Source organism: Dromaius novaehollandiae, chromosome 1 (genome assembly GCF_036370855.1).
Source record: "Dromaius novaehollandiae isolate bDroNov1 chromosome 1, bDroNov1.hap1, whole genome shotgun sequence".
NCBI lineage: Eukaryota > Metazoa > Chordata > Aves > Casuariiformes > Dromaiidae > Dromaius > Dromaius novaehollandiae.
In genome coordinates this window covers 133,001,951-133,074,039 of record NC_088098.1, presented here as the reverse complement: position 1 = coordinate 133,074,039, position 72,089 = coordinate 133,001,951, and the positions used below count along the sequence as shown (strand labels likewise).

Here is a 72,089-nt window from a genome sequence, read left to right as displayed (position 1 = left end):
ATGTTGACAGAAGTGGCTCCCTCCAGGGAACTGCCTTTCACCTCCAGACTGCCTTTGCAATGAGAGCGTCAGCATAAAGCCCAGTTGGATGTACACATTTCTGGATTACCTCGGAGGTCCTGAACACATCGTAGAGACAAATGGACTCTGTACATATACAGACAGTGAGCTGAGGTTCTAAGTTGCACTGGCATTAATGGAGAGTCCTTGGTGCTTGTGAAGGTCATTTTACTTTCAGTAGCTAGTATTCAAATGCAGTACACTGGGAATCCCCTTTCTAGAAAGAAGAGCCCTGAAAAAGCACCTTGGAGAAGCTGCTAGTATAAACTGGCACAGAGCCACTCAAGCAACTGTGCTATTTAGTGGTAATGAGGTTTCTCTTTTGTATCATTTTGTAACTTTACACAAGGTGTCACAGCACAGCTGAACAATATGGGAGCAGTGCTTGCCAGCAAAATGCAGGAAATTTGATTGCTTATAAGCTTTTATCAGGTCATCTCTCCTTTCCCACAATATCTCTGACAGCCTAAGGCTGTCTGTGGCCTTTTACCGTGCTCTCCTTGGAAGGATGTTTGTCACCTGGCTCTCCCACTTTCAAAAGTTTGTGCTGTTATTCAGTGTCTGGCCCTGCATCTCGTGGTTTTTCTTGTTGTGTCTGCTGGCAAGCCCAGTTTAGTTTGCGCTTGTTGTCCAAATGCCATCGTTGTAGTTACTCCATTTGATTACTTTCCACATGAAACAAATTAATCATTCAAAAAGTCAGTTGTCTGTTCCTTTTCCCAACACATGCAGAACATCCTGGAGATCAGCTGTTAAATGCTTTCCTGACACTGATTTGCCATTTTTGCCCAAGGAATAGTTATATCTTACATCACACATAGACACACGTCTAACAACTCCTCTAGAGCAGGGAACAAGGAACTTTTCCCTTGCTGCAGACCACATAGACCTTTAGTGGGCTACAGGTTAACATGTATTTCAGTGATGTGAGAGCAGGCATGCTGAGTAAGACCAAAAGGCCATTCAGCTGTTTCTGAATGTGTCCAAGAAAAGGTTATAAGAAATGAGAAATCTAACATGATGATTTTACACAATATATTTTTTCAGCTTCTACTGATCTCTGGTTTAGGGAAAACAGTAACAAATAGCAAATGAACAGAAGACAGTAATAAGGCAAAAAAATATTTAAAAGTAATACAGTGGAGGCCATTTGTAATGAAGACATGGGCCGCATCTAGACCAGGGTGGGTATTTCACTGCAGGTGTGAATGCTTTTCACAGTTGTAGCAGACAATAAAATCATATTTGAATAAAATGACTTACTAGGAAAATGTTAACAGATGAAGGGCAAATCCCCCCGACTGTTACTGTCTCCTCTGGCTGGCTATTGCAGACATGACATTGGGTCTGGAGCTGTGGATCATCAATAGCAGACCTTCTTTAGGAGAGGTTAAGTGTTGTAGGATTTAGGGCATAGGAACAGATGTAACGATCTACACCCATTTCTGTTGCACAGTGTACGCACACATGAAGGAAAGGAAGAGGAAGAAAATGGGAGAAATGCAAGGTTAGTGGTTGGCATGAATTAGTATAACTCTATTGGCTTTGACAGAGTTTTGATAGAGCTCTCCTGAGCTATGCCTGCTGTGTCCCCCAAGCATATAACAAGCAGGATAGTCACTGAAATTGTATAAAGATATACAATAACTTTCTGTGGATTATTGCGCAGGCTGATACTTATAACTGATATTTTCTGACAAAGGAGGAGAACCATACATCCATCAGTTAGTACAGGGGGATTACCATCAACTATGAATGAGGTCTGATCTTAGGATGTGGTAGGATGTTGGTTTCAATGGAGCTTTGCCAAGATTATTAAATGGCAAACAAACAGAAGCAGTAATAAATTGAGGCTGGAGATTTTGTAGAGATTAGAGTGAAAGAGCCGAGCTTTTCTGCAATAGTGATTCTGCCAGAGCAGCTCACTTTTGAAACTCCCAGTACTTTGTGACCTGAGGATGTTGAGACATATAACAACTGAAGGTGATGGGGCAGTGTATTATCTGAATCTTTCTGAACCTGAGGAGAAGTCGCATTTCAAGATGAAATTCATTCATTCACGGGAGTTTGTGTTCAAGTCACTTTTTTTTTCCCCTGCTTTTAGTAGATGAAGCTGCCATTTATTGATCAGATTCTAAAAAAAAAAAAAAGAAACACATCATCCTGTTACTCCGTGACAACACATAACTTCAGGAACCTCAACCATTTCTGCATTAGCAAGAACATATTGAAGAAATATTCCAAAACAAGACTTTTTGGATCATTTCCCAAAAACTCCAAATACAATTGTAAAGTTATTATTTCACCTTAATTTTAAATGAGCATACTAAGAGAGTAAAACATAGTAAAACACTTTAACACTACTTGTTCAATAGCAATATTTTTATGGAAAAATTATCTAATTAGTGTGTTTTCCATTTTCTGCCTTAATGGTGATAAATTACATTTCATTCAGGCCAAAATTAACATCATCACAAAACTATGTTGAAAGAATCACTATTTTAACTTTGAACTTAACTAACTTCTGTTTAACAAACATGAAACATATCTCTGTCTGAGATACTGGGTCATATCCTCAAATAAAGTCACATGTATTGAATTAGAGGGAGGCAAATGCTAACAGCTTTAATGTTCCCATATTCATTTTGACAAATGGGGCAAATAACTCATTTTTCATGGGAAAAGGCAGGGTTTGGAGTAAATCTTTGTTTCTGAGTAATGATAAATGAAAGGCTCATGTGATGATCATACTTGATAGTGTTTTGGAAAAATGATGATGCATCTGTCTATTTGATGGATTCCCGCTCTAGCTCTAGCTGGCAATATAGGGTCCTGGGAATAATATTGCAATTTTTTTCCAAAAATCTTTCCCAGTAAACAATTCTTCATTGTGAGAACTATATATCAAAATTAATCAGGCATGTGTGGGAGTACACGTATGTTTATATGTGTGTATGAAAAAGAGCAATTTTGGATAATAAAAGAAGGGAAATTCCTAGCAGACTATAAATCCCATACTGGATAAAATTAAATTCTAGGGCCTTCACCTGCAAGATATAAAAAAGTACTTAGCAGACTGCCTTGAGAATAGCCTGTAAGCCAGAGTTTGCTGAGTTTCATAGCGGGGACCATGTTTCTGATGTACTCTCATGTGGCAGACCAAGAAGCCAATGAATGCAACCATTATCACAGTTGCCCTAGGCTGTTCATGTTGTTTTTAAATTCAAAATATTTTAAACTGCACCTTCAGATTCCAAGATGCTGTGGATTTCTTGTCCTCAGAATGTACAAGTACTATAGACCTTATGGAAGATGGGAGAACTAGAAGTTTAGGAAGTTTAATACTTTTGGCAAAAATAAGATGTACAGAAGGATAAAGCAGCTGGAGATTGTCAGACAAGCAAATGGCTAGATGTTTTGATGAAAACTGTTTGCACTGAAATCATTAACATTAGTAATTAAATTGTCACCTTTAGATTTCAGGATTAATAATCCATAGAGATGAACAGTAAAATTCGCATCTCTCAGATCTTTTGCTCCAAGCTTTTCAAGATTTATTTCACCACCACAGAAGTTAGCCCCTAGTACCATGAGCAGAAGCACTAAGATGGCCTAGGTGCCTCAGCTTTGCACCTGCAGTCAAGTTCTCTAACATTCCAGAAGGTGTGGGAGCAGAATGAAGTTTTGTATACAAGCAGAGCCCTCCAGATGTGCCTTTCCAGTGTGGATCTGCTGCTACCTGATCAGCCGATGGTGCATATCACTTGCCTTTCCTTGTGTGGGGTCAGTTAGAGCCTCCCTCTCTTTCTGAGCCAAACATAGATTTTCATGAAATTGGTAAAAACACAGCATCTTTGAGATGCCTGTCCATATGTTAAATGCAGATATTGTCCCCTGAGTTTAAAATGCTTTAGGAATAAGTACAGAGGTACAAGCACTTAAATGCACACACAGAACCTTGTTTTCTCAGAAAGCAAGGTAAAATAGAGGCCAGCACTTCAGTACATTTGTGGGCCACTTTATCCCAGATGAGGGCTGGGGCTGTGTCTGACCTCTGCTGGAGCCTTAAACACCAGATGATCTTTCGCTGTTGCTGTCTTACAGGGGCAACTCTGACCTTGGGGACAGAGAGGTGGTGTAACATATTTCTGAGCCTGCAGTACATTTGGAGTTTTGAGTGGGATTCAGGGTTGTAAAGGTCCTTCTCTCATGGGGGACCTGCTGCTTTGTGTCTGTACCTGTTATCTCAGTTTACTACTAACCTTTCGATTCTTTCCTTTGTTTTATTTTGTTTTTTCTTTTTCCTGTAAAATCTGTGGAACAAATCAGTTAATTGGGAGAGGACTGACAACTGTGCTGATTCATGCACCATCAATAGCTTTGTTAACAAGGTTGCAGGTTGCAGATGGAGAGCCATTATACTGCTGATGGTGCACAAGAAACAAAAAAATGCTGCTTGATTCTCAGATCTCTGGCTAAGCTACCAGAAATGGCAGTGGGTACAAAACAAGCTGCTTCCATTTGCAAACTGACCCAGCTGATGCAGAGTACTTATAAAGAAAGATGGAACTGAAGATACCATTTTAAAGATACTTTTCAGACTATAGCAGAATTTCAGCCAAAATTCTTTGTAAGTAACATACAGCTCACCGTAAATCCTTTCACAGGCTGAGAGGACATCACTGGGTCAGCAAAAAGATCCATTATTTAGATTTCTCCTATTCAGACACTGCTAAGAGGAGGTGAAAATGCATATGTCTTGCCTCGTAGACCACAGAAGTAAAATTTCATCACTTTTGTATATGCACTCCCAGAGGAACCATTAAGTAATGCAACATTCAGAGCAGCAATGCCTAACATTTAAGCCAGGTGGCATTCATAGTTTCCATGTTAGGTACCTAGGCTTGCATGCAGAAGGCAAGAGAATGAGGTACCAAACTGTGTTTCACAGTGGCTGGCACGCTGTGGGGGAAACTGCCTTTCCTGCTTAGCAGAAATGACTAAGGAATAGTGTTTTGTGTGTTTTATCCCCCTGGGCTAGGTCTAGAGTTACCTCAAGAAAAGGAGAAAGTCCCTGCTACCAGCTGGGAGGCCAATTGTCCATATCATCTTGCTTATAATTTTCCTTTTTTAAAGATCAGTGTGTTGCCAGCCCTTTCCAGAGATGAAGGTCATCCTGAGCACCTCTAGAAAGGACTGGCAACACCTTAATTTCAGTAACCTGACACTTTTGCTTATTGTTAAATACGTTGACTATGGCCTGTCTCTCATGTGATGCTAATTCCTAGAGTGATAGTAGGCTATAAGAGCTCCATATTTATAAGTTTTCAGGAAGATTTAGATGTCACATGGATGGTTACGTTAATCCTATTAACTTGAAAGAAATAAAAAAATTAGAAACCTTTATCCTCACACATAGAATGCTATTAATTAGGTCAGATACAATCTATTGGCTAATGAGATTCTTTGGATTTTGGACATATCTTCTGTTTTATTCACAGCTTTGGCCACTCACTTCAGTGTATTAAGTACAGGTGATTATTGTGATGATATAGGCATAAGAGTGTTCCTATAACCCAGTCAATTCTAGCATACCACACTATTAATACTACCCCATAAAAATGGAACCCAAGTAATGCAGAGTTTCATGAAAAGGCTTTGTTTTAATGAGAGATTTGATTAGACCACACTTGGTTGCAATCTGAATCAAAATTATTTATTAAATAGGGAATTTTGTAATGGTAAATCAATGATGGAATTTTGTAACATACCTCCTTTTCTTGTTCTGGGTTTACCTACCATTTTTAATCCTGTCTGTAAAACATATTAAGCGATAATTCATTATGGACTTGATCCACAGCCCATTTAAGTCAAAGAAGGCACTGCCATGTAATTCAGAGATTACTATTCACTGCAAAAAGCTTTATATCAGCCCCAATAGTTAAGTCCATGCTGCAAAAACTCATGCCCTGACTCTATAGGAGCTTTGTATCACCATGACCAGCAAATTAGTACTGGAAATCTTAGTTTATTTTCTTTGCTTTGATTAGGAGTATCAATTTCCTCATCTGCACTTAATTAGATGTGTTAAGACAAGCAGCTGTGATCCCTAATGATGACCCTAGGGTATGATAATAGCCATATCCAATGATCTGCTGAGTGGCAAAAGGAGTCAGTCTTCCATTACGCCTTTCAGGCTGCACCTAACAGGCTGGCACAGTTTTTATAGATATAGATTAAGATAAAGATATAGATGTAATTATCTTGTTTCCATCCAATAAACCACATACATTCACAGAAACCGTCAAAATGGCTCTACTGTGGACCTCTGGAGGATAGAAGATGAGATAGAGCTCCTTAAGGTCCTCCACAGGAATAAGGCAAACAACCAGAAAAGGAATATGAATACTATGCGTATGTCTGACTTTACTGTGCATTCAGATTCTTCCAATAAGAGCTAAATTTACATAGAGGCTTCCTTATCATTTCTACTTCTGTTCTCAAAGCTTCTTTACTCTGAGCTATATACAGAGAATAGATGGTAAATGCACAGATCCAGATGTGCTCCGTTTTTATAAGACATGTAAGAGTTTGTGTCTATATGAATTATTAACAGAAACCGGTGTGAAAAACCTGCACTGCCAAGTGAACTGCAAGTACGACCAGAAATCATGTTTAGAATCTGTGGGCCCTTTAAAAGAAATCCCACCTTTTGCAAGTGGATTCTTTCTGGCTTGCCATTAATTTGAAAAGCATCTACACAGCAGTTATAATCCATGGAATTTAAGGCCAAGAAAGCTCCCAGTCCGTCTTTTTTCTCCCCAGCTTTCTAACAGTTAATGAGTGGGTTGTGTCTTGAAAACATCCATTTTTCATTTCATAACTTATCTATTGTAATTTTTCAAATTCCCTAAATGAAATAGCACCATTTCTACAATGCAGAGATAAGACGCTTAGGGCCAGAACAGCGTATCATTTTCACACAGCTTTGCACAGAGATTGGTGAGGGAGCAAAAGGCAACGGGGAGTGGAGCAGGGAAACTGCCAGTCCAGAAGAACACCCAGAAGATTTCTGCTTCAGCAATGCAGAATGATTCTTGCAAGCAACAAAAAGCTTCAAAAAAAAAAAAAAAATCCACCACTCACCATCTTTGTATAAACAAGTTTAACAGCAAACCACTTCTCTTTACCCTGCTGAAGAGAATAGATCATTTACATTATGAGGAAATCAGGATTTAAATAATGTGGTGAAAATCCTTTTGTATATACTATTTTTCAGACAAAGATTTGAGATCAACTTAGTTTGTATGAATTTCAGTGTGTTTATTGAGAAAAAAACCTCAGCAAATCCTGTAGCCATTAAAACTGCTGATCTAGACTGCTTTTTATAACCTCTGTGAAAATAAGCTAATTGAATAAACCATTTTTATTTTAGAGAAACCTTTAGAACCAAAATGAGAACTCATAAGAAGAATCAGTTTACTTTTATTTGCTTTTTATTTTTCCTTTTTTTAGGCAATATAGCTATGTGAGAGATTTAATGGCAAAAGGGAAAATATTATTGTGAAAATGTGATCTGGAAGGGTACTAACCCACATACCTTGGCCCATGCCTTGGCAGTGTTTGGCTGAGGTAATAAGGAAGTTTAAAATAATGGAGCAAAAGCAGAAGAGTTGCAGGATAGCTAGCTAATTTTCACATAACCCCATTTTTTCTTCCCCTACTAATTACTTTGTAAGCAAAAAGTTTAAATAACCATGTTAATTGCATTGATTAGTGCTTGCTACAGTGTTTCCCACTAATGATCAGATCTGTTTTAGGCAGCTGCTGCCACCGCACAGAGCTAGACATTATTAGTTGGTGCTGCAGTTCTTTTACCAGGGCTTTATAGGCTGCACAGCTCACAAAAAGTGTTTCATAACATTGAAATACTAATTGTCAAAACAGAGCTCTTTTGCCCTTCTGCCAATAATATTCCTATTCTACAGCAAAAGATGTGCGTGCTACATCTATGTCTAAGGCCACTCCTTCAGCCAAACTATGAAGGAACCAGTGGTGGGTTTAAACCTGAATCACGCTCAAACTCAAGGTTACAGCTGCTTTCTGGTGGATCAGAGAACCCTGGACTCCACAAAAATTGTGGATTTGGTTGCTAAACTTTCAGGCCAAGGAGCATTCAGTGATTTGAAATGCATCATTATAAGCCTAGATGAAGACATAGGAAGAGCTCAGTTGATCACATAAAATTCCCTCCCCTGAGGCTGTAGAGAGCAAAGACAAACATTTCCATGTGGGGCACAGTAAAACAGCTGGTGATGACATTTCTTGAACTTGGCTGCCAAACGCAACTGCGTCCTGCGGCACAATTTAGGCACCATGATGGATTGGCTCGAGAGGAATGCCTTCAGACCATGGCGGTATCTCATGGACCAAACCTGAAGGCAATGAAGCAGGAGGTAGGATCTGAAATCAGGATTTGAAGCTATCCCAGTGGCTGAGTCCACCCCTACCTTGCATTTTCGTATTACAGTCCCTTTTGCACAAGTTATTGACTTGATTCAAAGAGAATTCAGATGACATCTCTGAGCTGTGGGTGCCTGCTGTGTGACGCACTGCTTCACTGCAGCCACAGCCATCGTTTAAACAAATGTGATCAGAATATCTGCAAGGAAAGTGATTTCCCCAGGAAGCTGCAAAAGAGGTCAAGGTTGGCTTTTTAAATGCATAAGGATTAGGCTTACTCAGCTCTTCTTTGTGTCATTTCATTGGACAGCAAAAAAAATTTGGATTAAATACTCTAGCCAATAAATATTTAAACCAATTGAACTCTCCAGCAAGTGAAGATAAAAACATCTGTCGTAGGCCCCAAATAAGTCCCCTGCTCCTTTCTCCATCATATTGAACATTAGTCCATGTTGAATAGTCTTTCTGAGATTTCCACATCTTTTATGCTTCACCACCACCTTTACTGTATTTCCCCATCATGCTTAATTCATCATCTGATGTGTTTGCATTCATCTGGCAAGAGATCATGCCCTTGGTCTGCCTCTTGGGACAGGAAGTATATCTTCCTTTGGATAGGAGATATCTGCACAAATTTTTTTTCTCCAAGGAGTGTATGAATAGTCCACAGTGCCTTTAAAAGGGTTCTGCATTCAGAGAAAGAATCTGGACTAAGCTGGGCTTTACTTAACACAAAAAAGAGTGCTGCTGGTACTATATGATAAACCTGTGCTATCTTTTCAAAACACATTAATACCATATGAGGGCCTTCTCCTTTTACCGCAGAAAATCTAAATGGAATCCATATATGACCCTGTAGGGAAGAGATTGCCACTTATTTTGTGGCTATTCACCAGCCCATCCGGTGAAGTCCAGACCACGCATTAAAACATCACTGCAAGAAAATCGCTGATTTCCACAGAGAGAGGAGCTAAGCTGAACAGCAAGCTGGAAGGAACCAACCTTGCTCAGACTGGTGGATGAGAGCTCTGAGGGCAAATGCCACCTTCTGTGCAGCTGTGCATGTTACAAGGGGCTATGCAGGAGATGAAGCAGGTGCCACTGAGGTACCCATTTGCCCATTTGCTCTGCCCACTCCTCTCAGATGTTGCCTGGTGAGTTATTTGGTACAAAAGAGGTGCCTTTTTCTTTCTACTTTGTTCTTAGTAAGATAGTCTCTAGTCTTGCAGATCTTCAGATTCTTCTCCAACATGGAGTTTAATTAAAAAAAAAATTGCTTGTTTATTTGAGAGCTTCAGGAGTAGTTTCACATAATATCACTATGTACTGTAAATTTGACTGGAAACCTAACATTTGGGACTGATTACTACTTCAGTGCTTAAAGAGTGTGGGGTGCAAAAGAAGTCTTTATATAAAGATTAGGCTGTTAGAAAACTCTGCCCTTAAAAGGACTTCTACAGTGCTAGGAGAAGCTTTTTATTTCCTCCTTGATATATACAACCATGGATTCTCTCTGAAGATCTGGTGCCAACTCTAGATCATTCCTTTCTTGCACCCAGCAGCAAATAGGTGATATTAGCAGCTAGAGACCTCAGCTATGGAAAAGGAGTTTGATTATGATCTGTGAAATTTACAGATTTCAATCTTAACTCCAGATAAGGAAGAGGGATTTGGGCCTGGGTATCCCCTATTCCAGTATTAATTAGTCACTCAACACTGAACTATTGGGCAGAAAGAAAACCTGACTACCCTGTTGTATTTTCTGTAAGGCCTGATGCTGCAGATGTTTGATACACCTGCCACTAAAGGATGTCTCATCTATAACCTGTCTCCTGCAATGTGGCTAGTTGCATGCCTGGAAAGTGGAAGACACTTATATTGCTGGGAAATGTCCCTACTGGAGCCAATGGGATGGCTGAGGAGGATCTACCTGTAATCTAAATTTGGAGTTTTATACATTTTTCAGTGTGACAACTAGGCATCTTTGTAGTTCTTTCCTTGTGTAACTAACTCTTGAATTCTCCATAGTCTGGCCTTAGATGGCAGAGAAGAATAAACAGCAGGTAAACCATTATGCTAGAGGCAAAAGCACACAGCAGGTAACTAGGAATCTCAAAGGACAACACTGGAGGAACAGTTCAGGTAAGTAGAGGTTTTACTCAATATGTACGGGCCAGTTCCTCAAGAAACCACACTTTCATGGGCCTCTGATATTGCTAGCAAGTCAGATTTTCTGAACATCCATGAATGAACAGCATAGCTCAGACAAGAAGGGGGCTGGACTCCTTGAATTGCTGGACCATGTGTGTTTATCAGAACTGCTACAGAGCAATAGGCAGTCACTGCTGGATCCCATCCAAGCAGTAAGTCCAGTTTCCTGAAACTGTCAGACTTAAGTGCAGACATGCAGTGAGGGAGTTCAGGATGCTCAGTCAGAGTCATTGCGGGATAACTCTGCCTTGGCTGCTGTGTGTCTAGAAATTCCAGAAAATGTGGGAAATGATCCATGTAGACCAAAGTGCCAAATGGAAAAGAAAAAAAAGGACGCTTCAGAATGATCAGGCAATAGTGTAAGTAGTGCTTATGAGCCTTCAGAAAGCAGCTGGTCCTGAGAGCAGTGCTGCCCAAAGCCCAGGCATTCAGAAAGTGCAAACTATATCTCAACAATTCTGAGTTCAGGTTGAAAATCCTGAAATTTAATGATAACATTCAGATTTTTCTTTTTTTTTCTGCTGGGGATCTGAGTTTATAGGATGCATGTAAGTCATTTTTCTAAATTGTGCCTCAGTGTGAGCCAGAAACCTTTTTCAATGACAGACAGTGTTCACTTATAGTCACTCAATTCCAAAAACTGGATTTTTTTTTTAAGTATTAATCTTAATTTCAGATCACATGAAATGCACCAGCAGACAACTGAGCATCCACGATGCTGCACTGTGGCCAGGTGGGGAAGGGGAGTCTCTAGGGGTTGCTCGGAGGGGGTCAGGGCAGTTTGCTTTTGGGTCCCTGTTTTGTGAGGTGAGACAGGGCTCTCATTTATCACAGTTTACGTTGCATTATCTAGAGGATTACAGTTTCAACTTTTACCTGCCCCTTCCCCTTCTCTTCTCTGCGGTGGAGCCTGGGTACTTCCCACACAGTAACATGTTACTACAGAGTAATTCAGCAGAGTCAAAACTATTTATGGCAGCAGCCAAAGTCTCAGAAAGTGCTCCCGTATTACCTAAACTTGCATTTTCTGTAATCTAGCATGAAAGGAGAGACTTTTCCCCAAATTATCTTCACATCTGATGAAACACCTTGAAGGCTTTGGAAAGGTGCAGAATAATACAAAATTCACAGCCAGTTCAAATTCAGACTCCCCTAATAAGTACCTGTTCTGAGACTGATTTCGCAGAATAGCTAAGACAGCCACTGTTCCTCCTGGGTGTTCTTGCAAAAGGAAACTCTCAAAGGAAGGAGAAAGAGAGATTGGAAAATCACTGAAGAGAGAACGGAAATGGGCAGGTTAAATTTGAACTACCCACTTACAACTTTCAAACAATAGTAGTATGGATTCTAGAGGTGGCTTATCCTAATGTGGCGATCCAGCAGCCAAGATGATTTGTTTCTGAAGGATGTAGTTCAAATTTTTTTGCAGCTAAGTGTCACTGACTAATGAAAATATATTGGTACAATACTTGTAGGTTATTGTTCCATGTAGCTGTACTTCTTAGCTGGGAATTTGTAAGCAGGTCATGACTGAAAGCAATATGAATGCACTCAGCTATTTAAATATTCAAAATATATCATGCTATATTTATTGGAAACAAAGTCTGACAAGATTGTATGTATACTAGGAACTGATAATAAAACATTACATTGCATTGGCACTGACAGTGTCAGCAACAGAGAAATTACAAACCTTAAATATTTATATAGTAAAATGAAATGCAACTATTAATGCTTCCAAGAAGCATGCACTGCAGTACTATAGATAGACATGAAGAATAGAGTTTTGGAATATCTCTAACAGGCCAATTTATCATTTTTACAGAATAGCTCTATGTCTGGCTTAAGAGTCTTAAGGAAATTAGAAAAAGAGTTGCAAAGAACCGAAGAGGTCTGAACACAAAAAATGGATATTCCTGAGGGCTTAAATATACATTGGAAAAATGAATGTCATAAGTAACCCATTTTTCTGGATTACTGATTTGTTTATGTTGATTTAAACACAGTCGATACACATATTTCTTTAAAATGCTTTAAAAGCCAACAGTATTTATGATTCTGCAGAAGATCATACACTTATTTTATTTCATTAATTTAATTCCTGGAAAAACTACACTTCAATGTTTATTATTTTTGGTGTGAGAAGACGGAGTAATAAAGACAACGGCCATTAAATGTAAGGTTAATGGTGCTTAAGGCTGGTTATTTTTTTCTTATTTTTGTTTCTGGAAGAAATGTTGAAGTCCTGTGTAGAGTGTTAAAAAGGAACCCTGGAAAGCTTCAGGATCTGGCCCATCATTCCATTTCCTTCGGCAGTCTAATGTAGTAAATGTTACTGGTGTAGTCCTGACTTCATCACTAACTAAAATCCCAAGGACTTCAGGACGGCTGGGGTTTTACTTTACTTAATCCCCATCGGGGTGAAATTATGCTGATTTCTACCCACTGATGAGAAAATTCTGCTCTTTCACAACACTACTAGTCAATAATTGTAAAGTTCTAGAGAACTGTGTGTATCAATTTGGATTATATTAAGGCATCTTGTCCAAACGGCTGGTGTAAAATTATAGTCTTTGTGAGAGACAGTGGCAACTAAGGAGATGGTGGGGAGTGCTGGGTTTCAGCTCCTGCTCCCTGAATTTTTCTGGGTTTTCTTTATAAACTCACTGGAACTTCCCAGAAATGCAGAATGGAAATCAGGTCTCCTCCCTTCCAGGGGAGGCTGTAGGTGATTGCCTCAGCTGGGGTTGCCGCATTTCTGCCTTCCTCATCTCTTTCCCTCCACGGGCCATGCTTCTGGCAGGAGCAGGACCCAGCACTGAGCTAGTGTCAGGAGAGCATCCAGGTGGAAAGCAACACAGTAAAATGAAGGAGCGCTCAGTTTTGGGTGTGATTAGCCCCCTGAACATATCACCTGGATGAACACCAGTGCCAGCACAGACACGGAAGGGATTGTGGGAGCTGGTATGCAGCACTGTGATACTCTCAGTTTAGATCAGCTTAAATTGCTGGGAAACCACAAACTGGGTTCTCACACAGCTAGGACAGAGCTAGGACATAATCTTCTGTGGTTATTGCCTTGTTTAACCCAGCTTTGGTGGAGATGTCCATGTGGGGACAGGGATGAATAGTAGAATCCAATCCTTTGTTATGGAGAATGCATTTGAAATACCGTTTTTCCATTACTGTATCCCATTGCTTTGAAAAGAGTTGACCAAAGAAGAGGACATGCCGGGCAAGTTTTTCTTCACTTGTTTTCCATTTCATGCCTTTGACAATTTTTTTTTTCTATTACACTTTAGCCCTGACTGACATCAGACCCTTTCTGGAGGCTACGGAAGAACGAATCTAGCACGCTGCAGAACAGGCAATGCACCAGCGCTTGCATTACATAGTCCTCAGGCTGCCCTGGCTCTGGGTCTCCATGCTGTCAGAAAGTGAGGAGACAGTTTAATCTGTTAATTTTAAGACACGCCTGAGGTATGACTAAAACCACAGTCATGGTTTCTGAGCTACAATGTATTAGAAAACGGATTGACACTGTCAGATACTTCTTTTACATTATGAAAGAGCTGCTGGGACCTGTGTGTGGCCAGTGATCCTCAGCTCTTCAAAGTTTCAGCCAGGCCTAGTTAGTCATTTGAAAGTGGAGGGGCTTGTATTTCGCTATATTGACCTGCACAACCTCCAAGCAGGATTTAGTCTGTCATAAATTGCTGCCTTTTATTCAACTATCAGTTTCAAGCCTTGAAAAAATAGATTTTTTTTTTCCTCATGTAGGCATCAAAATGCTAATATTGAGCTTAGTCTCTGTGACATAACATGCAAAGAAACACAGTCAAGCATTTGAGTTCAGGTTAATGGAACTATATAGTGCCTGAACTGCATATTTTGTTTCTTATTTTACAAATAACGTGACCACTTGTTTCATTTCACCTTGGTGGATGAAAGCCTTTTACAATTCTGAATGTGGATGCTTCTTAGAAGGCAAAATAGTCATTTGGTGTTTCTCCTCAAAGTTATCGTGCAGCAATAGAAATATCGTACTTACGCCTAGAAAATGGCTGATTACAAATTTTAGGCTTAACTACCCTCAGCTTTCAGGGAAATCCAGGGGATTCAGATGACTTTGTAGTCAGAAAATATCACTTTAAACAAACTGCAATGTTGCAGTAATTGTTTCTATTGTACACAAGGGCTTAATCTCATCCTCTAACCTAGGTAAATAGACAGGTACAGATAAAATGGAAAACACATTTGTATTCTGCATGTTCTTCATGTCTAAATGTTTTTCTATGGGAAATACTGTGGTAGAACTGATAATGAATGCTTTAGCGCCTTTTTGTGAATTTGCAGTCAAATTGTCTGCTCCATTTTAAGAAAAATCGTTCTTGGTTAAATGAGCCCCAGCAGGTTTGCCTAATCCTGGGCTGGGGTTTCTTTTTTGCCATTGAAGTGAGATACTAAATATACCATTTACAAGTAAATATGCAGTTTATAGTGATGCCACTATACCATCTGGTAACATATAAGCATTCCTGGAGCTCAGGGCAGCAGCTCCCAGCACTGTCAAAGGCCCGAGTCTTTCAAATGGAAATGAGTGTCAGCAACAGCATTTTATCCCTACTACTTAATGGCCAGTGGCAGGGGGAAATGCGGGGATATTTCACATCCCATGTTTCACATCACAGCTAAATCCAGTATGAAAAATGTAGTATTCAAGCATATTTTAAGACTTTCCATCATGCTGTAGAGGGTTTAGAGTTTACAAAAAACTCATTGCTCATTGTAAGCAAAGCTATGGTAGTTCATGTCAGACATCATATTTCTCCAGTATTTTTCTATGCTTTTTTGTGGGGAAGAAGGAGGGGAAAAGTGCCTAAACTGGATCAGCTCTGACATTTTCAAAAGAAAATAACTTTTTCAGAATAAGAATGATCTTAAACTCTAGGCAGTATTTGTTCTGACAGCATATTTCAAAACAATGCTGCAAATGTACATGTACAAAAGCAAATTGTATTCATTTAGCCTTTATTTTTATGATGACAATAAATATATTGATGATATTTTATTCATCAATCGAAGAAAAAATGTACCAGTCAATACAAATGGGTAAGGAGAGTTTTATAGGTCTATTTATTATACAGTGTCATAACTTTGACAAGCATAATCAATGTCATTTTACTTTATTGCCCAATGCCATGGATGAACATACCAAAATAAATTGGCAAGGAGTGCAAAATTTTAGAGGAATTTTCATGACAGTTCTGAATATTTTATAAATATTTCTATTGTATGACTTGTCCTTTGTAAGCCTATTGTAAGGCTTGTCCTTACTGTTAAAGAACTGAGCTCTCTCTCTATAATTTTATAAGGATTGAAAGTATCCTCTCTACCTGGTATTTGTAGCTTTATTGTGACATTACAGTGCTTACAACATCTGATGCCTCTAATTTTATTCTTACAGCAGAGGGTAATCATTTTCTGTTCTGCCAAACCTGATTGGCAAAACATGACTAACTGAATTTTGATGCAGTCAAGAGAAAGGAAGAAAACACACATACAGCAATCCTTGTCTAAGGATCTGAACAGCCCTACATGGTAGTGACACTGAAACATTTTCTTGCAGTAATGTGTGCTATTCTTTTCCTCAGGGAGTGATTTCATTCCATACAGAGATTTTCTAAACCCTTGCTTACTACGGTGATTGGTTTAAGCTTGCTTCTAATATGCAATGGTAGCAACACTCCACATAAACAAAAATCCTTCAAATACAGAGTAATATTTTCTAGGGATCCTGAATGACTTAGGCACTTTGAGCCAGACTTTTAATGGCATTTATGGAGTCCACTGATGGTTCTTAGTCAACACATTTGACAGAGATCTGCTGCATTCGCAGTTTCATGTCCCACTGCTTCTAGCTCCAACACAAGCCTTTGCTTTCCATGACCAGAACCTGCCAGGGTCAGCTTTCTCGGCCCTCATTTTTCAACCAAATTTGACAAAGCTGACAACGAGCACTGAACATTTACGTAGCATCAGTTTTCAAATCCATTACAAGTACAAGCTTTCTAATTAAGCTTCTTAACAGTAGCCTAAGAGCTCTTCAGGGGCACAGTGCTGTCGGCAGAGCCTGCAAGTCTCTCTGAAATGTTGCTCCCTGCTGCTGTCAGGGAGTGTCACAGCCATTTGCTCCACAGTTCTGCAGTCTGGGCTCACCTACGTCAGTTTTCTGTGGATTTTTCTTTTGCATCTGATACCCATAAGGGGAAGTAACGGATGCAGTGTCTTTATTCCCTTCCTTTGGGGAGCTGGAGGAAGTCAGGCTTATTCCTCTTCGCCTGACACCCATCAGAGGTAGCAAACTCATAAGGACCAAGAAGAACCATTTTGGAATACCATGGTAAATTTTTAAGCATTACTTACTATCAGAGATACACATTGCTTCGTTTTTTTGAGCAATGTCACGTTTCAAAGCAAACTAATGAATTTTGTGTATCTTTCTACAAATCCATGCCCCATCCTCCCTGACTCTTAATTTATTAAGTTTCCTTTGTGGGGCCACTTCATGAGAGCATCACTGGTGTAGTACAAATGCAAGTACATTTTCCTCTTGGTTGTTTTGAAAAATAGTAGGGCAGACATGATAAAAATTTAGCAGCCCAGAGCTTACTATGATATGAACAACCCTTACCTTTCAAATGTCTTCACCAAAACAATCACCTGACTTGTATACTTTTTACATTTAAGAAAACATAAATCAGCTAAGTCTTTCCCTATAACTTGTTGGCATATTTCTATCTATTTGCTTACAGTCTTCTGTCCCTGAATCTCATTATAATTCAATAAGGGCTACTTATTTCTGCTTAATCATCTTGTTCTTCTCCTTTCTGCTCATCGTCTTCTGTGAAAGGAGCTCTAAATGCAAGACTTGTCTAAAAAGAAAGATCAATCAGGCCTTTCAGTGTTCGCACTTTTATTTTGCTACTGTTAAAAGGGCTTAGATAATTTTTGTTCCCTCTCCTCCAAGCCTGAAAACAGCTTTCACTAGTACTTCCTTATCATTCATAATTCAGAAACTGGTTATAATCTGTTGTCCTGCTTTGGTTATAATGAATTCTGCCTGTCCAAGAAGCAGAAGGCTGGGCACAGAGAGAAACTTGCAGATGTCCCTGCATACACTTATATTAGATAAACTTTTCACTTATAGAGTTTAAATTTTTATCCCAGTGATTGGTTAATGAATCATTTGAAAACCAGAAATATTTTGTTTAAATCAATACCCTTGTTGTAAATTTCCACCTACTTAAGCAACCACCACTTTTCTGTTGATGCATTGTTCATTCATGACTGATTTGCTTTGGAAGATCGTTCTGCATGCTGAGGCTGGTTATTTATGTTAAATGGCATGGTTTCCTTTTTATGATAAAAGATCAAAATATTTTAAGTAGAAGACTGAAGAATAATGAGCTTCAAGTATCAGTTTTGTATCAATACCTACAATTTGTTAAATTAGGCAGCCGAGACATACTTACTTACCCATGACAGCTGTACAAATATTTGTGATCAATCAATATTTGAAGCCCTTTTAGTCAGAGAGCTATGGGGTTTTGATCATGATAATATGCACCAATTGATTCTCTCAGATTTTACCGTATCAGATTGGCTTAAAATTGTAAGATTATGTTAAAGGAACAAACAATCTTTTCACAAGACCTCTGTCTCATTTAGTGGATTAGAATGGATTCTGCTCATTTACTGGCATTTATTCCGTATTTTGTTTCCCCTTTATTGTTTGGTGTATATTCTATACCTTATTTATGACACACAATACAGTCTTACACTCAAGACAGGTTTATCCATGTCCTCACAACTTCGCTATGGTTTTCACACAAGTTTCACAGCCGTATGGATTTTTCCACAGGCCCTCAACTCTTCCCTATGGAAGATTTCCATTTATGTGAGCTCAGATTAGCAAGGAATATAAATCATCCTGTAGAAGTGACTTCTGCTTATAATTATTTCCCAAACTGTTAATGTTTGTGTCATCTGAAAACATTTTGAGTAATGATTCATATTTTCTTCCTTGTCATAGATGAGAATATTAAACAGCACTAAGCCAAAAAGAGATCTCCAGATGATTTGACTGTTAACAGTCCTTTTGGATGATGATTTTTTTCAGTTAATCCTATAATTTGAGATATACTATTCCATCAGTCTGTAATCCATTTGTAAAGGATTACATTTTATCTCATATAATGCTATTATTTTAAGCAAATAACATTAGGTCAAATGTTTTTAGAAATCTGATGATATCTATCCTTTCTACCATTAATGAATCCGTCTGACAGAGAAACAGTTTTCTGGAAAAACATTGCCTTTGAAAACCAAATTGCAAGCTATAATTTTTTACTGAGATTCTTGTCAAAGTGATGACATAAGCACAATTTAAAAAATAAAAAAAAAATTTAAACTTTAAAAGGTACGAAAACGAAGTTCATAAGCTATTAAAGTATTCAACTTTCTTTCTCTTCATCCCCTCTGAAAGTTATTTTCTAGAGTTGTTTCTCCAGGAATTCTGGCATTTTCTGTGCTTTCTGAAAACATGTAGAAAGGAAGATTTGTGATCAAGTTTGAGAAATGTTATCAGAAAAACAGAAGTATCCAAGACAAAAAAAAGGGAATTTTGTCACAAAAGCTCAAACAAGAAAGGATAGTTAACCTAACCAATTACACACGAATAGACTTGTTCAACAAAATCCTTTGCAAGTGTCATATGGGTATTATAGGTTGTTGGGATTCATCTCATTTACCAAGAACTGGTTCAGACAAAAGAACAGATCTGTAGTTTATTAAACTATTCAGAAATTCCATTTGCTCAGTTTTTATAGGTATAGACAGTAAACTTTGAGTGATTTCCATCTGGAACTGTGAATCAGGGTCAGGTTGGCTTGATTCTGAACTACAAGTTGCTTAAGATCCCCAAAGTTGTGGTGCCTCAGCTCAGCCTCGAGAAGGAGTGGAAGGCCCTTTGCTTATTAAGCTGTGTGTGGCTGCCCACTGCTGAGGTGTCAGCTCTTACCGCTGTCTTACTTTGCATACCACGGGAAACCCGACCCTTGCTGCATTTCAGCCAGTGGCTGTGCCAGCCTCATTGGAAAGGCACAAAAAGTCAGGGGAGCAGCAGCAGCAACGGCAGCAGTAGCTTGCTGGTTTACGGGATGTGTGACAGGAGATTTGGAGAAGCAATTGCTTGCTCCACATTGGTTTATGCACCTACTATATCCTATTGGCACTTTTGCTGCTCCAGTGACATCACCAGCTGTAACAGGAACACAGCAGCAATGATGATATCCTTTTCAGTCTGATTTGTAGTGGCTAAATCCAATTCCATTTAATTTGAAGATTTTATCTGAGGTTTTACTTGCTATCTGGAGACTCAAGGAGCAGAAAATGGCTTACCATTAATTATGAATATCTATGACAAACAGAAATCCAATGACAAATCCTGCTGGCAAAACCCCCCTAATACCTAGTACACATAGGTCACACCTATTTTGTTCCTCTGGACTGATTTGTCTGTCATACTGATATCAGCTTCTTTTATGATCACTTTTGGTTTTATGTTATTTTCGATTAGCTCGTGTTTTAGATCATTAGTTCAACAAATAACCTGTAGCCCAATGATAGATAATCTGTGCTGAGCAAGCATCATTCAACCAAGTCCTGACAGTTCTCCCTGATTTAGTTTCTAATATTCATTTAAAACACTTTAAAGAAGAAGTTAAATGAACATGAAAATTGTTCCCTGTTCCATATTTTGTATATCTATCATCTGTTAGACACCCACACCGAGCTCCCTCGTTCTAATCAATCATATTGTGCAAGTTATTATATTTGTATTACATAGAGAGATAATTATACTTTCATTCTTTAAGTGCTGCCGTACCTGCTATCCTTCCTTGTATGCACAGCCCATGACCATAGGAGTAGATCAATACTGATTTCTATTTAAAAATTGACCTTTGAATGCCATTAATTTATCAATTTTAAAGTTTTTGTAGAGTTTAATGTTGCAAAAATGTTTTATAAATTACCTACTAACTTATCCTTCACCTCTAAAGTCTCCAAAACTTGGTGAAAGAAGTCAGTTTTGGAGTGTTGAGTATTACTGGAAAGACACTATTTGGGTATTGTTTAAAAGTGTTAATGCAAAGAACAATGGTCTCTGTCAGCACTGATGGCCTACAGAGGAAAATCAGTTAATTACTACACTGGAGAAATGGCTATCGTATTATGGAAGTGTATGTATGTATGCACTACTGTGGTTTTATGCCATGTAGTTTCTCATCAAAACAGAGAGAAAAAGGAGGGTGAAATGAAGGTGGAGGGAGAGAGAGAGATTAGAAAACTGTTGAAAGTTTGCTTGGAGCTCTGGTCCATTCCCTGATTATTTGCCTGTCTACTCCACACATACAGTTACTATTTTTCTTGAACAGGTTGTTGTTTTTCCCATTTGAATGGCTCTGTGGAATAGGGAGTGGAGTCCAGAAACCTATTACAACCCCCTAACCCAGTCCAGCCCACCTGGTGAAATACTGAGGAGGCTGCACTGCACAGGGCAGGCAGGGTCCTACACTGGGCTCAGGTAGTGGCGCACTGTGTCTGGGACCTCCACCCCAAGGACCCTGCACTGCCTGGGAACTGGACACAGAGGGTGGAGTTCAAGGGAGCCAACTGCCTTCAAATTACACAGGGCTTCTACACCTACACAAAACATATATACATATGTGTGTATATATATGTGTGTATATACAGACACACACACACATAAAAAAATACACAGATAGTATACATGCACATATACAGGCACGTATTCCATATGTACAGATACTGGGGAGGGACAGGTGCTTTCTGCAGGTTACATATCTTTGACATATACTATAGGAGGGGATAAACTGTCCTCTCTTCAATACTGGAGAAAATGAACAACTAGTTTAGGTAGACATATCTAGATGGCTAAAATAATGTGCAAGGAAGTCAAGCCTATGAGCAGTAAGAAGGCTCTCTGGAGCTCTTACTATCACGCTTACAAGCCTGGTGTCATGCATAGGCCACAGCAGAGCATATTTATGCCTAGATAACTGCACACACTGTGGCTGGTGGAAGCAGTGGCCTATGGCCCGTTCTGCAGCTGAGCATGCACTCCGTGCTGCGTGAATGTGAGGTCCTGTGTCCAGTGCTAGACACCAGCCAATTTCTCTAAGTGAGCATCTCTAAAGCTAACTTTAGAGCAAAGACAAGCCATTGAATTCAGCCTACTGATGAGACTCATGTGGCAAGCACCTCCGCAAGAGGAGATGCAAAAAGCACCAGTTCTCAACTGTCAGATGACTGCCTTTCATCTGTGACATGGTTTCCAACTTTAACACTGTAGACAGGCTTAGAGTGTACTAGCACATAGGGCTGCCATGAGTGGGTTTAGGATTGACAGCTCATTGACTCAACCATTTAATAAGCCCTAAATTCACGTCAGGAGGCTGAGAGCAAAGATGTAACAGACAGTAAGAGACCAATATTTTGCATTGCTAGCTATCAAGCTACACCACTGCCAGAACCGTGTAGTAGTTCAGAAAAGAGAATAATGGTTCACAGACCTAAGGCAGTCTGAGACCTAAGACTGAGGCAGTCCAGCTGGCAAATGCCCTGCGGGGCTCAGGCACAATTACGAGACTGCCAAGCCCAACAGGCACCTATTGCAGCAGAGGGTCTAATGACCCCACGTACAGCAAGCAGTACAGTTGCAACACTGTGATGAATAATTTTCCTGACAAAGGGTCTTGTTTTAGACACCAAAGAGCAGGTTCTGCCTACCAAACTTTAGGCCTCTATCCATTGGCCACACTTTGTCCATCATATATACATACATACAGATGGATAGAGGGAGAGACAGTGATTCAATCCAAAGTCCATCATGTCACTTATGCATATTAAAGTGGGGTGAATCTGGGCCATGGAATATTCCCATGCTATTATTATCCAGCTTGAGCTTTTGGGGAAGGAAGAAAATCTCTCAGAAACATAAAAGCAAAATAAAATGAGCCAGTAGGGGAGTTTTGATGTTACTGTAGTCATTGTCTCAAGGAAGTTTTATTTCATTTTCCTACGTATTTTCTTAATGGTGCTCATTTATACAACTGAACATTGTAATTTCAAGAGAGAGGCAAAATATTGAGTTGAAGATCATAAAATCCCTAAAAAGTTGCATTTTAAGAGTTCTATACTCACCAAAGCTTGTTTTATTTGAAAGTCTGACTTCTTAGAGAAGTTGTTTCTCAGTGTTTCCTTAAAATCTGTGGACTATGCGTAGTTAGCAGATTCATATGAATTTTGCTATCATCTTCATTATCCTACCACTGTAAGCCAATTTAGCGGCTTATCAGTACTAAAACACTAAATAGCTGTCTTCCTTCCCAGGCTCTTTTCCTTAGTCTTATTATCACTGACAGTGGAGACAAGCCATTAGAGATGGTAAATTTCCCTGCAAGGCACTTTTTGTTTACAGATGCATATCTCTTGTAAGAATGAAGACACAGAAAAACATCTTTTGAGAGAAATCTGAAAAAAGAAACAAACAATCCTGTAGTAAATCACCAATGGCAAGTACATTTTTTGAAACTGCAAGGGAGAAGCAATATATACATGCAAAAATCTCTTGTTGAATTGGAAGTTCAATAGCATTCTCTACTCCTGCTCAAAAAATGACAAGGGCATGCCCAAAATCCATATGTACCTATAAAGTGAATGTGTTTAGGCAAAACAGTTTTCTTTTTCTGAGTGGAGGAAATTTGTTGTTGTGTCAGCTTTTGAACCCTTAAGTCATGATGTCAGTTGTTATCAGGCAATAAATCCACGCATTACTCTTTTGGGATTTGCAGTAAAAGGATGGAAGAACTATTCTGACAGAGGGAATGCTTCAGTGTAATGGAAAAATACTGGAAATACCAATCTCTTGACCATTGCAGCTTATGGCAGCCCTTGCTTGGGAGACAGCTGTCCAACTTAGCCATGTGTCACATCAGTTAAGTCAATGTTCACAGGTTAAATATTGAATTGTGCATATATATGAAATATATAGCAATACCTGAGCTAAGAAAGAGGCAGAAGATAAAGAGGCAGAATAGCCATAATGTCCAAATATCGTGTTGAAATAAAGCAACTACATTTATATTTAGTCATCTAACTATATAACTTGTTTGCAGTAATGGGATAATGTATTCTGGTCCCACTGACAAATTCTAGCTGGAGATTAGAACTGGGAGTAGGTAAAACACATACTAAATCAACTAGCCATTTCTTAGGTAAGAGCTCAAATTATGTTCTCTCCTATCCCTTAATTAAATGCATAAATATGAAGGTCCATATTAAATATTTTCAAATTTTCTGTTTTGTGAACTGAGCTTGTGTGTCAACAAGCTCAGCTTTTCCTTATGTAAAACAAATGCAATAATACTATTTTTTTCCTGAAATGCATGGACAGGGGATTCCTTGCAAATGCTAGGTATGATTGTGATTTATCAAGATCATTCCCCAAAGAAACCAAGCTGGTTTGAGAGTGGCAGAATTAACAGGAACTTCTGTTACCATGGCAAGTGTGGTTCTTTTTCTCACAGCAAACGTCAAAGCACCTTTTCTAGTTTATCCAGTTGTGATACAAGAGTGCCTAAATGCTGCACATCCTACCTTGATTTAAGTCACGTGCAGATTTAAAAATCATTGGTGATTTGTTATGTATTACCAAGTAGCATGCAGCATGGCAATTCACATTTTTTAAAGGAAGATCTTGAACCTGATTCTGATCTTGCACTGACCTTATACCTGTGTGGCACCACTGATGTCAATTATATTACTTCTCTGAATGATGCTGGTACCAATTCGATCAGGAAGAGACTCACGATAAGTAGATTGTGAATGACTGGACATGATGTGCTCTCCTTTTAGGTTTTGGCTGGAGGTACTAAATCAATTTTCTAAAGTGCCATACATCTTTATAACTGTGGATTTTTGTCTCCATTAGTTCCAGTTATTCTTGTTTCCCTGCCTGTCTTTTTTCAAGAATTCTCCTGCAAACATTATTGCGATGGCACATTACCATTGCTCTTTCTTGTCTACAAAATTGGAGTAAATGTTTACAGCATAGTTATATGGTGGAATAGTGATAAAAATCTGAATGTTAACATAAGCAGGGAGGTATTGCACTAGGCTGGTACTTGCACACTCAAGCTAGAGTTCGGAGCATATCAGAATAATGTGGGAAGTTTTTCTTCTACTCTGGGGCTATGAAAATTTAAATCTGCTGGGGCCATCTCGATTCATGGAAGAGAGATAAATGAATATAAATATAAAATGTTACCCACTGTCTTCTTCATATTTGACTGAAAAAAGGGACAGGAAAAAGGCCAAGATTGGAGAATGCGAGCATTTGGATAGTGCTATTGGAAAGACATAGTTACTGACCACCACCACTCTTTCACTCTCACATGGCCTTTACTGACATCAACTGATTGACTCCTTATGGACCGTTGATTTTGACTTTGCAAAGTTTTTTCTGGCTCATTACTCTCAACTGGCTATTGTTCTTCATTTATAGCTACCTTTTGGTCTGCCTAATTTGTATCCTCATGCCTAGTACTTTTGGTTCACTTCCTGTGCTGAAATCTTCCTGTAATGTTAGTTGAATCTGTGGGCGATCTTAAAGTGGAGGGTCAATAACAAGGAGGTGGATCTCTTTTGCCCGTGCAATACCCTTTATGCTTATAGCACTTAAATAATGCTCTTGGAGTGGTGGTGTTGGACAGACACTTTGTATGCACAGAAGTCAGCTTTGGAAGAAATACCACTGCAGCCCTTCTCCAGCCCTCAGAGACCAGAGCTAACGGTGTCAGCAGCTGGCTGCAGCTCAGGGCCCGGCTTGGCAGTGGGTGATAAGCACTCATGGCAAGGCTTGCATGCTTGACGAAGGTTACAGTAGTCGTAGCTGATATTCAGCTAGATACCTGCTAGATTCCAGACTTCTTTTTCTTCTAGAATTTCATCCAGCTCTTGCGAAAAATGCAAAGCACCTCTGCTAGGTGAATGCCCACTCAACCAAGCTGTGTTGGCTTGAACAGAAATTTCTTTATCTATGGAGCACTTCCCAGCACATGGTGCACATGCAGCTCCAGAAGATGATGTGGAAACACCAAAGATAGATACTGCCTCTTTCCAGCTCGGTCTTCAAACATAGGGAACTGCAGGGAAGCCCTAGGGAGTGCTGGGAATAAGCCCACATGAGCTTGTTGCTCGTCTCATGCACAAACAGTCTAGCCAGGCACACAGTACTCTTGCAGAGACCAGGGCGCTATGCTGAGTGGAGTAGCAGGAAGGGCCTTGTCTGGCAATAGAGAAGACATTTGGTGGCACTTAGCTGGTCTGGTTACTCTTGAAAACTGTAGTGCACGATAATTAGCATGTGGGCCAGGAGCTGTCACTAGGCTGACACCCATGCTTCTCAATGTAACTCATACACATTTTCTATTTGGGGTGGAGGAAGCAGAATGGCAAAACTGGCAGAAGAGCTAGCTTTCTGCTGTTTGACAACTCCAAAATTCACAAACTCTCTGACAGGAATAAAAACAAACCAATACTACATAAAGGTGCTTAAAAGATAGAAAAAATCCCTTATATTTACCTACCTCAATGCAGCTAGAGATCACATTTTCTGATAAAGTGTTCACTTTTAAGACCTGAGCTTGAATTTGGCGAACCCTCTGGCAGAAATACCCATGAACTTCAAGCCCATATCTGGGTTATAGGAATGAATATAATTCTCCCTCTTTTTCTCAGTTTTGTGTGCCAGCCAAAGGAGCTTATGGAAGAGAATAAACACATGAAACATTCAAGTGTGCAGAAGAGAAGAGAAGATTAATTATCACAGAGGCAGCCACAACTTCATAGGGTTCAAGTGGCGAAAGTCCTCAAATGAAATCCTGCTATTCTTCTGCCAGATTCTCGTATATGTTATAGCATTGCAGCGGGATTTCCAGGCTCGGCTTGAATGTGATTACCTGGCAAATGTACCATTTCTTCAACTGCCCATCTACTGATGATGCCCAGGCCCTATAGCCTGCAAGGCACAAATATGTGTTTCAGCACTACAAAGAGGAACAAGCACAAACAAATAAAAGATTCATGCAGAAGCAGGGTAGCCTCCTTAGTATAAATGACATTTCTTGTAATTTCATTTGCAGGATGTTTCATTTCTGATGTAAAGGTTATACATTCCATCCGAAATCTCTTTTGACAGAGGGAGGTGCAGTATTTCCATGTTTTCCTTAGCAGCAGCCCTTTATCACCATAAAGGAAAAAAACCAATTTTTATTGTGTCTTGTCTGTGGCCATTTGCACTACATTTAAGAAATGCTGGGAGCAACAGAATTCAGCATATTAAAAATGTAAAATAGAGCCCAAGTAAAAATGTAAAATAGAACCCTCCAAGTATGAGGAGCAGATAGTGGCTTGTGTGACAGATCGCAGAGCCATAGGATGTTGGTTACATCTACTATGGCTACAGGATTGCCTCCATCTGGTCAGGTCCTTGGATTTATTGTGCACTGGCCTCTGCATTAACATGTGGGATGACTAGATCTGAGCTGTGGTGCACACGTGCAGCCATGTTCTACAGGCTATGGCTGAGACCTTTGTGAGCATATCAAAATATGAACCATGACCTTCTTTCATGACATTCCCTCCGCAGATTTTGTCTGCATCCCTCTGACCGAAGTGGTGAGTGAGACTTGCTGAAGAAGGATGAAACCTTAGATCCAGTCCACAGATCTGCAGCTCCCTTGGGATCCATGTAACATAAATGACTCTGGAAATGTGTCCCCTTCCTTGCAAGTAACACTGAAATGCATATCCCTTGCACAGTGTTCCTCAGGTCTTCCAACATGGGAGATGATCACTGCAAAAGAGCCCCCACAAGGGAGATAACATGGCTCCTGGCTTTTGTCAGAGCTAACCAGAGTAGTGTTTTCTCTCCTGACTGAACTAAAAGTGCTGCTGTAATTTACTTAGCTATCCCAGAATGGCTGTTGGTAGGCAGGAAAGAAAAAAGGCCTGTAGGCAATTGAGATGGACAGCAAGTGGAAAAGAACAATTCTAATAAATGTCTGCTGTTTGTAAACATATAACTCAGACTTGAAGCTCATTTCCAGGACTTTCGTAATTCAAAAAAAAAAAAAAAAAAGAAAAAAAAAGAAAAAAAAAAGAAAGAAAACAGGTTGGAGACTTAGAGCTAAAGCAAGTGCCATGCACTTAAATATTTTTAGTATACACAGTGAAGAATGCTCTACAGATAAAGCACTCTGGTTGTGAAACAGGGCATTTGATAAAACAGAAATGCAGCTGAAATCTGGGATGGTGCACTCCTTAAACCCTCTGTGAAAGCAGGAAAAGAACTACTATCTAATTCATATTCAATTTGCTTCAAATCAAACTCTAACTAAAAACCACTAGTTTATGGTTCAGGTAGTCCATTTGTTCTTCCCTAAGCAGCTGATTTAGAGAAAAAAAAGCCTAATCATTACAGCTTTCTGAACCCTTGAAGCTTTTGATTTATTAGTAATCTCAGCTGTGCTAAAGGAAGTATATTCCATCTTATTTAATACCTTATCTGCCCACTGTGATAAAAAACTACAGCAAAAATTCAATGCCACCCATTCACCCCTAATATTTGTGCAAACCATAGCTGCCTAGAAGGAAAACACTCTCTTCTTTTGTTTTGTTCTCCTCTAACTTCTCCAGGAAATGAGGAGCATTGGCTTTTCTGGCAGCACCGATTAAATAAGCAGGTTTGTGGAAAATTACACAACATCCTACATTTTAATCCAGTTGCATGAAGCTATATTCCTGTGATGATCCCCAGCATGGGTCTGCTGTTTCGTAAAATGGGAAAGTAGTAGAGCTGATCTGGTAGAGGCCCTATATATGATAATTGCATACAGGTTAAGTGTTTTGCAAATTTGCAGTGTTTCATCATCCACTTTCTTTTTTCCGCCTGTTCAGTTTGGCATACAGAGCATGCTGAAGGTGACTTGTCTAATCTGCAGCAGCTGGAACGTCCTGCAGTCCCCACACAATCGTTTCCTGTCATTTTTAAATGAAGCTCATGGAGACAATTGTTGTTCCATCAGAGGTGGCTCACAGTACCATGGATTCTGTCAAGCAGCAACTTAATTTCTGCTGATGTGTTTCTTATGCAATAAAACCCCAAGGAAGTCATGTTTCCTGCCTGTCAGTAGCCAGTGCAGAGCAATGAGAGGTGCTCTCTTTCACCCAAATAAAACAGCATTAAGGTGCAAGGAAAAAATAGGTGGGTGTTTTTGTAATCCATCTCTCCCACTGTTTGACTCCAGATGGTTCATGCAAGAGTTGAGCTCTGTCGAAAGCTACCCCTGCCCCATATGCCAGCAGTATAGCTATCTGCAAATGGACCCTGAATTCACAATGGGATTTAGGCATCAAACTTCCTTCCTGTAGGTGCCACTGACATCCTATCCCCCATAAGACTCAGTTGCTCACACTTCAGCTAGCTAACACCCTTGGTGCCATCCATCCATCTAGGACACATCCAGTGCCCCGTTGGCTTCTGAGCAGCCTTGTTTTTGTAGATTTTTCTTACTTTTGGCACATTACAATATGGTAACTTTCTAGTAATTCTTTCACTGCTTCCTGGGTGTTTTTTTCTTTTTTTTTCATTTACAAATTAAAAAAGCAAGTCTTTCTTTATGAGCTTGAAATTCAGTAGTTTGCTGGGTTGAGACTTAAAAGAGAGTAGTGCTGAAAAACATCTGTAGCATGCTCAGTAGGTTATTCCTAAACTGCAGGGTAAAGGAGCTCAAGGTGCTGTGCTGGTGTTAGGAGACAATTCACTCCCCCAGCTCCATATCCTGGTTTTTACGGTAGAAAAATGGTCGTCCGAGCCAAAGGGATGTATCAAGATGAGCAAGTCTCAGGATGGACAACCAGAACTTACTATGCTGCTGTTTACCATATATAACCTATAAAGTATTTTCTTTTCAAATATGCCATTTTCTGCACATTTTTCTTAGACCTGAACTCTCATTTTTACTTTCCCTACTTTTAGTTTCTGAAACAAAAATTAAGACCCAAGTGTTTGACTTTTACTGATCTCAGTTAAAGTACTTTGGAGCACCTTAATTTTACTCCCTATTTGTCTGGATACTATGACTAGAAATTTCAAAACTCTTTGGCACCTCTACCTGGGGTGAAAATTTCAAAATCACTCAGTGTGCTGGGTTACAAGAAAGCTAGATGATCCACTTTCCTATAGATGATCAAGCGACCAAACTGCTTTGGGAATGGTTGTGTTTCTTACAGCATTAGCCCTGTGCTCTTTAATAATTTGCATTTTTAGCTAGCTGGTTGGCTCACATGGAAAGGGTTCAGACCAGTGATTCTGAAGGATATTTCCTATTGGCCTACTCTTCTTACTAGCATCACACCCTTCCAGCTCTGTTACTCCTGTCTCCCTTCCCACATCTTTTGTCTTTGCAGAACTACGTGAAGACCATTTAACACTGAACATAGAGAAATTCAAGCTCTGACTCAAAGCAGTTCTTAGGTGCAAACTCAGGGACATGGACCAGCTGGATGTGGTGTTGGATTCCTTCAGAAAATGAGGGAATGGGTTCCCCATGGTTCTTTTCCATGGGGGAAGCAGTGGGGCGGGGGGGTATTAAAGAACGTCATGTGCGTGGTGAGCTGGAAACAGTCATCTGTTGTACTGAAACACAGAACGTCCTCAGAGACGGGAGTTATGGGGCTGGCGCTCCACCACATTTCTTCTTCCTACTAGGGAGCCACATTTATTTAGCAGAAGAAGTCCAGTGCTAATGCAGCTTCCCTCAGCTGATCTATGCCTATCCATGTGCAGGCACAGCTCACATGGCAGGCCAGGACAGCCCAGCAGTGGCTAAGCTAGAGAAGATTTATCTAGTTTGGGTGCTATAAATAGACACAACTTTGCAGCCAGTGCTTGGGCTGCTGGGGTTGCCAAAGAAGCACTGCAGCATGGTTATAACCTGCATGTAGCTAGCCAACATAAAACTGGCACCGGTGACTTGCACAGCACTGCATAACATAACTACATAACTTTCTGCCCTAGGAGGGACTGCTTTCATATAGACTTGGGACACAGTCACAGACTGATATAAGGAATATTGCTTTCTGTACTGGATATGTTCTGTGGTTGAAAGTGGGAGAGATGGTATTTTTCCTTTGTGCTGTCAGTGCAGTATCTTTAATTAACAAAAAATCACTTTGCGGTACAAAACTTCAAAAAACAATACAATTTGGCTAATCTTCATCCTGCAAAGGGATCTGTTTTCTCTACAAGATTTAACAAATCAAAGTCATCTCATCCCAGAGGAGCCATCTATGCTTGTTTCCTTATCCTTTTTCACCTTTTTTCTCAAAAGGCAGATTTTTCTTGTTTGGCACATTGTTTTAAAGCTTCTTCAGAAGAAATGGGTTAATTTCCACAGTAGCTTCAGCTGACGTTTTGCAGCTCTTTGTCTTTCATTGATCTGAGTTTGAGTCACCATTTCTTACAACTTCCATAACTGTTTGCTGCTTTTAGTACAGTAAGATCCTACTCCCTTTCCCCTCCTGCCATTTCCATTGTCATATATGGAAAACTGTATGCAGAACAGAAACCTGAAAGGTAAACAAATGAACCAGGATGCTATAAATGCCAGAGCTGCAACCAAAACTTAGCTGAGATACTCACATACCTACTACCTCAGTCAAAGAGAATAAACTGTCTATTAACATAGAAGCCCATCTGTAGCAAAATTTTAGACCTCTAGGTTTATTCTGGGATACAAAAGCTTATACTGTTAGAATATTTTATTCTAAATATACCCCCTGGGCTTTTAAATCTAAGGTGAACTACTTCAGAGCAAAATGGTCTTCTGGACCAAAACAGACTGTCTCATTATTGTTACCACAACCAATGTGTGAGACAAGGACCTCTTCTCAGAAGCCAAAAACTTGAAAAGAATTATCTTAACCTTGCCTCCATCCCATTTTTCATTATTTCGTTTGCTTTTATTTCAGAGTTTTCTTCAGCTGGGAGAGTTAAAGGAGTCTTAAAATAATTTCTTTTAAGCAAGGACAGTGCCTGCACCTTTTCACTCAGTTTTGCAAGAATGGCCAATAGGCCTTTACACGTGAATAAAATCTTATTTTTCTCCCTAGCTTTCTTCGGTTATTTCTGTGAATTACTTGCTGAAAAAGTACCTAGGTTGATGACTTGCAGTCTGGATCTTGATCAGCACCTGCAGGTGTTTCTCTCTTGTCTCCCAAAATTCACATCCATCCTTCCCAAGGTCCCACCATAGCTATGCTGAAAATGACTTCTGTACGCTCAGACTGGTGGGAAAATCCATGCACTGGCCCCTTTATCTGACCTTTTCTTTATGGCCGTTCCCACTGCTTTGCTGTTTCTGGACCTTTAGAGGGTACTTCAGTGAGTTAATGCAATACGCGTTCTCTGTAGGGATCTGAGGTAACAGGAAGAGATTATGTGAAGTGTTTACTAAGAGGCATTTTCCATTTGCAACACTCAACTTCATTTAGCTGTAATGCATAAAAAAAATTACCTGCATGGCTTAATCTAGCCATTTAATTGTACCCCTGAAGTGTCAATGTGATGAGCATCACAGGCTTTGCCACTGCTGACATTTCTTTTAAGCAAATGACAGTTTGAAAGGATGGTAGCACATCCTTTTATCACTGCATCAGACAAATATGCTACTGAGTGATAGAGACAGCTTTGCATGCTGGCAAGTGAAAGAAAAGCAAGTGTTGGATAAAAAGCACAAAATGCAAGACAAATTAAAGACAAAGAAGCATGACATGCAAGTATTCATAAAGCCTCTCTGATAAACTCAAACCATGAATAAGTGGTGCCGTTGACCAACCATCGTGTTAATGAACGAGGAAATGACAAGACCCTTAAAGCTTACTCAAAAATACTTGCTATTAATCAAAGCAGGAATGTCTTAAACCAGTGGATCTTGGATGTGTACGGTGGTAAATGTGAAGAGAGGCAAGGACCTCTGGCAAAGCAAGAAGGGATGGTGGTGGTGTGGCTAAGGCACTCAGGTAAGGCACCTCTCTCTGCTGTTCCAAAATGATCCTCTCCCAGACTAAGTTTTTTTCCTCAGTAAAACATTTTTTTTGTGGCCTTGAAATCTATAGCCTTTTGGCAACCCAGTGTAGTGGTCTTGGAGATAACAAGATCTAGGGACTTTATGGAACAGGGAGCATGTTGCTTAGGGCCAGAAGCAGCATTTGCCAAAGGTGAAGTGTGGCGGGAGAGAGCAGGAAGGAGTAACAAAAAGCTTTGAATGAGGATCAGTGGGACTGTAAAGAAAACATGTGAAATCTGTGGTTTTAAGGGACTTGGTTTACTATGCGAAATTGCCAGATGAACGCTTTTGAAAAAAATGTGAAAATCATTAACATTTTCAGCAACGCATCATGACATTGACAATACATTTTCTCAAGACCCTAAATTTTCTGACAAGTAGATAGTACCTAGTGAGAAACTCAGCTCAGACTGCAAAGCATCAAAGAGGTAGCACCTAGCGAGTCACCTGAAAGCAGGCAGCTGAATTTCTGTATTTATCAACCTAGATAACCAAACTATGCTGCCAGCTCAGGATGATCTTGGTAGTGAGAATCCGTTGAAGCATTTCATATCTTAGGTTCTGTAATTGCTGATTGCACTCTCATTGTGTACTTTCAGGGTGTGAAAAACAGAGTTTAAATGCAAACAATGCTAATTCAATCACATGCAGGTACCTGTCTAGCATGTGTATGTTAGTTTATCACTGGCTATCAGCTAGCTGTCAGATAACTTGGCAGAGCGAGAAAATCCATTACCAGTGTAGCACTAGGCTTCCAAAAGCATTAAAATGGGGCTCTTGAAACAGTTCATGAGAAATTCACTGTGTGTATCTATGAGGGTTTTTGGTCTCTTTGTAGGAAATTGGTTTGAGGAAGTAATAAACCTAAGGATACACTTAAAGTAAAAATAAAATCATTTCCTTGTCCAATTTGTGAATATTTTCTTCCAACCCTTCACCCACCCCAACTTTTGGAGAGAAACAGGAGTGCAAGCATCACTGAGCTGTCAGGCATGTAATTAGAGGGGAACTTTTTTCTGTGTTGCCACAAAGAATGAATCATAGAAGTTTTATGGAACCTAATTATGTCACCGAGGAAGCACTGAGATGATGATATGAATGTTTGTTTCAAGCTAACATGATTTTTGTAAGAGCATTCTCTTTTTCAAAAAGTACTGCAGCACTCAAAAATAGACTCTGCTCTATTTTTAAAATGATAAATTAAACACAAAAGTTGTAATTAAATATTATTCCGGCTGTTTTGCCACAAAGAGACAAAAGGCCAAATGTCAATTTGAAGTTAAATTCATATAGAAGCTGAGCAAACAATAAAGGAATGTATCACTAAATAAATTATAGCAATTTTAGATATACTGATTATCTTTTCCTTATTGTTCTTAAGCCACTAGGCAAATACAACCCTCAGTCATACTGTGTTTCATGATAATACTTTTGAAGGACCCGAGGCAATAAAAGCATGTAAGTTTATGCTCAGTGGGTGTCCATGAAGACTTAATAGCTGCTTAATACAGATTTAAGCCAAATGCAAAAAGGACTTCAACATCATGATGCTCAGTGCTGCAAAGCCTTAAACTTTCATACTGTACTCCAAGTTAGGAATTTGTGGTGCTATGTCAGACTACCTAAGTGTATTTTCTACACACCTAATGGTCAGAGTTAAGAAGTTTCTCATGGGATTTACAACATCCAACCTGCCAAGCAAAGAGATATTTAAACCAGTCCAAAAAGAAAGCTAAGAGGAGGGTAATGCCAAAACCTGTGAGACTGATTTATAAGCTGGGGCACTGTCTTGGCACTGTTTCATGCTAATATATGTAGACAGGCTCAGGACCTGCCCCATAGAAGGTGGACATACCCCTGCCTCCTAGACACAGGTGCCTCTGCCAGACTGGAATTGTAGGCTAGATATTGCCTCCCTCATGCAGGTCCTGAGCATATAAAAGCAGCCTGCTCCCTCTTCGTGGTCTTCTGTAGCATGGCTTGCATCTTTGACTTTTATACAATGGGAAGGAGGACATGCTCCCCAAAGGGAGCATCTCCATCCAGTAGCAAATTGGATATTGCAAATGTAGGTTTCAGTTCTCTTCAGAGTGAGGATGAACAAGAATCTGTACCATCCACTTCTAAGAAAGTGCTTTTACAGCTAACCTAATATAAAAACAGCATCAACTGCTTCCTCTTCCTCTCTCCTCCTTCTGAGTGAGTTTAGGGCTTCCTATAGAAAGTTAGGAGACTGCCACCTCTTAAAAGCCTTAACAAGAGAGAGACAGGCTTTTCTTGGATCATGCAGCTGGAGTTAGGTGCTTAGCCCCTGAGTCACACTGGAGGTGATTTTGGTTATTTTGGACTCTAAAAGTTCTGCCGTAACAGAGAGGAAATCCCTACTGGAGAGGGCTTGCAGCTGAGGAGTTCTGAATATTGTTCTGACAAGGAAAATGAGGTGCAAAAATCCTTTGCTAGTTACCATTACCTTCTGTTTTGTGATAGGATTTAAACCCTAGGCAGAGTATGTAGGGACCTTCATATCTATTTCATTAGCAATAATAAAAAACCCTTAAATTTCATGTTCAGAGTCTTGAATACTTGTGATTTTCAAGCTTTCTTCTTCTTTTTTTCCTCATTTGTGGGCTGTTAAAAACCTTGAAATGGAGGTACAGGTCTCTGGATAGCACATTTAAGTCTATTCGCAATATGTGTGCTTTTCTTGGTTTCCTTCCACAGATATATCGTGCACACTCCTCCAGGGCTCCATAGACCACCAGTAGAAAACTACTAACCCTTTCAAAGAGGTCCCTGTAGCCTTCCATCTCTATTTTTCCAGATTCTCTTAGCCAGAGGCACATTTTTTCTGCATTCCTGTTGTTTTTATGGCAGATATATTCAGATACATTTTTCATTTTACACAGACATGTTACGTACACAGAGTTACAGTTTGAGACTCTAAGGGCTTCCAAGAAAAATGCAAAAATAGCACAAGAAGGAAGCTTCCAGACAGTCTTTCTTCACTCTGAGTAGAAATAGCAAGGTTTTCAGCTCATTCTTCTACATTTTGAAAGTCTTCATTTTTCAAAAGAGTTTTAGAGACAGAACCTGGATTTTCAAAGCCATTTTTCATACACATCTTTCAACATAGTCTGTCTATCGCTGGATTCAAGTGTAAACAATGGACTTATTTTGCAGAGAGAAAACACTACTGAGGTTTTGATGTAATTAATGCCTGTCACTGCATGCTGGCGGAGGAGTGAATTGGATCCACAGCCCATCCTGCTTCAGTGCCACTTTTCCCAAAGTCTCAGCCCCTTCCCGCCAATAGCGGGCACTGGCACCACCGCCTCCTTGTCTCCTCCCCAGCTCCCCTTCTCTTCCACAGCCAAGACTCCCTTTTAATATCTCTCAACAAACCCATAGTACAGAAACACACACTGAATAGCCTTATCGAGCCCACGGGGGCTCTCTGCAGCAGCAGCCCGCAGCAGCAGCCCTGCTGGAGTCGGGGCTCCATTTCAAGGCCTTTCTGCAGTTTCCAGTTTCATCCTTTCTTACGATTTCATAATTTTACCAGCTTCCACAAAACTAACCTCAGGTTTTGTCTCCCTGGGTATCCTGTTCTTGTCTGTGCTGAACACCTTCCTGACATACCTTCCCAGCTTACGAAGAGCTTTCAGGCTCGAATTAATCCTTTCTTCTCCTTTTGGGTTTGCACTGCTCACTCCTCTCACAGAGGACCTTAGGAAACTTTTCTCTTCTGCCTTGATTTAGCACAGAAGGACCCAATGTTTAGAGATGAAGAAGGAGACCTGTGAGGAAGCACCACTTATTTCAATGTATTTCTAAGCATGGGTCAGTGCATTTAATGAAGGCAAATCCTGGGAGACAGAAAGAGCAGGAATCACCTGTCAAATAAACTGAAAAAGCTAAAGAAAATATTTTGTAAAGGCATACATACCTGTCTTTCTCTTTAAGCCCTTCCTTTTACACAGAAAAGATGGCCCAGTCTCAAAATAAACTTTATTTTAAAATAAAGAGGATTGCAAGAGCTGTGAAGACAAAAACAGTTATTTACAAATATATGAAGACCTTCAGGTCAGGGAGGGTGAGGCAGAAGGAGCCGTGAGGGGCAGCGAAGGTGGTTTGGTGACAAATGATGTAGATACTGCTGGAAACTGAAATGATTCCTTTGTCACGCTGTCCACCAGGGATCGGAAGGGAAATGTGCCCGAAGCAGATGTTTCCTGGGGACAGAAAATGAAACATTAATGAAAGCACTGGTAATACCCGAACACAAGGAAAAAAAATGCATATGGGGGGAGGACAGTTAAAAAGAAACTGTTCCTGAGCTAAATTTCCCTCAGTTCAAACTCTGACAAAGGCTATGATAGCTTTTAAGTGCCTTGTAAAAACAGAGAGGGTATACAGTGGTTTATGATTTAAATTAAATATAGGGAAAAATCAGGTAATTATTCATCCTTATCCTGCTACTACTGCTAATAGTAATAAACCAAGTCAGTCCTGGTCTGATGAACACCAAATGATTTTGAAGGGAGCCATTTTTAACTCAGATCAATCCCTTACCTATAAAAAGTGATAGAGCTACTCAATAATAAAAGATATGGGAAAAACTTCACCCACTATTTGCTGCCCAGGAAAATGCAAATGTGATCATTGCCTTGACTGCAAAACCTGGAAAGTTAAGTTGCTAGAATGCCAAAAAGAAATTGGAATTTACCTAATGACCAAAGGTTTTAGTCCTTGCTCCAACTCTGGCAAAATTAGTGTAATATGCCTCATATCCTTTGAAAAATACACATTCCTGTTTTTGATACAATCAAAATGTACTTTGAAATTAAAATAATTCTCTGGCTTCAATTTAGATGGATTGGCCATGTCTGAACATTACTGCTGCTTAATTTAAGATGACATATCAGGCTGGCATTTTCATTTTTAATGTGGGAAGCTGCTATTATGAATGAGACCTTTCATCTCAGGGACAGCTGTTTCAATTTCTTGAAAACTAGTAGATGTCTGTTTAAATGGTTCCTTGCACACTGCTCAGGCTGGGTACCCTGAGAACATGTAAATTCATCTTACTTATGATAAATGGACTCATGACTAGTAATACTTCCAGTTTTTTCCTCCTGCAGCTCTTCATGCCAGGATACATAATGAAGTATTTAAGATAAAGTATTTTTTGGATGCTTTGAGAACAGTGACAAAGGTGTGCAGTTGATCGAGATATTTTGAAATATTTCTGGCCTGACATTTTCAGTGCGTAGTCTCTAAAGACGGTATGTATTCTACAGAGAACACGCAGGGAAATTTTTTTCCTCCCCAGTTAAAAAAACACAAAAGCTACGCTAAACAGTGCTGTGGGAAATGCAGCCTGGAGATTTTTCTGGCCTCCTCTATTTCCGATTTCTCACAGTATAAACAAAATTGCTGCTATTTTGACCATCAGGAACAGATGCAGAGCAGTGCCTAGGTTCTACTTGCCTTCCTTCAGGGGCACAGTTGAAGCAAGTGACTGCTTTGAGCCCAGCACAAGCATGACAGCCAGGGCCACTTTCTCCTGCTTTCATCCTGCATTTTACATGCTAGTTTAGAAGTTAGAGCATGACCCCAGAAACTGAAGTACAGGTACGATACCCTCCCCAGACTGAGAGCATGCAGAGTCGCCTTTCCTCTCCCAGAAGACCCTCTGCACCACCATGCTACCAGCCAACCTGCGAGAAGTAGCAATTGAAGGGGACCTCCTGCGATGGGAGAGCTGCAATGCTGGACTATAAAATAGAAGAAGATTGGCCAGAGGATATCATTTTATTCCCTGTAGCACTGTGAGTATGCCCCACTGTCAAAACATGCTGAATGGCTGCTTTAGACCTACAGGGAGTGTCTTGAACGTGCAGCCAAGAAAATCAGAAGGTAGCTTTATGACTGGGGAAAGTTCACAGACAGCTCTGAAATATATTCTCTCCCAAGGCTGGGGAGAGCTTATACAGAGGCTGTACAAAGGGTTGTTCTTATTTTCCTGAGGAGGGGGTCTCCCCTTTTGTTCTATGTTCATACTAGTTCACTGCATATAGAACATTGAAGCTGCTGCTCCATTGCAAGCTAACAGCAAAGTCACTAAGGATTTTAGACAGCCTTTTCCAGCAGTCTCTGTAACAGGAGTCTACAAAGCCAACCACCATAAAACGTGCAATAAAGACTTCTCTTTCTGTAATGTTTGGGGAGTAGCGATGAGATACTAGTCCAAAGGACTCTATATCTAGTCAGGGCTGTGCTGAGAAACAAAATTGCTGCTGTCAGTTATTTGCAGTTAAAGCAAAAGCACAGCAGGGGAAAATATCAAATGCTTTTACAGTGCTCTAATGACCATGATTCAAGAGCATTATTTACGTTCAGAGAAAAAGCACAGAAAAATCAGAGAAAAATCTAACAAGGCAAAGCACAGTCACCAACTGCTGCCACCAATCATCACGAGCCAACCAGCCGAACTTCAGAGATGCCCAAAAGCAAAACTTGGGGTGAGAGGGTCTTCACACCTATGAACAGTACTGGTCTGCCTGTTAAACTTTGTACCTCACTAGCATCTCCACAGCTTCGCTATGCCACCATTTACCTGCTGTCTCCTGCTCCTCTCCTATCTTCATCCTAGGTTTCACCACTTTGCACCTGCCCAGACAGATGGAGGCTGTAGGGAGAGAAACCTGTGGATAGTCTTACTCTCAAGTCTTGACTAACATGGAGAATGGACTCCTTTTCAGACACTCCTACGGAAATATTTACATACATGCAACACGAAAAGTCATGAAAATCTGTACTATTGTCTCGATCCACTATGTATTGCAAGATTTTACTATTGCTAGGAAGTCTTGTAAGCCTCTAAGAGGAGTTAAATAAGCTTTTTCACCATCGGGATACAAGACTTTGCCCTCTTTCAGTGACTGGTTTGTTATAACCTTATACATTTAAGTGTCAGTAGCTGCAAGAGCTCCAGGAGAAAACAAAAGATGGATTTAAATGACTAGTCCAAACAAGCTTTTATTATTTTTAATTTCTACAAACAGGAACTGGCTAAATTAGGTTGTTAGATTTTGCTTCTAGCAGCTAAACACAATCTTATAATGTCTGGAGAACTATTGAAAAGTGCTTCAGTCACTGAAACGGTATATGATTTCTTTTTTCCATCCATGAAAATCTGTAGAATAATCAGAATTTCTTCCTCAAAAGGTTTGGAAGACTGCTGATATGTTTAGAAGGGTCTGTTCTATTTTTCTGGTTTTTTTTTTCCTTTTTATGAGAATGAAGATTCTTTTTGACCATATAAATAGTAAATTTTTATGTTTCTAGATCATGTTAATTTGAATTCTAGCTATTTTGGTAGACCTCATTTAATGTCTGCAGTCATTTTATTTATGAATTGCCTATGCAGAGTAGAGGGAGAAAGTACATATGAATTTTCTTTTAATTTTGTCAGTATTATAAAAAGTGGAAGGGTGATGAGAATCCACCATCCCTTGAGGCTCGATATTTCAAATGTTATTCTGGCACTATAGAATTTAACTATTACAGTCAGTGATATGTTCAGAAGATTCTCACTTTTATAGAGCCATCATCTGCTACAACTCTAGTTAATCAGTAGTACAGTAATCAAGCAGTTTGTATGTCCAGGTGAAATTTGAATTTTGCTGTAAGCATGGCCTTCTAGAGGTCAGGCTCCAGAAAACAGAAAGGTCCATCTTTCTGCAGTGGGTATACAGGGAGCAGAAATCCCTAGTTTAGCCCAGGTGCCTAACTTGTAGGTAGCTGAAGCAAGATAAGAACTCCTTCCCCATCTCTTGGGATCAACGCAGCCATTTTCGCTGGGTACAAGAGAAACTATAGTCTCTTTATTCTGATCATTTTAGTCATTTTCAGCCTTATGGGAATTACACACAGCTAAGCCTTTGGAAAAAAACATCCTTTACATGCTACTACTTTTAGTTCATCAGATCTCGAAGTAAAGAATACAATTCTGTTTTATACTCCTTGTATTTTATCGCACTATACCCATCTTTCATGTGGAAGAGGGCTTCAAGATATCACTTTTATAGCTGATATTCTTATAAAGATAGGGATTTATATACTGGTAGTGGTATCATTCCTGTTTGTAATTCGTCCTATTCAAATTGTTTATGGAGAAATGATATTCTAAACCTGTGCTATAATTTTTTACAAGGTTAGCATCATCCAATTATAGAAGTATATTTTAAGGGATTTATAAATGACAACATAAATGACAACAGCATTCCCAATATCTGTATGATATATTATTGGGTTGAATTCTTATTTTATTTATCTTTATCAGAAATAATTTCTTGATAACACTGCAATCTAATTTTGTGATATCTTAAAAGTACCAATCACTTCTTGAAATTGGTTCCCTTGGTGGTACAAAATAGAGACACCCCAAAGCAGGAGCCAGTACTGAAAAACTTGTCCTAGTTTTTATGTGGTTGTTTTAGGTTATAGACAAAAAGTTCTTTTAATTATAGTGCTTTCATAAGTATTTCAAATGCTTATTTCAAATAGATCTTTGAGGGAGACATTTTAAATATGGGATCCCATGAGGCCTGTAGCAGTAAGATCATTAAGTATCTGTGTATAATATGTGAAAAGATCAAAGGGTATGATGAAAAGAATAAAAATATGGCCATATTTGATGCTCTTGCAGCATCCCAAGTATTACAAATTGAAACTGAGGATTGATTTGAAATATAATGTTTGGGAGTTTTTCTACACATTGGCAAGAGTCTACCTTTAAATGAATTGCATATAAATTTTTATGGCATTTCATGTTCGTTGCTAATTTTCCTTTCCTTTCAGGACACTTACAACATGTTCTTCATTCTAAGTAATCAAAAATTTCAGGTAATATTTGGAACTTCAAACATCCATCTACTATTTCAGCTGCAGACTTATCACTCAGTGCCTAAATTCTGTTCTGCAGCAGAATCATTTTGCCTTATCTTTAAATACAGCTCTATTCAGAGAATGGTCTGGAAAAACTATCCCTCATTTGTGAAACTGTTGTTATAATCTAATCAATTAAGATCTTAATATATAGGCTTTTTCACTAGTTTTGACAGAGAAAAACATTTAGAATTCACATTGTGGCTTTGGTAATTTTAGCATCAATTGTGCAATTAAAAGCAGAGTTTTTTTAATAATATAGCTTTTATGAACAAAAGAAATTGCAGTCCTAAAGACGTTAAAGCTTCTACTCAGAACTTGTAAAATATTCCATTCTGTTTTATGACACCTCAACTCCAATCAAACAAACAGAGCAGGAAAGAACTGGAGACTTGATTGACTGTTTAAAGGAAAAGCTGTCAGTTTGATTACAGGCAAGTGAACAGACACACTACAAAATGTAAACTGTATTTAATTTCATCATGCAAGCAGTTTTAATAACAAGTCACAAATAAGTTATGTAAACTCAAATACTAGGTGTTACTGCATGCAGATGTCTGACGTCAAGTAGGGGCTGTGATGTCCTAGCTGTTTTAAATGGAAGTACTCTAAATATGTTAGGAAGTAAAAGGTAATTAAAAATAAGACAGGGGAAAAGAAAGCAAAACAAACAGAGATGATAGAGCCAAGAAATTTCCTTCAGGTAGGTCGATAACAGAACAGATTCTTGTAGTGGTGTGAAGAAATGTGTTTTTTGTTTCTATTCTAGAGTTGGCAGCCTTTCTCAACTACCTTTTCTCTCTAGTTTCATTTCCTACATCTAGATTTTTTTTTCCTGAAATTCAGAACAACTTATCAAGTGTTATAGTTGTTTGACGCAAAGACTGAACGTATTTCTTGGGGCTGTATCTGCACAAATAAGGTAAGCCGTGCACCGTGTCTCCACACCCTGCTGGGACCTGGTGCAGAGGTGCTGGGGGCTGGCGCTGCAGCAGCCAAGCACTCTGTGCTCCAGCGGTAGCGCCTTACGCCTGGGCTGGAGAGGAGAGGCAGGCACACCGCATATGGCATCTTCAGCTGCCAATTGTTTTCTAGCATCAGTTGACAGATCTTAAGAAACACCATAATAATAAAGAAAAAGCTTGGCAACTCCAAATGGTCTCCCTCCACTATAGGACCTCATGGATAAGGCATATACTTGGGAGATCACTTAAACTAGTTTCAAACTCCGCCTCCGCTGACCTGTAGCAGAGGACTTGAGCTTGGTGTTATCATATCCGAGAAGATGCCAAGTATCCAGCTGGTGCAAGGGGAAATTGTTTTGCGCTGCTAAGCATGGAGGGGAGCTCAGACTTGTGCTGGATTCTTCCACCTCCCACACGAGACCTCTATCTGCCAAGCGAGAGAGTCCATATCTCACTTTCTCCTTTTTTATTGCAGTCAATAGTGCAGTTAGTCATAATCTTGGAGCTGTTCCAACATGGCACAATTGAGAGAAATTCAGAATTATGGTGACTCTGAATCCTTATCAAACAAAACCAGGGAATGGAAAAGGGGACAGGGGAGACAGGTAGTGGTGGCTCTTATGGGCCACTGTCAGAACAAGAAAGCAGAATGGTTGAGTTTCTGAGCCCTTGTGCTCAATGGAGAAAGGAAGAAAAAATTGTTGGCGAGATTGTGGGAGATTTCAGCCTGAAAGATACACAGGCAGCCTGTAGTAATACATCAGAATCCCAAACGGTAGATAGTAACATACTCGCACAAACGTTATTGTGTCCAACACAAAACAGTTCTGTTGCAGGCTTTGTTCTGTTAGCTTAAAAAAATGCTTAGTTGATGGAGGGGAAGCTGGCAAAGCTTGGAGATCAGTGATCACAATCTGATTACATTCAGTGTGGAAAAACAGAGAAGAAGAGTTTTCTCAAGTTGAGGGAAATTATGAGAAAAAGAACTTACTTTCTGCCTGGCAGTCTCATTTTTTTGCCTTCTCAGAGGACTCCTTAGAAATTCATATTGGATGATTAAAAAGTCATGATGTACAGTTGAAAAGAAGTCATATTTTGCTAAAAGACCACTTTAGTTCAGTAGCAAAATGAAGATGATGATGAGAATTTTAGTAACAAATGTTACAGTAAAAAAGGAAGGAATTGACAGCAATCAGTATAAACCAAATGTAAACTTTTGGAGTACAGAATATGGAGATGGAAAGCACCGCATAAAAATATCCCTAGGTGACTGTGGGAATGGTAACAAGGAATTTAAAGAACTATATTAGGAACAAAAGAAATCTTACTGATACTAAATATACCTGTCATGAGAGAGACGAATGATAAAACAGCTATTAATGATGGGGAAAAAAAGGAGTTTTCAATAAATAATTATTTTTGTGTTTGGAAGGACGCAGGATAACTCACTAATGCATCAGAAAAGGAGAGGAAGTGTTTATTAATCAATAAGGGACTACAGATAGATGGTATACTCCTCTGACAGCTACTTTTAAACTAGCTGGCCTGAATAACCATCAGCATAAAGGAGTTAGGCAAGAAGACATCTGATTGATGTCCAGACCTTGGTTACTGTTATAACACAGTGCAGCCTGTCCTGGGCATCTGTAGACCACTTCTTCCGGCTTCAACCCCAGGCAAATACAAAAACAGAGTAATGAACTATCAGACTGATGAAAGTCACTCAGCATAATCTGATTGCAAAAAGATTTGTCAGAACAAACCTGATTTTATTCTTCAGTGAGGTTACTTGCTTGTTGATTGCTGTGCTATATATAATAGATGCAATGGATGTATTTTTGATTTGTTTCATGACACTCTGAGAAATTAGCACCCTACAATATCAACAAAGCTTACACCAAACTGTCTAAGAGCTGGTAAACCAGCAGATCTCAAAGAGCAATCCATGAGGGCATTTCTAAGTGGTTTTCATGAAAATTAGTACCAGGTGATACTCTTCATTTTCATTTGTGATCTAGAAGTAAATATAAAATCACCTCTAAAAAAATTTGCCTGTTTTAAGCTTACACAGACAGATGTATATAATGCTTCTACAGTGCTGAGGACAAGGCACCAACAAGGAATGCTGTAGATCACCTGGTAAGCTGAGTCTAAATCATTTTAACAGAGTCAAAAGAAAAGTGATATGGGATGCAGGCCACACCGACAGACTAAGGCTCTCTGCCCCAGCATAAGGAGCCTTGGAAAAGATTCAGGGATCATAGTGAACAAGAAACTGAAAACTACTATAGAGCAGGAGAAGCGGAACGTGACAGTTCTGGAATCTACATTAAAAAAGTCAAAAGACTGGGGAGAAATGCCATACAATAGGAATCTAGGAGACTCTGTTTAGCTTGTCAAAGAGACGGCTGAAATGTGACATGGGCTTTGCGAGTGCCTTCCCAGAGAAAGATGCTAAGAGGCCCTTAACTTTAGCAAAGATATGCACAGCAAGAGTCAATGAATGGATGCTGAGGCCAGCCACAGTCAACCACGAAATAAGGCACAAATGTCTAATAATGATGGGAATCAACAACTGGAACAAGACATTAGAAGAGTAAATTTGGTACCCGCAAGTCAGGATTAGGTGATTTGCTGGAAGCTATGCTTTAGCTAACCATGAGTAACTGTTCTCCAGGCTGGGATAATGGGGTCAAAATCAAGCCTTTATGTGCAGACTGTCAGACGGCTTGTTAAAAGGATCCTTTCGGGTCTTAAACCCTAAAGTCTGACAAGACCAAAAAAAAAAAAAAAAAATGACAAGGATAAATTCTGAAAGTAAGTATTAGGGGATGTTTAACAGATGTAAGTTAGAGACAATAGTGAGAATTACCCCATCTGGGTAAACACTAGTGTAATCGTTGATTCAGAAAAGTGCTTAAGCATACCTTTGACTTCCTGGGGATGTTTAAATCCTCTGTGTTTCAATAGAATTTAAGTTCCTGTTTAAGGTTAAACTCTAAATTCAGGATTTGCTGAATCAAAGTTTTACTTGAACACCTAAGACTGTGAAATTTCCCTTTTGAATACCAAAGTGTATGTTCTCCAAGTGTTTACTCTTCCTATTTTATCAACTGACACTGATTATAACTGATTTTCACTAACATAAAAATAGAAGAAGCAGTCCGAATCCTATGTTTACAGCGATTTAAACCTCTCTGCAGCATGGGAATGATTTGAACAGAGGTTGGTAGCTCCTGGTGAGGAAAACAGCAAGCAACAAGGAAATAATTACAAAGAATTGCTGCAAAAATCAGGCTTTCACATATTCTCCCACCCTCACCCCCACATGAAATAGCAGAGAGCAAATACATAACTTTGCAACAGAATGGGAGGACCATGAGGGCAGGAGGTCAGACTTGGATAAGAGATTTTGTGAATTTATTTGGATCTCACCAAAAATCACACCTAAATTTATAGTATTTCAATATAACCTACTGCTGGCAGAGCCACAGATGCTGTCTTTCTGTATCAGGTGCATTGGGTCTTTCTTTGATAAAACCAAAATGTAGTATAATCATATTCCTTCATCCTTTTTATACCTTGCAACTGATTCTTAGTGGCATATCATATTAATGACAGCTGAGAACACTGGGTTGTACTGGTTGTGGATCTAGTCTTTTATTGAGGAAACAGAGGGCAAAAATTTCAAAAACTTCCCACTTGGGCCTCATGCCGCTCTTCGGAAGTCACGAAGACAGTTATCTTGGGCTCCAGTGGGTGGAAACCTAAGAAGGGCTGCAAAATCCCACTGCTAGCTTCAGCGTTCAACTCCTCAGTCTTGTTACAGATTAGAATGAAAAAGATGCTTACTAAATAATTCCAGTCTTTCAAATTCTGATAATGATTTTCAAAGCATTTTCTTCTAAAGCAGTCTCCAAATGTGTGTAGAAACTGCTCTTTAGTGGCCTGACATGACACAGAGTAAAATCTTATTCTTTAACTAAGCGGGAATCAAATTGGGATCTGAAGAAGCCAGACAGAAAAGTTCAGGTGTTTGATAGAATATTATTTCACTTATTTAGAGACCAAATGCCAGGCTGTGTATGTTAGATAATTTATCTGCCCCTCTGCTCAATGCTGGAAAAGAAGATGTGAGCTATCCCATACCTAGAGCCCTGTAAAGACAACCACAGTAACACCAGACACCTTCCACCTGTACAAGTCGGTGTTGAAGGGGCACCAGATGCTCTACAAAAGGGCCTGAGGATGACAAATTTCAGCAAAGGGGTGTAAGTAGCAGTCCAGAATCAATAACTACTTGGATCAATAGAGTCTTTAACTGTTCTAGTTCTTTGCAAAGTTAATATATGTCATATGTGTGTAAAGCACCAATCTGCCTCCGAGACTGCCTCAATCTCATTGGAAATCTCAAAGAATGTACTCAGAAAGTACATTACTTTTATTCTTAATTAAGAACTTCCAAGACAGTATTTAACCTGAGATCTCAAAATGCAATGTTAAACTATTTAATGAAAATGAAAATCCAGTCTCAATCTGTGAAGAAATCAGTAAAGCTTTCATGTAAAAGGATTCAGTGGAATGTATCTTTATGGAATTGAAATCTTTGAGGTACTATATGATGGCAAATGAAATCTGGGCTATTAGGCTACTTATGAATGCAGTATCTTTGTTTCAGTGTTTTTCCTCTTTCATTGTTTAAGTTTTTTTCTAAATAATCCCTAGTTATCATTCACAAACCACCTTAGTTTTCAGCTCCACTAATAATGTCATTCAAACATTGTCACTAGATCATGTTTCCCCTTCAACCAGGCATATTTCTCAATTTAACAAAATCAAAGGAGTGCTGAAAAAATACCCCAAATCTGATATGATAAGGTGTAGCAAGGTTAATTGAAGGAACTGGGAAGAGACTTGCAGAGAACCAGAGAAGCCTGGAGAAAGTACTTCAATTTTTTACAAGTTTGCCACACTTCTTCTGTCCTGTAGCTTCTAAAGCTTCTTACTAACTTTGCCTAAGTATTTTTAACAAGTTTTGAAAAATAGTGGGCATGATTTCTAGAAAAACAGTATCTATTAAGGGATTGCAGGATGTAAAATGGAGTGATATTACCTTGAGATTACTGCCTATCTCTCTTTCAATGTATTTGTCAACTTCAATTTTCCTTTTCATTTCAAATATCTGCCATTTAATTAGCAGTCAATCTGTCACTGAATGCAGAAAAATCCAGGTTTATGCTAAACAATGGGTTTCTTTTGCACATAAGAGCTAAAAGTCAGGGCTGTTTAGGTGGAAAGCAGTCCCAATAATCTAGAGACAAAAAGCCGTGTCTTTTATTTCTATGATGGCACATTTATTCTTGTCAAAGCTGTGAGAACACATTAGTATATCTTCAATTTAGATGACAACTTTCTTGGCTGTTTATACAGACACTTTAATCTGTTCTCAAACTTCAAAAGTGCCTTAAAAAGTCTTGTGTTCAAGTCTTGTGGAAAACTCTCGTTTGTCTTCCGACACTGAATTCTGTCCTTTTGAGGAAGCAGTGGTGCTCCAAAATCCTGGCCTTGGGCTCTCCACGGTACACCTCACTGGTGTCAGGGGAAGGCAGAACTTCCAACCACACTGTGCTGAGGGTATCCTAAAAATGCCATGTTAATATGAAAGTCAGCCCCAGAAACCACTTACAATACAAATTTTATAACTGTTCTTCTAATGATTTTCCAGACTGTCCTGATTCCTTCTGATTTTCAGTTTTCAGACACTTGATAACCATTTTTTCCAGGTCTACATAAAAGTTGAATCTAAAAATACAAAGATTATTCATTTCCAAAATTTTCTGTCCAGTATGGATTCACAAGATCTTTCGCAATGGACAACAGCTCCTCACCCATTCTCATTGCATTGACATGATAATTTACTATAGGAATCCAGAGAAATCAGCTCAGGTCTCTTCATAAACCTCCTGGAATCACTGCTAGAGATACACCATGCTCTTTGATAGGTCTACATTGCCAGCGACTTACAGGAATACAATATAAAAATAATAACAATCTAATGCCTACAATAATTATTAATAACAAGTACTAAGAGGAAAAGGCATATTTATAGCCTCATCTAGTCGTTAGTTCTTTAGAACATGAAGTGGCCAAATTTGACACAGCCATAAGAACTAATTTCTTTTTCTTCAATTGCAATAGCTGTAATTGTTCTGGTGTTGTCAGCAGTATGCACTTCAACTAGTTGTCAAATTGTCATTAGAAAACTAGAATACTCACTTCTGTGAGGATGCGCTTAAAGCAATATAGAGTGAATGCAAATTTAGCATGCCTGAGAACTAAAAACAAGCCATATGGTATGTCTGTGATGTCTACTGTTGCAGGATTATTTTCAGTGATTAACACATTTGGTTAATTGCCAAAAACAACTCTGTGCTTAAGTATTTCAGTTAACATTCCTTTCTTCTAACATTGAAATTGGAAATTACCAATACAGAGTACTTATTTTTCTTCTTAACCAATATATACATTTCAAATCATATAATTTATATCACTGCATTGAAATTTCAAAAGGGACCATGAATTCTGGATAGCTCATTTTCCTGAAAATGAAGACCGAAACTTGACTGAAAGAAGCCACTTGAAACAAGTTAAAGAAGTTCAGTATTTAGAATGTTGGCTCCTTTGACTATCAGTTTTAAGAATTTAATCGACCATCATTTTACAAAAAGGTTTAGTTCTTGAGTTGTGGCTTGAACTCATCTTCCAAACTAAATACCTATGTTCCATGTTTGTTTTGCAAAAATGGTCTGGACACTATCACGATAATGTAATTAGGATTTTCTTCTTTCTCTTCAAATAAACTTGGAGATTCTGTTTTCTGACCTTATCTTTTAATTTTATCTTTTGAATAGAGCTGTACCATCAAAGCAGTCAGATGAAGGTACACATAAACACCACATACCTTTTGACAGCTGCCAGTCATAAGGTATTTGAGAAAAACACTCTATAAATGTGTCATTACTCACTGAAATTAATGGAAAAAGGAATACAATGACATCTTAGTATCTGGTAGCTAAATTGACCTGTTTGCATTTTTGTCAGGAACCAGTATTTTTTATAATTCCTCTAGAAATCAGGGACCTGACTATCAGCAGTATCAATAAGCAAATCCTAGCTAGCTACTCTTTATTTGGCTCACGTGATGTTCAACAACACAAAGAAAAATGAGAAGAATAAACATGTGAGACACTATGTTCTCCATACAAATGGGCCATGTATACTACATCTTAATTTGTTCCTTTCCTAGTTTTCAGTCTTTGGGATATTTCAGTTACTGGAAAAGTAAAACCTTTCTCTTTAAAATAATTATGTGAGATACAAAGTACTCCTGGATAAATGACTCATAGCTCAGAGTACCTCCTCTTCTTTGGAAAACCATAAATCACAGATGGGAGAAAGCTGGGAAGACTTGCAGTTCACCTTGTTTTGAACTCCAAGCACAGTAATGGCATTCAGGCTGCAAGGTTTGTGCTGAAATACAGGATGTTGCTCTTCCCTCTGTCCCACTTGCCCTTTGTTATCACCTGAAGGTTTCACGAGGGCTTATGCTAGCTCGTGGCAGAGCAGTGCTGGCACTCTGGAGGATGTTATGCATACTTCTCTCTTCCCCACCCCTTCTTTAGAGTGTTTCCCAAAGGTTTGTGAATTTGTGCTGTTATAAGCTTATACGTTGTTCGTTGTACTGAGGACTCAGCTAGCAACTCTGAAATAAACTTCTTTCTCATCATGGTCAAACAGGTTTCAGGAGTGCAGAGCCCACTCACCTGGCCAAGAGGGACAAACCTACTCTCCCCAGGGACACCTCCAAAAGGGAGAGGGGATGGCACTTGGGGGCCAGCTCCCCCCTCAGCTGGATGCAGCACCCGCAGGACTTCCCCAGATGCTTTTGGCTCAAAATCAACCCAGCAGAGCTGCCCTCTGCTTTCTAATTGGTCTTCTCCATTAGGAGGTTTGGGGAAATTGGACAGCCATCCGCAAGAGCCTGCCTATTCAGGAAAGTGCACAGGTGGTCCCCTTCTCTCGGGGGCTTACACCCCACTCTCCTCTGGATATTTTGTCATCTGTGCTATGCAAAGAAGCTGGATTTCAATGCAGAATCACTGGCCTGCTTCATGAGTCAGAGACAATGAAGAGAAAATCATAGCGTGAGTATGACTACGGTGAAATTCTTGCCTTAAATGTTGGTTTTATTAAACGGAACCAAATAGGGAAAAGGCAGTGCCTCTGCCATGAAATACTCTGCCCTGATCTCTTTTGCAATGCTGTCATTGATTTCACTGGAGAATAAGTGAGATCATATGTTGGGATGCTGTTTTCCTGTTTAGCCTGAGAACAATCAATAAGCTCACTAACCACAGTCCATGTGTTAGCTGTGCATTGCAGCAATGTGCAGACCATCATTTTGCAGAGCTTAAAAGTTGTGAAGTGCTTCTTTCTACCTCAAATTTATTTCACTGTTAACTGAGCAAGCGATTTCTACTGAAAAGGCACACAGTCACCATTCAAACCCTTAAAAATAAGTTTATGAAACAGTGATAGTACGCAAAAGTAGTCATACAAAGCAACGGAAATATTTGAGAAGTAGAATTTGGTTTTGTAATATGTTAATGATATGGTGGAATTCTGTCTTATAGATCAATAATGAAATCAAAATCAGCTGCCCCAGATATAGACACAATGGTGGACCAATTTAATAAGCAGTCCATGGATCCAGTATACATTATCTGATATGAAACTGAAATTTCTCATTTGCACCTTGTTATATTTTCATAAAAAATACAGCCTGTGTTTTTGGTGGCCACAGAACATGCCATGAAGCCTATGCCTTTGTGCACAATCAGTGTGTATTGAATATATAATTACCTTAAGGTAATTACTATAGGAAAATGGGAGAACTACGACATTAATTTATGCTGAAAGAGATGGTTCCACCAGAATTCAGATGAGTCACTTTTTTGGGAAGACATGAATAAACTTTCCTTAAAGGTTTTATTCTTCACACACTAACCTGTAGTCGAATAGAGCACATGGCATAAGCTGCCTGTAGTATTTTAAGCCATGGGTTATACCATCAGCTACCAGCCTGCATTTGGGAAGGTGAGGTTTTGGAGCTCAGGCAGTGCAGCTATCAGAGTGTCTATCCTGTCATGTGATCCCCAAAACACCATACCTGATATGTAAGATTTCTGTAATGTTCAGTTGCAATTTATTGATTGAATACAAGTTCTCAATAACTTAAGAGAGTGACCAGCACAGAAAGCTAGAGTCTGGTATTTTTCAGAAGTGCTAAAATCAAATAAAAGAGTAACTAAAATTGTTAAAGGGAGCACTAAACGTAATTGATATTCCTCTGGAACTGATAAATAAGGTGAAAAAATTTTTGAGGAATTCTGCATTTCTTCATTTAAAATCTTGGTATGTTTTCTTGCAGATAGTACTGACAAGCACAGAAAATACAAGCAAATTAGAGTGGAAAAGGTGTATTTAATGAACAATTAACTTCATCACCACAATTTACCATGGTATCCTGCATTGATAGTTTTAAGAATTCAATATAATACTGTGACAGGTTCTATAAGTAGTAACAGTGTCATTGTAGCTGTGATGATGGGCGAAAGATATAAGCTAGGAAAATGTGCAGGGAGTTGTACATGCATTATTAAAGCTTTTGGGGAAAACAGTATAATTTCTTTTCCTAGAGGAATGTCCTCGCTGGATAGATGCCTCTTTTCACTGGTGAGGTGGGTGCCACAAGTGCTTTGCTTAGAGCAATTGCAGCAGCACCTGAGAGTCTGCTTATGCCCTGCTAACTTTCTGGTGACTTGCGGATGACAGCTGATTTGTGGAGGTAATTGTGTCAGTCCTGGGGGATCTGGCAATTAGCAGGTTATTGCTGCTTATTTTGATTAGTGTCTAGAAGGCTGGTACTGGTATGAGAGGAAAGAGTGGTGATTAATGGCTTTATGTTGAAGCCAGTGAGTGAAATCAAGCTCTCAGTCCTCATGATCAGGAGGTCACCTATATTTTCGAGGAACTGAACAGTTCCTAATTAATTGAACAACATAATTAAGTTAAACTTAGAACAAATGTTCTCCACCCATACTTGGAAGACTTCTGCTTCTACTTCAGATTGGAAGGAGATTTTCTGTGCTAGAAAGCTTGACCAATATTGCTTCCATTTACAAATCTCTTTTACCTTATATATAGTTCTCTAAGTTAAGATAATTATTTCTGGTATGTTTGTCAGTTTAGCTTGTTTTGCTAATACCCAGTTTTCTTCCTCATGACTTCTGCACTCGCAGAATTATGTACTCCAAAACATCGAGAAAATAATTCTTCACCGCTAGAATGAAGCATTTGTTTTAACCATCATGGTGTAGCTAAGAACTCTTTGGGCAAGACATTCATACGGTCAGTTTGGCAAGTACAAAACAGTAACCTCTTTGCTGTGATCAAAGAGCTCTCACAAAGTCAGTGTTCAGGTGAATACGATATTGGGAAATGAAAATGTATTGCTTAGAAGTCAGTTTTAAGAGGAGGAAATTTATTGCATGTGTACTTGTAAATGAATTATGCCTGTCTTTTTAGGTACTTATAGGGCCTTCATCTCCAGAGGAGATAATGTAATTAAAGTTAACCTGTGAGCAAAAGCTGAAAACTTACTTTTGGATAGAAAGATGAAACAATCATCCATAATGTACAATACATTGAACTGGATAACATCATTTGCTTCACAGCTCAAGGACACATTGACCTCTGTAATTAGAAGGGCTCTCAAAGGACATAGACACATTCCTTCAATTGAGATAGGTGACACTTCTTTTAAAACAGCCCCAAAATGGAAGTCTGAATTTTTTTAACCCTTTAAAGGAGATAAGTGAAAGACAAGTACAGCCAGATCTGCCTTTGACTTCGCCATCTCAAAACACACATACATCAGTGAAAAGTGAAATAGTATAGTTGATAGCTGTATTTGGTTTTTGATCTGTAATTCTGAAGTCTAGTGCCAAATGAAGGAAGTTTCCAACCTTAATTTATTGAGATGTCTGAGCTTTCACAGTCTTTCTGGAGTAATTTCATCTGTATTCTTGAATGTGCCAATAAAGATTTCCTTTTTTTTTTTTCCAAACTGAAATATGACACCTAAATCATAAAACTGATGCACTACAACCAAAGTTAATCCTGACCTTAGAGGATGTAGCTTGCAGAAGCAACCAACCATTTATTTAGACATGGGCACAAGAGAGGCTGTGACATCAAATCTAAATACTAATGGATGCACGATGGGCATAAATGTTTGAATCCTGTGCATGGCAAACAATACTGGAATGTCATATGTTTTTCTCCTTCTCCTTTCCAAAGATATTTGAAACTTCTCCTCCAGATAATTGAGATTCCCAGGTAATACCTCCCTGTCTGAATCAGATACTGGAAGCATCCTTGAGCTTATAATGGCAACTGGGCCTTCATGCAACAATATCAAATAGTATGACTTTATAAAGCTCATGATTTTGGTTATTTAAATATTAACCCTCAGAACCTGCAACACAGCCACAGTGGTAGAAGAAAGAATTCCACCAGATGTAAAGGGCATGTTATGCTGATAGGCGAACCTGAGCCTGACTCCGACAAAAACACCCCGAGAAACCCCATCCTGCTTTTTGGAGACAGGCTGATTTTAAAGCATAAAATGGATACAGCTGTTTGGATATTAAACCCTGCTATGCTTTTAATGATTAGACTGATGCTATCAACTTAACATAATGTAATAATGTGTGTTGACTTTATGTATTAATCCTTTTTGAAGCTTGTACATTATGCTGCAGCATACTGATAGAACACATGCAATTTTGGCTAGCATCCAGGAAACTGCAATCTTCCAAAAATGTTTTTCTCAGTATGAATCAATATGAAGTAGATTCTGGCTCTTGCGGATTTGAGTGATAGTATTATTGTAGCTCTGATGGTCTGAGGGTATATATGAAGCAAAGTTTCTGGGGAAGAAGTAAAACTATTCATTGGGAAAAGCAGACAGGCTTTTGGCACAACAGCCTTTCTTTTGGGAACACCAGCTCCTCTTCAGATCTGAAATAGAAGTAACAACCCAGTTGCTATATAAAGGTCGAGAGCAATTGCTCTGAGTTTAGCTTAATACCATCAATCAATTAGACAAATCTGAAAGGAAATGTGATTGGTACCTGGGGAACAGAGCAGAATTTTAGCAAGGAAAGAAGTTATAAGGTCACCGTCTCTCATGGGACAGAGAAAGAAAAAGACTGCTGATTATCACCTGTGGAACATGGAGATTCAGATTACAACAAATAAATTAAATTCTAGCAATTATCAGAGCATGCTAATATTAAATGGTAGCAAATAGAAATTATTGGAACTCGCATAATATTAGCAAACACTATTTTATCTCTGTAACACAAGAAGTTAGTGAATAAATTTTGTTTGAGGGACATACTAAATACAGAAGGCATGAGTAAGGTAACTGTGAAGTGAACTAACCCTTCTAAGATTTTGTTTCCAGAGTGAGTTAAAATCCTGCTTGTGGGATGTGACATGGTGATTCCTGCACTTTAGTGAGGTTATTAAATCCCTGTGTTCTTTTCCAGCCAGCTGTAGAGACAGAGAACCTTCAGTATCCAACGTATTAAAAATTGTTCTTTTTCTCTATAACCATGCTACAACATGGATATAGAAGAAGAGCATTTAATTATCCTCCTCACCCAGAAATTCATTGTTTTAACTACATCAGTTAAAATTTCTGCCCAGGCAGTAGAACTATGCAAAGAGGTGCTGGCTGTGGGGTCACCTCCTGCAGCTCATCACCAGACTGTGAGGACGGAGAGCCACTATCAGCCCCGTCACTCCGGAGTCAAAGGATGTCACATGGCATTTGCCATCAGGCTCAAAGCTGTAAATGGCGGTCATCGGTTGAAGACTTGGTGGGGAGGAGAGGCCCATTCACTGCTCAGACTTGATGAGCAAGTACTGACATGTGACATCTCCAGAGAAAGTATCCAAGAAAGTCACAGATGCTATGAGATGCTGCAGAGCTGGACGGGCACTCTACCTGCATTACACAAAGCTTGACGGAGGGTCTACATCTTCAACACTAGTTTATGCTGGACTGTGGCCAAAAGCAGCTGAGATGCAGAAAGCATGTTCCCTCTGAAGCCCCTAAAATGAGGATAATAACCTCTGACAGGCACTGTGACTCTGTCCCAGAGCAGAGAAGTATGCTGATAACATCCTAAACAGCTGGAATAAGACTTGCCAGAGCTTGTCTGTCAGACTTCAGCTTACACCAGCTTAAAATACTTTTTAAACTTATAGCTCCTGCAGTAAGTTGAGATCCACTACTATGTAAACACTGCATGCTTTTAGAAATAAGTTTGAAATTATGTAACAGTAATGACTGGGGTGGAAGACAGGTAACAACAGAAATTGATTGTTTTGCTCCAAGGAAACAAAAGGAAGGTAATAATAAAACCACTGCCTAGTTTTGCATACAGGTCTTCTTTTTGAAGTCACAGGCATGAAAGTTCTTTAGAGAGGGGAATAAGACTAATAAAATAGCAATCACGCTGGGCCAGCTTTTAAAGACAGTTCTAATTGTAGAAACATCAGCTTTAATTGTAGAAATAGCCTGGACTCAGAAGAGGGATAATATGATCAAACTTTTGCTGAAAGTATTTAGATAAATTCAGAAAGAGAGATTATTAAAGGCACATGTGAATTAGTCATTAGAATCTCCAAGATCATTATTTGTCTATACTGCAAAGGAACAAAGCATTTTTATTGAAGTAAAATAACACTAAGTCCCAAGATTTCACATGAAGAGGAACCTTAATTAGCAGTGAGAATGACCTCCCTACCAGTCTAACAAGATAAGTAGATCATGGCCATTACAGGTGGGGCGGACAAACTGCAAGACAGGAGAAACAGCTCATGCCTTGCTGATGATTTACACAACTATTTGCTAGCAGATGCTGAATTCATGACTTCTATTCTGAGCTCTGGAAAGGTTATAAACAACTCCGGCACAAACACAGGCCTGATACATTTATTCTGAAAAGCAACAGCTTTAATGGGATACGAGTGGCAGCAGGTTGTATTCTTAGCCGTGTGAGAGTTGACTGTCTGCATTCTCTTCCATAATCCATCACAAGTAGGAAAGTAGGAGTCCTTAGTTGCTTCTGAGGTAGCTACGAAGCTGCTAATTTCACCGAGAAGTGGAAGGACCCTCCCTCAGCACTTCACTGCCCTGTTGCTGTGCTCACCCCCGTATGATGTTTTAGCTTTTTACAGCTCGCAAAAAAGGCTGGGCAGAGCCAAGGCACAGAGTAACATGCTTGTTGTAAAAGGAGAATTTACAGAAGCCTCCATGCTTGCTTGTAGGTGTATTTAGAAAAGCCTTAAAAAAACTGATCATGAGCAAGTCTTTCAGAGGTTGACAATTTAGCCAAATCTTGGCCCAATACAGTGTACCCACTGGCTGTGTTAAATGACCAGAGAAGAAGGACTTGATGCCTCCAGCATAAGAAAATAACCCTGGGATCTGGTTCAAAAAAAATGTACACCAATAGGAGCAGAGGCTGGGAGTTTCTGACCTCAAACTTCTGTGTCATCCAGGCAGGCCAGCTGCCAGGAGTAGAAAGAGCTGGAAAACATCTTCTTGCTGATGAGGGGATTCTTGGCAGGAATGACAAGTGAGTAAGTAGCAGCAGCTTTCAAGGAGGATGCCAATGAGCAGGTCTGAATAACAACCATTTCCAGGGCTAGTGACTCACTCCACGTGATGAGCATCCTGGAATGAAGAGCTCTGGCCCTAAACGCGAGGAGACAGAGACTGCCTTTGGGGTGAGTTCTTGGTTCGTAGTCGTGTAGCAGCTGAAATCACTGCGCTGAGGATAACCACACTGGTTACTTCAGGTAGACTTAGTAAAGCAATCCTCTGTTAAGCATGCTCCTGAATGGTCAGGGGGACACAGTGCCATTGCATGGCTGTTTGGCACCTTGGTCAGGAAGCCACTGCTCTGCTACTGCCTATGAGAGAGAAAGGGAAGGTTACCCTGACTTCATTTCTCTCTTCCTGCCAATATGCAGCTAAATTTGAATTTCAAGTGGCAGCTGGTTCCACATCCTCTGTTCATTTGGTCCTGCCCAAAACAGCATCTGCAGCACATGCACCTCTGTCTTTATCAGACCCTGTAGATGATGATGTAGCCTTTAGAGAGACAGATATGTTACAATATGCCCACCTGGCAGAAGGTAATGAGTAGCACTTTCCCAGCTGCACCACAGCTTAGAGGTTAGCCCTTTGCCAAACTTCAGCGCACTGCCCAAAAGAAGCAGGAACCACTGAAACATTACTTATTTTTCCTAATTTCATTTTTGGAAATTTCTAAGGAATTATTATTGAAAAACTTCAAAAAATTCTACCTATGGCAGAGGCAAGCATGGCAAATTTCAGCTTGAACAATTCTGTGTAGCACTAAACCATTGAAAATAGGGCTAATAAGGCTAAATAGGGCTAATATTAAGCAACCTTAGCCACAGGCAGTTTTACTAGCTCCAACAGTAATACATGGTGTTTTTCCCATAAATACTGCATTGAAGTGCTGTATCTCTCACTCTGCTTTATTCAGCTAGCAGCAACACCCAAAGCAAACTTTTTTGTATGCACAACCCTAATCGAAAGCAAAGTAAACTAAATGAATTCTAAGCAGTACCAATAATAGCTACTAGTTATTTTGCAGTAAAAATACCAATATTTTCTCAGTTTTTAATAACTATGTTTTCCTGCTGTTTGCAATTGCAAAAAACATCTTCCAGTAACAGCAAAGAATTTCCCATGTAATTATTCAGTAGGGCCCAAATGAGCAATATATAAAAAGCATGCTAAACAACATTACTGAAATGTAATTGTGCTGCAGAGAAACAGATATAAAGGAGGAGTTATTTCAATTTCCCTTTGGTGACTTTGCCTTAATCTCACTCCTGGTGAAACTGTTTTGCAGAGTTTCAATTCAATATTTTTCACAATCATTGACAGATGGAAAGGAAAGAAAGATATAGTAGTGGACAGCACTGAACAATTTCTAGGGATTATATTAAATGAATTTAGACTCTTCTATATTTATCAGTTGTACAAATAATTTGTAATTTTCTTGAGCCTGTTCATTATTTGAAAAAATACTTAAATAATTTCTACCAATAACCTGGGTTTGTAGATACAAGTACCCTGAATTTGACACTATGTTTATCTAGAATGTCAGACTGCTGTGTTTATCTAGAATAGTTCTATTCAACTGTTTTTGGAAAAGCTAGATAAAATCAGAGTGATTCTTCAGCTTACTAGTATTATCAGTACATTGTTTGGATTAATGATACCCTTCATGTGCACTTAAATGTTGTGAGATTTGTCAAATAAAATCATAAGAGTTAGCAACAATTTCCTCATGCAACTATCCTGGAAAAAAAATTCTAGGTTTTATTTGCAGAAAAAGCAAACAAGATATTATTGAGCTTAAATTGATAGGTTCCCAACTGGGGAACACAAAACTGCTGTCTAAGAACCCTCCTTTAGTAGAAGTCTAGAAGGATTTGTAGCACAGAAGACACTCCCAGTACGTCACCCCATAATGAGGGAAGAGCATTTTGCAAAGCAATACTTTTTTCAGTATTTCAAGAATGTGTAATGTCAGGATCACCATCCTGCGAGATACTGAAATGTATGTTTTCCTTCAAAACCATAGTGAAAAGAGTTTCTTTGTTTGCCATTAAACAGAAATACCAAAAAAAAAAAAAAAAAAAAAAAAGTATTGAAAGGTCTTGTGTTGACAGAAAATTTCCCAAGTTAGAAAAAGGCCATTCTGGTATATTGAATATTCTTTAAACACTAGCTTAAGGTCAGTTTGGCCAAAATTGTATTTTCCCTTCATGGTATCCTGCTCTAATCAGAAGCTAAACAACTTTATTGTTTCTTCCGGTGAGTCTGGATTACAGGAGAGAATGGAGAATTATGCAACTCCCCTGTGGTAACATATTAATGGAGAAACAGCTTTTTACATCAAAATCATACTTACAGAACTTGGACATCCAATTCTAATTAAAAGCTGGAAGATTTTAATGAAATAAAACCATGAATATTTTAAAGACAGTAGTCTGCTGGTAAAGTATTTCAGTTCAGCTCTTCTGCTTCTCATTTTTAACTTCCCTCCAGCCTTTGCTGATGCCTCTCTTACAGGATTCAGAGCTGCACAAACTGTAGTCTCCCCCCCAAACATTGGCTGTGATTTCCTCTCAGCCAGCTGCAGTCCAAAGAGTTTCTGTGGAGAAAAGTTCCCTCTTGCAGAACAATACTTGTGAGGTCTTGCCAGAACAACTAGACTTACCCATCACCACTCCATAGTCACTGGCATGGATTTATAGTGAGTTATCACTGCCTAAATTATCTTAAATGGTCACTTACATCTACATCTACACAGGATATTTTCACTTCAGTGGCAATGCTATAGTTTTCCTCTAAATTTGTTGATTATTTCTGGGGTAAATAATAGGTAGTATGGCTAAAGTTTGCAGTCACGATCAAATGCTGTTTTCATAGGTGGTGGCAATATTTAAGGTTGAGACACCTCATAGCACAGGTATCTAGCTAGAGAGTTTTGTTAAGGTAGCTCAATATGGTAGGTGCCTAACTGCCACAGGAATGATACAAGTTAGATACTTAGCCTCCTTAGTTGTTCCGATCCTTATTGTTGAATCTGTACCTACATTGATAAGTGTCTACATACCTTTAAAACTTAGTCCACTGAAGCACAAATCTCTTTACAATGACTTGACTTTTTTTGTGCTCCTGAATGATATATGGGCATTTCTTTGCTCCCCTCATGCCCTGAAATCAATGTGGAATTGATACACATCTCATTCCGTAACTTTCAGAGTTGGGGCTCTTGTGCATAAATCAGCTCAGAAACTGGAACCTTTTTATTAGACTATAGCTAGATTTTTTTCAGTTGCAGAGAGCAGATTACAAAAATAACTCCAACATTTTGACTCACTAGCAGAAAATTATCTGGAATGTACAAAAATATACAGTTATAAATACAAGCCAATGAAGAAAGAAGATTCTATTAAACACCAAAATAATCATGATCAGTAACAGTTACTTGGTTTAAGCACTTTTAACCACATTTTTCCATTCCAATTTTCATCAGTTAATTTAAAATAAGTGTGCATTTTCTCTACTATGTTTTTTTTTTAGCTATAATGGTTGCCATGGTTATCACAAGGCCATTTTAAATGTAAGGAATGCATAAAATTGATTCTTTGTGGTTCAGTCTGAAATACTCTTAAAACTCTTGAAGCCTGTGGATGACAGCTCTAGTTAATGAAAGTTCTCTGCTCAGTCACATTTCATTAATTTGTGCGCAGTGAGGCTGCATGATGAAATCCGCACTTCACAAGTGAGCATCATATGCAGTTGCTTGGGGTTTAGGGGACTGTGCAGTTACATGCAGAACTCAGATGTGAGCAGAAGAACGTGCACTTCTTGCCATTACAGATATCAATCTCTCAACCTGTATGAGTTTGCCTGCATTTGCATGCTGCAGACTGCAATGTATTTCTCTCCGTAGCAGGAGGGGAGGATCCACAGTTCAGGATCCCAGTTAGCGCAGAGCTATACAGACAGACACCACACAACAAGGAGCGAGGACAGTTAGCCACTGAATGGTTAGGGCACATTCCTGAGAGATGGAAAGCTGTATCTGGCCCTTAAAATGTCCACATGTTTTACATTAAATAGTCACTGTGTGTTGCAAACAAAAAAAAAACAAAAGAGCAGATACAAGCTTGGGAACACAGACCGGTACCCAGGAACCTCTCCTCCTAGGTAAATACTTGCACTGGTCACTGCCTTACAGAGGAAGGGAGGGAGATATTTACTACTTCTGCCTCTTTCAGCCTTCCCTATGTTCCATTTAGTGCATCACAACTTAAACAGGACAGTGCTACCCATCCACCTGGGTGAGACCCTTGCACCAGACTTAGGTGCTTAAAATATAGGCAGGCAGGATCTCTCTCTGGTGGCCTTCAAAAAGCAGCCAGGTGTCCCCTTCACCTAAGAAGAGAACTCAGTCATTTATTTTAGGAGGACTTCTTCACTAGATACCTAAAATACAGATGCAAGCCTTATTTCCAGGTGCATAGATCTCTTAAAAGATCTGACCTTAAGGGGCTGTCCCTGCCAGACCTGCTTTTCTCTCCTCCTCCTCTTCCTCCTCCTCTGTGTGCCATCCGTTCTGCTCCAGTAGTCCTTAGTGCCCACTCTCATGGGCAGCGCAGGCAGCAGAAGGACTTTTGGAGGCTTTATGTTGCTATGGGGAAGAAACCAACTCAAATCATCTCCACCATAGGTATCCCCTGTTAGGCTACTTGCAGCTCTTCAACATCACACACAATTGCTGTCTCTAATTCTAGTCTTTTGTCAACAAAAAAACATTAAACTGGGAACATTGAAATCCCTGATGAGCCTTTTCCTTTTCTGGAACAGCCATTTACAGTCTGGCACAGCCGTAATAAGAATTTCTGAAACAAAATCAAGCCATTGTAGGAAATGCCGACTGGAAATGATGACCGGCATCCACAAAGTTTAACATTGTCGTCTGCTCATTATGAAATCTCTTGGCAGAAATGATGTAAACTTGTCTTCATTAAATGTATTAGCAGAGATGGGGCTAACCTTTGCTAATGAATAGAGTGTAAACACTATAGGCTGCCCTCATTTGAAAAGAACAACAGAAAAGGAAAAGAACAGGAAAAGGAAGAGAAAGAGAAAAAGAAAAAAGGATTTCCCTGTCCTATTCAGGAAAAATTTTCTTTCTTGAGCCAAAGTAGAGACTACACAACTGCAAATTAATTTTCCATACATGAAACAGAAAAGAAAAGAAAACATCAACAGAACTTCCCTGTTTGTGTATGACTCGCTGGATGTGGCAGACCCAACAAAAGAATCCCAGTTCTTTTGCTTGAAGTCCATATTAAGCGTTTGTGCAGACAAGACCTTCAAGATGTGTGGGCTCAATGGTTATACTGTAGATTTTTATGTGACCTTGGCCAAGTCACTTAACTGTGTTTCAGCTTCCCTTGTGCTCTAGCAGTGATAACTAAAGCCAATTGTTTTCTGGAACTATGCTTATTCATAGTGTAATTTGAAGATTGCTTAGTAATTATTATTTTGCTTATTGTTTTGCATTTTGGGAAGATATGGGAGAATTTTCCACTGGGAAAAAAGTCAATGTACAGACTCAGACCAGGCTGACATTAACCATTCTCCTAGTAGAGCTTTGGCTAGACTTACAGGAGCTGTGGCCCCTTGGGACTGTGGTAGGTCCTGTTTCACCAAGAGAAGGCACCTTTTAGAGACACAGTGTGTGGGAGTAACACAGCCATCAATCAGAGGAGTCCTGTGACTCACAGCAGTGGCCCAAACACAGGGAGCAGTCCCGGGGCACTGTAGGAGATGTAACTGAGGCCAGTGAAGAGATTCATATGACAGTTTCAATTGCAGGTGTAAAGATGAAGCTTTCTGAAATCACATAATTAACATGTCTTTGGAATTTTTCATGCTGCTTTGATTTTCTAGCACAAACAAAAAGAAATGGGAGAACATCAGGATTTCCCAGAAAGAACTTTCTTTTTCTCCTAATTTTCTCTTATACCACTTGTTTTCTCTCTCCTGGTCTTAACCCCTACAAAACTTTGCGTCAGCTTATTGGCTCTTTGAGGAATACCTTGACTCTGTAAGTTATAGCATAGTAGTGCCTTGCTCTTAGCTGGGGCTTGGAGAAGTTATGCCCTCCTCTCTCCCCCCCCCCCCCACCCGCAAAAAAGACAGACAAAAAAAGAAAGAAAATTGAAATTAGCCAAGTATTAAGCCAATCTCAAAAAAGCATTAAACTTAACAAAATTCCAGGTGAGTGGAACAACTATATATTGCCTTGATTGAAAACCTGAAACATTCTAATTGTTACAAAATGCTAATAGCAAAACCACTGGTTCCTTAAATGGATATTTTACTAAATCACAGGCATTTAATTTCCTCTCATGCATTTCAATAGCATGCATTGCCTGAAAATGAAGCACTGAAAGAAATGTGAATATTCTGTTTACCAAAAAAGATTTGTTGTGACAATTAGAGTCTTTTCAAAATGATATTTTAAAATGTTAACCATCGGCCTAAGCACAGAGAAAGCACACAATTTGGCACTAATGGGCCTCTAGCTAGAAATAGAGGACTCATTTCTATAACTGTCTTGAGTTACCTTAGCAAGATAATTTAAAGGAGCTACTCCTAGGACTAGCGGATGGAAGGACCTGGCACCTTGGAACTGCCCAGGGATGCAATATCCATATATTTCTAACTAGAGCTATTTCATTAGTGCCCTTTTCAAAGAACTGTAACTAATGAACTGAAAATTAACCAGTGGAATCGATTTTGATTTCAGACCATCGGCCCACACGTTGTTAGCATCATCTGACTTAGGGACAGATAAACTTGTGTGCAATTTGGAAAAACAGCATTGCTAAATGGAACAAGATACTTTGCCTATAATGACTTTGGAAGGTTTAGGTCAGTTTTGTATGTTTGATATTACCTTCATGAACTAGAAACCTTTCAGAATTCATTTTATTCCTCTGACTGCACAATTGTAACATGCCAGGTCTTTCTGATAAGCACTGGACTGGCCCTCTGCGTAAATTCAATTCCCAGCCTACCTACGAATTTCCATCGGACAAATCATGCTCACTAAATGACAAGCTCCTCTGCTATCCTCTTTCCCTACCTAAAAAGAAGCAGTAGTAACTCTCCCCCATATATCAATTTTGCCTTGGGAGCTATTCGGATGCTGTAATGATGGGCATCACCATTTCGTTAAGGCTAAGTATGAAGTATTTAGTTAACTGGAGTTTTTGGTGAATTCACTACAGGAATAGGTTGGCATTCACTGTTTGCTAATCAGTCTTTCATCTCCTCTGTCTATAGACCCTTAAAGATTGCGCTAGCCCTTTATTATTAGCAAAATGGGATTTTTAATGTCTGGAAAAACTTATGTCCTTAGAAAATAGAATATTAGTATAGATAGCATGAATATTGATGGCTTAAAGTGACAAACTTTTTTGGAATTAGACATACATTTGTGCTGAAACTGCAGGTCCACAGAAATGAATGGTCAAATTCCCCAATAACTTGCAAAGAGTGTCTTTTTTCATGGCTGAGGTCAAATTCACCTGCAGTGCTAGAAAATTCGGTAAACTCACTGAAGATACATAAGCTATTTCTTGTTATTCCCATGTAACTGGAAGTTCAGCTCTGAGTCTTTTTACAAACCTAATTTAAATAGTGATTTCAGTGGATTTACACCAACGACTGGAAAACAGAACGATGAGACTAGGCCTCTTGCTTTATCATAAAATGGGCAATAAATACACCCTGGTGAACTGTGTAAGCCAACTCAACTAGAGTGCTGTACAGAAGACCGGTAAAACTGTAGCAAATACATAGCAAAGATTAAACAGTACAGACCTCTCTGCTATGCAAGTCTTTTGGCAACACAGTTTATATTTCAGGAGTATGAAAATACATTTAACCAAATCTAACATTTTGTGAAAGAATGATGTGTTGCATTCTGACTCTGTTATCCACCTGAACATCTGGCTTCCACAGGCCACTTCCATGCACTTAATAAAAGAGATATTTGCTTTTGTGCATTTTTTATGCAAATTCTTTCTCATCCATTATAATAAGAAAAACAAAATCAACTTTCTGCTTTTATATTTACAAAAAAAATTCACAAAAGTGACCTTTTTTGCACCTCTTGAAAAGGAATTAACTTTTTGATCAGTGATGGAAGACTGGTTTGAGGACACTGACACATGTAGGATGTCTACACAAACCATCCTGAAAAGCCTGGCATCATTTCCTCCATCCTCTTCATTCTCACTCTGCCACTTCCCAACTCTCTCTCACAAAAGTGGGTAGCTCAAGTTATCTTGCTAAAGGACAAATGTTATACATTTAGATTTATCTTAATTTTTTGTAAACAGTTATTCCCACTGACTGTGTTCACTGTTCTGCTGGGCTATGTCATCTCACAGCAGGCTCTGGAGCTGCTTCAGCTCCATTAGAAAGAGTTCAGTCATGCACAGAATTCAAAGGTGAATTACTCGCTGAAGTCTCTTCCTGAAATGAAAAAGCAACCTTCACTTCTTCATGAAAAAGCAACCAAGAAAAAAAGAACATAGTGCCTAATCACCTTCATGCACAGCCTCTTTATCCACCATTTTAGGACAGCGTCACTCACTAAGGCAATCTCTCAACCTCAGACCCGTTGGGCAAGTTTGGCTGCCCCCAAATTTCTCTACGTGATTCTGAATATTGTATTCACATCATATGTAAAACTCTCTTTTTTTATATTGACCTTTATATTTCGATTTATATTCACCTTCAGTTCAAAACTGCTCTTCGGTTGTGGTAGGGAATTGTTTTTTTCACAGCAAGACCTTGAGGCATACCAAAATAATATAGAAATTCAGCCTGGCATTTTGCTCTCTGCTCCACTTGATTGAAGACAGAAGTTGACACAGTACTCCTGCCAGGAGGCCAGCGCAGGTGAACCATCTGTAGCAATGCCCAAATTTAGTGTAGCACTGGTGGCTGTGGGCTGCAATGTTTTTCTAAACATATTTAGCCTCAGGCACCCAGAGTTTTGCAATAGCTGATCTGAAGGCCCTAGGTCCATCTGGCATTCTCAGAGCATCTTGGCTGCTCTTCTCTCAACAGGTGACTCCCCAGCAAGAAGCCTGCACTTTCAAAGCATCAGGATAGCAGGCTCACTTATTGGGCAAAGCAACAAAACTTTTTTGGCCTAGGCTTACAGACAGTGTCACCAGCTCAGCCAGTAAATCTGTTTATGATTGCATCCATTCATGATGCATCCTCCACAAGTATATAACAGGTGGGAATTTTTCTCAGAAATTCATTTCTGAAAAAGTCTTTGCTCTATGCATATTTGGAGCCAAAAAGGGACAAAAATTAAACCACAGAAGATTTATTAATTCCTTAATATCCCTGTTTTCCTGTTCTTTCCCACAAAAAAAAAAAAAAAAAAAAAGCAAAAAGATCAGAAAAGTAGTTCTTTTACAAATACTTTCATAAATATAAAAGCTCATATTTGTGCTTAGCAAACACCAAGAAACTATGGAGCAGGTATGTTTACATACAAAGCAGCAATTTTACCTGTGATCAGGCTCCAGACAGGATCCAGGAACCATATGCTGTAACTGATGGAAGGATCTGGGAACAAAATTAATATATCTAAAGTGAGAAATGAGATTTTTTTGTTTGCAAGTCAAAGCCACAGTCCTGCCCTTTTAAGCAAACTGTATTTGCAGGAAAAATATATTCCAATGCACAATGAGAATTCAGTAGGTTTCTACACACATAAGTGGGGATCTGCTTCAGTGCAGAATATGAACTCAAAATAATGGATTTCTATTCTTAGTACCAAGGCAGTAATACTGAAGAAAATCAGTGCAGGGTAACTTCTTTTTCAAATACAGTTCAGCAGTGTTAACAAACACCACTCCAAATTCATCACAAATTTTTCTGCCTAAGGCTGCATGGGGAACAACCTCTACTTTTTTTCTCCTTGTAAGTCTCTTGAGACCACCATTGGACCAATTGCTCCACATTGGAGCAATTATTTTTCCCAGTACTTCAGAACAACATTTCAAAATCCCAGCTGAAAGCCACCATACAAATGTATGAGTTCCATTGTTTATGGTATCACTAAAAGTCAATGGTTTAACAGCCTCCATGCTCTTTCCAACAGAAGCTTTCCAGGTTTATTTGCCTAGAAATTGTTCCTACTTCCACATTTGGTTGATAAGAAGACAAATCCTATTGCAGGTTCCCTGTACGCAGGGCTCCAGATCTCCAGCACAGGCAAGGCAATAGGTAGGCATCTCCCCTCTGTTTTCTGGTTCCCAGGTAGCATTGACAGCATACTTCTACTGATTTCCCAGCCTCTGCTTAGCCTACCAACACAGTGCAAGCTGCAGTTCAAGCTACTTGCTGTTCCATGGCTCCTCCTGTCTCTGCTGCTGAGGAGGCATCACAAGGACATCTGCTGCCCCTTGGCTTTTCTGGGGAAGTGTCGCTGGGGAGCTTCCAGCTCTCACCAAGGGACTCTCATAGAGACACCCACACAGTATCTCTTGGAAAATCCCAAATGGTGCTAAGAGAGACACCAGTAGATGACTTCCTTGGACAGCTTTGGAGATATTTGACTTTCTCCAGTAGCTTTTTTTTCCTGCTGTCTTTATTAACTTCACTTTCTAATGAGGTCCCATAAAGATGCATCTCCTCATTTTACTTAAAAGGTTCAGTGACCCTCTGGCATACTGTTATGACCCAGTAACCTGTGAGTAGAGTAATTAGGACATTATAAAACATTTACGTGATTTGTATATGTTTCATATGCAGAAGAAGACACGTGCTGTGTTGCAAAGAGAACTGGCTGAAGCAAGACAAGCCCCAAGTGAAACACAAATTAATATTTTAAAAAAGAAAAGGGGATTACTCATGGGAAGAAGAGACTTATTGGAACAACAGACTTCACAGAGAGATTATAAGGGTGGCACTGAATTTGCTACAAGAAAGCTCTAGGAGTAGGAGGTAATAGAACGCAAGCAAAACACAGGAGTGGGATGGGGAACACTTACTCATTGATTTTTGTAACACATTCCTACTACAGTGGACTAACTGTATCACAGCAGGTGATAAGAACCATCAAGAACCATCAAGAACATCAAGAACCAGCTCTTGTCACAAGCTGCTCCTAGCACAACCCATGACGCGAAGGCAGAGCCAAATTGTCTCCACTAAATTCATACAAATTGTCACAAAACTCCACAAGGATATCCATATGAATGAGGCAGGCGCAACTTAACCATCAGGAACAATCAGCACAGCTTTCCTAAACTGCTTTTCTTCTGAAGACAACTGGATGATTTCGGTCTTGTTTACTGTTGCATTGTTGTTAAACCATAAAAGAAGTGGAATGTGTCAAAATGTCTAACAACACCCAAGAAATTTTTTTTGTCAAATAGAGAGATGATACTGCAGTTACAAGCCAATGCCATACTTCACTGTAAATACAAAGCAAGATTTCAAGCACTTGTTTCAGACATCTTGAAAATAATGGTTTATGAACCAAATCGTTGGCTTTTTAATCAACACAGATATGTTGCCTTCAACAGGGCTACACCGCTAAACATACACAAACTGATATATGACACTATATTAAAACTAGTAAAAAACACATGAAACATGTACATGGAACTATACCTAATTGTACCAAGGGAGAATGTAGCCCATTAAATTGCTAGATTTAATGGCAAGATTGTTAACAGCACAGAGATATCTGCAAAATCCTTTGGATCATCCTGGATTATCTCTTTAGCTTTTCTTCTTACATAATTTTTAATTTCCCTGGCAGTTAATCCTTTTATGGAGGAGGTTTTGAGCAAACACTTTAATTTTTGAATTTTCTAAGTGGTATATGAGGTGAACGGATTTCCATGAGATCCTTTTTCTCCGATGCCCCTTTGCTGATTAAGCTTTACAATAATATTATGTAATGGGGCCCACACATCACCCTTCACTCTTTTATTAAACAGTCACAGCATACCACATACTTTTACAGGCACCTCAGAAAAATGCCTTGCTGCTAATAAACCCACACACCATTCTTTCTTTTTTTTTTTCACAGAGATCCTTATATGCTTCTTCAACATCAGTTATTTATCTCTATAACAGCCCGAAAAAAATGGGCAATGTTAGTCTTGCTTGTAAATCCTGAGTACGCAGTGTTAACAATTACAGTTTACCAAACTGTTACTGCAGGAGACACCTCAAAGTTCATCAATGAAATAAAGTGCACCTTAAAGTCTAGTGCCATTCCTATTAATCAAAGATTTTCCACTTCATAGAAACAGGCACATTTTGAGAGCCTGTGTGTCTGGGGAATTTTACTTGCTATAATTCCAGGGACGTTTGTCTTCCCTGCAGGATCATACTGCCTCTTATTTATGACATGACCTGCAAAGAAAACACAGAGAAGGCAAGATCCAGTCTACTAACTTAGGCATATACCTTCTACCTAACCATTAGGGTGCCTATGAAGCACTTCTCTTAAAGCTAAGAGAAAGCAATAAGGCCTTGGCAGAAGATTGGCACCGCCTAAGTTCAGATGCCTAAAGCTCTTCTAGAAGCCCCATTTCTGAACCTGTGTGATTGCTCTGGTGATACTGTAGCCTCCTAAGGGGGCCATTCCCCATGTGCCTTCTTGTCCCTGCAGAGGAGAGTGCTCAGGAGCGCAACGCTCTCTGTGGGATCAGCACAGCTGAAGGTAAGCATGCTGGACCTCCGTGGGAAGACTTTCAGCCTCTCAGTCTCCTCATTGTCTATACACAGTAATTCAGCTCTTAAGGAGATCTGCTTCACTCGATGCATTAAATTCAGGTGCGAACTTTAATGCAAGTTCAAAAACCTTTCCTCCTCTTTGTATTTTATCCTCTTCCTCTTTGTATTTTATCCTCCATAATGTTAGATGACATGGTATAACACCCACCATTACAAAATATCCAGGGAAACACAGTGCACCTGAAGTTTTAAAACGGGTATGTTCCTGGAGGAAACAACTGCCCCAGTTTTACTAGGTTTCCAACTAGTGTCCATATTCTTTCTTTCCAATATGATCTTTATCAACCATACTTTGTTTTTATACTCGGTAGGGAAAACTCTCTCTCTAGATGGTGATCCTGAGAGCCAGGAAAGTGTGGAAGAGTATTTTGGGGATTTGTTTTGTTTAAAATGCTGTTCATGCCAGTGATAAGCAAATCTCAAAAGAAGCATTCCCAACAAGGGCAATGTCTGTGTAGATCTCAGGACTTTGACACACTGCTACCTTGTCTTTCCGCAATCAGCATAAGAACTCACTCACATTTTGCAGTGAAAAAAGAGTTCATGGGATATTTCATAAAAATTCTCCTAAAAGAAGATGATGGAACATGAGACATTTTCTCTGCCAGTCCAGATCTGATCTCTAAACACTGAAAAATCTTGCAAATAATTTGAATTGTGGGCTTCCATCCATGCCTAAGTTGTCAGAAAGAATTGGGAAACACCTGCAGAGAAGTAAGGGCAGTTGGAAGCATGTCAGAGGGATTAAATAGGGAAGAAGAGAATTGTTTGGGTTTTTGAAGGAGATAGCAGAGAGAAGGAAGAGAATGTAAAGGAAAAGACTGAATAAATAATGTTTCAAAGCCAGAAGTGACATGATCAGGTCAAAAAGGCAAAAAAGATGGTTTTAGCAGTCTCTCTGTGTATAGCTTGAAGGGAGATCAGAGAGCTATTAGCATAAACAAGGGAGGATGTAAAGGGGTCCAGAGAAGGAGATTTATAATTGATTCAATCCAAGTTTTCTCACTGTAGCAATCAGAGCTTCAGTGTTCTTGCCTGACTTCAGAGCATCATTGTAAAAGTATAAGCAGCATTCACAAACATTTCTGCTTTTCCTTTTTTTCCCCAAACTCATATTTCACAGTTTAATAACTCATTTGCTGTGGATGAAGGGACTACAGCTGTATTTATAACAGTAAGTAGCTGATCTATTTAAACAGCAGGTGCAACAAAACAGCTATCTTTGCATTTCTATTCTCCATTAGCCTTGCCAGCAAACAATCTGTTCCAGTTTAGGAAAACATCCCATTGTATCTGACTGTGGGTAGAGAAGGAGAGGAGGAAGAAGTAGCAACAACCTTGTATCTCTCTTAGTTTGGGACTTGCACAAGCTGTGTTATTTTTAAGCTTGGTGGCCTTGCGTTTTCCCTTTAATCACACATCTCTATAAACACACACAGGGAAGGCGAAGAAGAAAAAGGTTAGACTTATAAAGTTAAGTACTTAAATATAGTAAAACACCAAAATTCAGGCTTTCTGGAAAAAATAATATTGGTGGGCATA

General features: G+C 39.3%; 1 long non-coding RNA gene across 2 annotated transcripts; it reads right to left on the bottom strand.

Annotated features, from left to right (window-relative positions):
- Positions 1 to 37,001: 37,001 nt before the first annotated feature.
- LOC135329699 (uncharacterized) lies at positions 37,002 to 67,357 on the bottom strand. 2 transcript variants are annotated; one of them, XR_010391280.1, is made up of 2 exons: positions 67,299 to 67,357; positions 37,002 to 37,243 (listed from the first exon to the last, which is right to left on the bottom strand). It is a non-coding gene; the product is annotated as an uncharacterized LOC135329699 (long non-coding RNA). The 2 variants fall into 2 exon arrangements; XR_010391277.1 differs by lacking the exon at positions 67,299 to 67,357 and adding an exon at positions 39,631 to 39,704.
- Positions 67,358 to 72,089: the final 4,732 nt, after the last annotated feature.